Here is a 72089-nt window from a genome sequence, read left to right as displayed (position 1 = left end):
ATTTCTGGGTAAAATTGTGCAGAATGACTTACAAAACCAATAAGCCAGTGCAACAATGCAGGTTATTTGGGGGAAATATTGTGTATTCAGATAATCATGTTAGAATCCTATTAGCACTTTATGTGGTATTGGCAACACATTGGACAAGGCAGCATTAAGTAAGTTGTATACTGAAATTTATATTCTGTGATTCTACTTTCTAAGTAGAGTTTTTAAATGGCAGCACTTGGTTTCCGTGGGTGCAGTTGTTTGGGTGTTAGACTAGGACTGGGGAGACCCAGATTCAGCCCTGGAGCTCACTGTGGGATCTTGAGCCAGTTACTAAGCCTAGCCTGCCCCATAGAGTTAATGTGGCGATGAGAGAGGGCATGTATGCTGCCTCCAACTTCATTGGAAGATGTAGGGCTCAGTGGCATAGCGTGGAGGACACAAGGGCAGTGGCCCTGGGTGCTAAATTGTTAGAGGGTGCAAAATTTTGACACCCAGTGCTGCCTCAATACAGCTGCATGCTTCCATCGTTGGGCTCCATTGAAAACGGTTTCTCCGTGTGAACCAGGAAATGACCTCTCCAGGCAATGGAGCGACTCTTCTTTTCTTATCTCTGCAGCTGGGATCTCCTGGGTGAAGCGTATGCTGTTGGGCAGTTGAATGCGCTTGCATACTCTGTGTTCCACCTTCGCATGCCCGCCTCGGTGCAACCCCAGGTGCAGGTAACCCACGCTATGCTACTGATTGGGCCAAAGAAGTAATGAATCATTTTGTAGATGGGGAAGGATAGATCCCAGTGTTAACAAAGTGCTCTTAGAGTCCTGCCCCAAAGCAACGAGCATGATGCAAATGTAGAGTATTGAGTATATTCAGTCCAGAGTCTAGAATTGCTTAAGTGCACAACTGCTCTGTTTGGGGCTGGGCCAAAATCTTTCTCTGCATCCATCTAGAACAGGGATGGGGAACATGTGACCCACCAGATATTGCTAGACTACAGCAGGCATAGGCAAACTCGCCCTCCAGATGTTTTGGGACTACAACTCCCATCATCCCTAGCTAACAAGACCAGTGGTCAGGGATGATGGGAATTGTAGTCTCAAAACATCTGGAGGACCGAGTTTGCCTATGCCTGGACTACAGCTTCCGGCACTCCTGATCGCTAGTAGAGTTCAACAACATCTGGAAGGCTGCAGGTTCCCCATCCCTGCTCCAGGGGGAGTAAGGTGTTGCTCTTCCTGTGGAATTTGGCTTAGCTTACATATATTTTGTTGCTGGGTAGCAGAGGTCAGGGTGGGGGGCAGCCAAGTCTGGATTGTATAGGATGATCAGTGGGAGGGATGGTAGATAACAAGTCCTGCCTCATGGGATGAAGAAGTGAGACCATATGACCTTCTGAACCTCCCATTATTCTACACACTTGATTTATAGTCAGATAGGTCACCCTAGTTTTTCGACTATTTTGCATGAATTCCTTTACAGGTAAAAGGTAAAGGTAAAGGGACCCCTGACCGTTAGGTCCAGTCGCGGCCGACTCTGGAGTTGCGATGCTCATCTCTATTGGCTGAGGGAGCTGGCGTACAGCTTCCAGGTCATGTGGCCAGCATGACTAAGCCGCTTCTGGCAAACCAGAGCAGTGCACGGAAACGCCGTTTACCTTCCCGCTGGAGCGGCACCTATTTATCTACTTGCACTTTGATGTGCTTTCGAACTGCTAGGTTGGCAGGAGCTGGGTTCAAGCAACAGGAGCTCACCCCGTTGTGGGGATTCGAACTGCCAACCTTCTGACTGGAAAGCCTTAGGCTCTGTGGTTTAGACCACAGCGCCACCGCCGTCCCGTCCTTTACAGGTACATACATTTAAACTGAAAACTGGCAATGTGGCATTCTTAGCAGTGAATTTTAAACTCATTTCAAGGTGCCAGTGAAGGGTCAGCATCCTCTAATGAAGTAACGATGAGTTAGCTAAGTCGGTAGAAAATGAGGGTCTTCCTCTCAGGGTTGTGGGTTTGTGCCCCACGTTGGGCAAAAATATTTCTTCATTGCAGGGGGGCTGGACTAGATTGCTCTCACGGTCCGTTCCAACTCTGCAGTTCTATATTTCAAAGGGATAGTGTCTCTCCATATAAGACTAGAAGTGTTAACTTTGCAGATAATATTGGATGAATTCTGGTTGTCTCCCAGATCCTAAATGTAGCGTGTCTTGTTCAAACTGCCTATGTGGTTGTTGAATGGCTGTAGGCTAACAGGACTGCAGAAACATAATTTTGAAACTGTGACCTGCCACCATTCATTTACATCACTACAATTTCTGCTGAATTTGTTAAATTTTCTTTATGGATGGAAGAGAGAGCGCTAGTATGATAAGTACATAAATCTCTACGCCCAAATGAAGTTACATTTTTTTCTGATTGGATTCTGAAAGAACTGTGATACTTGGGAATTAAATGACGAAGGAGGTATTATTTATTTCTCAAGCTGTGGAATTTTTCTGCAATCTAGCCATATAAATATGCATCATAAATGTTTCATAAGCAGACTTAAAAGTAATGGCTGCATTTTCACTAAAAGCACAGCACAGTATAACTTTGGATAAGAACTCTTATGAAATGTCTACTTATGAAGCCCATGTTTTATGAATTAATCATATCTATTCCTTTGAAATATCACAGATACAGTAACTGCAATATAGGAGCAACACTGAATATTTTTGCTGAGATCTGCTAAGGTGTCTATAAGTTTCTGCAAAGGCAGTGAACCTTTACCCCTTTCCTTACAGCAGCTGCTTTCTGAAACTTAGGGTTTTACTAGTGATGTTTATTTTTGTAGGGGGAGCAATGTATAAAACAGCCAGCTGGAGGGAGGGAAAAGGTTCCTTCTCAAACAAAAAAAAAAATCACCATGCACAGAAGTCTATTTCTTTGGGTACAATTCAACAATCATGACTGTTTTGAACTCAGATTAAAACACACAGAGACAACAAATTTGGTTAAATGTCCCTTTAAAATCACATTTTAAATTCTTAAATTGTGAAATTCCAAAACGGTCATCCACGTTTACCCATCCTGCTTTATAGAAATCAATAGACTTGTTGTTAGTCATGAGGACATGAGGGACTTAAGTTCCACTGATTTTAATGAGTGTATTTTAAGCATGAGTAGGTCTGGATCTGCCCAAAAGTTGAGTGAGAAGTTCCAGAAGTTCACATGGACTAATCTAAGTAAAATACAAGCGATACAAGCGATTAGAGCTAGCCTAAAACTAGTGAACCGACAAATGGCAAAACTTGTATCGCATAAGTCACAAAGAGACAAGTGCAACGTTTCACGTGTGCAAATGCAGTTTGTAATACAAGAGCTGTGGTGGTGAGTACTTCTTTGGATTTGAATGGTTACTCTTCACAATCTCTAACAAGAGATCACAGTAAAATATGGTGCCTCCTTCAGATTAATAAAAACTGGCCCTCACCTCAGACTTCCAAACTTCTTGCATCATGTTCCCCCACAGACAGACAGAACGGGGAGATCTTCACATTTTCCACTAAACACATACTGATCTAAGACTAGGCCCCAACTTACTAAAGCAAGACATATAAGAAGAAGAAGAAGAGTTTGGATTTGATATCCTGCTTTATCACTACCCTAAGTACCGTATTTTTCGCCCTGTAGGACACACTTTTTCCCCTTCAAAAATGAAGGGGAAATGTGTGTGCGTCCTATGGGGCGAATACAGGCTTTCGCTGAAGCCTGGAAAGCGAGGGGGGTCGGTGCGCACCGACCCCTCTCGCTCTCCAGGCTTCACAAAGCCCTGCACAACCCCTAAGGAGCCCGGCGGGAAGCCGCGCCGGGCTCCAGAGGGTTGCGCAGAGCTGCCTGAACTCCCTTCCTCCCCCACAACAAACACTCTGTGAGGTGAGTGGGTCTGAGAGACTTCAAAGAAGTGTGACTGGCCCAAGGTCACCCAGCAGCTGCATGTGGAGGAGCGGAGACGCGAACCCGGTTCCCCAGATTACGAGTCCACCGCTCTTAACCACTACACCATGCTGGCTCCCAGTGCTTTTAATGTAGTATTGTTTGTTCTAAAGGACTATTACCCCGCTGAATACTGATGCCATGCACTACCCAGATGCCTCATATTATTTGCATGCTCAATCTTGCAACCATGTTTGAGGGAATAATACAAGGTCGTCAGCAAGAAGGTTTAAACCTGGAGTCTCCAATAATAAGAGAACAAGAAGAATATACATTTAAAGAAGAGTGGAAAATGTTTAATGAATATATGGGGGGGGATTGTGTACATTTGAAAACATTGGCAGCGTTAAGATAAATTCAACAGTGTAAATAAGTTTTGATGGATGTAAAGATGGAATACTGAATGGCTTAGTTCATGTAAAATATGCAGGGATCTATGGCATGCAAATTGAACCATGGAAGGAGAAGAAGGGAAGTCATTGATATTTTATGGTTGCTCAAATGAATATTATAAAATGTAAAATAGAAAAACGTAATAAAAATTATATATTATACATTATATATTATACATGGAGCCTGGGAGCACCAGGCTGCTTCCAGATGTACACAAACCATTAATACCCTTTCCCAGTTGCTTAGTTATTTTGGCACTTTTTTGTTTTGTTTTGTTATGCTGGTTGTTGCCTGTTTGGGGGGGGCGGGCATTCCTGCTTTGTCTCTGTTGTATTTGCTTTGCGGGGGTATATCTTTTGTCTATTTTTTAGTTGTAGCCTGAATATCTGCAGTTTTTCTCCTGTACAATGGGTATTTTGTGGTGACACTGACAGTTCCTTAAATTTTCAGATATGCCATTGAGCCAGCAGAGGGCAAGTTGTGTGTGGGCCGGAGTGGGGAGGCCGGGTGTCAGTCAGTTGTGCCATTCATATACAGTGGTACCTCGGGTTAAGTACTTAATTCGTTCCGGAGGTCTGTTCTTATCCCGAAACTGTTCTTAACCTGAAGCACCACTTTAGCTAATGGGGCCTCCTGCTGCCGCTGCGCCGCCAGAGCACGATTTCTGTTCTCATCCTGAAGCAAAGTTCTTAACCCGAGGTACTATTTCTGGGTTAGTGGAGTCTGTAATCTGAAGCATATGTAACCTGAAGCGTATGTAACCCGAGGTACCACTGTAATGAGTTGGCAGGCCAGGGAAGGGGAATATATGTTAAACTAGATGCTGGAAATTATGCTGGTCAATTTTAAATTTGGGGAAAATGCAGCTCTAAGCAGTTTTGCTGATCATGTGAAGAGAGGCATGCAAAGAGCTTGGGTGCCTGGCACAGATTTTGAAACCTGCTTGAGATCATCAGAAATAATTCAGCAATACCTAAAGTTTAACTTAAAATTATGTGTGCCTTTTATTTTAATCGTGTTAGAATGAGAAACCAGCACCCAGAGAGGCTGTTGAATAACTGAGCTTTTCATTAACTTGGACTTAAATAGGCTAAGCATATCCATTAGCTGTTTAAAGAGTTGGGCAGTAATGAACGGCTAATTGGTCCGGATGACAAAGAGTAAAAGCCATAGAATGTCAGGAAATTAAGGCATGAATATTGCAACATGAAATATCATTCAAAGAGGTTATGGCCACAATCCAAATCAGAGTTAGAGGTGTGCTTGAACCCATTTGTTTTCAAAGGGCTGTGGCACAGCTGGTTCTGCGGTGGATTCTTGCCACTCAATTTCTGGAAAGAGTCTTAGAAATACTACTAAGAAGTTAGAGAGGGGGGGGAGAGAGAGAGAGAGAGAGAGAGAGAGAGAGAGAGAAGCACGCTGAAAAAGGACACCTTCATTTTTAAAACAAAGCCAGTTGTCATTATGACATACTACCAAATATGAAACAAATTCCATAAAATAATAGAATTTAAAAGATAATAGCTATAAGGACAAGCACTCTGTTTCCAGCCCAGCATTCTGTTTCCAACAGTGGACAGCCAGATCCCTTTTGGAATCTCACAAACAGGGAGATCTGGTGAATCTGTCAAGTTGGGTTTCTCATCCTTCCAATTCAAGTACATTTCTCCACAGTGGTTTGCATTTTTTAAAAAAGTGAAAATTCACCACCATTTGACCTTGAGCTTTTCCTAACATACACGCTTGTGTGTGCATTTTTTGCCTAATATACACATTTTTACAAAGCAAGTTTCCCTTTTCATATCTCATTTTCTCTAATATATGTATTTTGTATACGTTAATCGGCTAGAAAAAAAATCAGAGAACTGCGAATTTTGACTTAGCTCAGTTGGTTAGAGCATAGTGCTGAAAATGCCAATGTTGTAGGTTCAATTTCCGTATGGGATAGCTTAGGCTAGATGATTCTTAGGGTCTCTTCCAACTCTATGATTCTATGATAATACTTAGTGTAGACAGCGCTAGGCTAGATGGACTAATGTTCTGACTTATATCTAAGGCAGCTTCCTGTGTTCCTATCAGTCAGTAGCACACTCTCATATAAAACTGTAGGATAAGAGAAATTAAATCTAACAACACGGCTTAGCAGTTGACCGTGGTTAATGGCCATAGATGGGCTGATCCTCTGTACTTGCAAACTGCTTGGAAGCCATTTTGGAATGTTAGTGGTATATAAATTAAATAACAACAACAAGAAGAAGCAACATCTAATAGAACTGGTTCCATCATAATCCCAGGAGAGCTTCAAGACTGTCTGCTTTTTGCCAAACCCACTTCCTACCCTGCCACCCTTTCTGTGTTGCATAGAAAACTACTTCAGGAACTGATGCTCAAAGGTAGTTTGTGATCTAAGCTGGGAACCAGCAGTTCCAAGAGGAAGAAAAGGGATCCTAAGGGCTCATGCAAGCTCCATGCATGAGGTTAAGAAGTTTCTTGGGTCCCAGCCAAGATTTCCACTATAACCTACTTGCCAAGCAAGGCAGGAAAAGTTAACAAGGTGCCATTATATTAAATACATGCTGTAAATATTAAAAGCCACATAAAGCAGCTCTAGGTGACCTTCTCAGGTATGGCAATCCTGACTTACATGTCTGTTCCTTGCCCAAAGAGTTGTGATATAATTATGTTTTTTATAACGGTTACAAACACTTCATCTACAGCCCTTTAGGCCGCTATGAGAGAAGTATTTTGTTTGGGGCCCCGATATAGCAAGACATGTGTTCTTATGGAATAGCAGCTGCTCAAGTGATCCTGTCAACCTGACAAAGGAACGATTGTTCAGCCATTTCGCGCCAGCCAGCTGCAGCTAAGATAGTTCATTCAGGAAGCGTGTTGTAGTTATCAAGTGATGGTCATTAGGATGAAGGCCACAAACAGAGAACAACTGAAATTTGTGATCTCTGTTGTGTTGTCAACTGATTGGTGCGATGACCCAGAATGTGATGACTGGTGAGAACGTTTAGCTTCTTGGGAGGGCGAGGGAGACGCTTTTCAGTCCAGCTTCTGTGAGGGAAAGAAAGTTGTCAGTTTGGTTGGGAACAACACCCCACAGATGGGATGGCCGAAGGCTGAGAAAAGGTAAAAATGTAAGAAGAGCCTTATCTAGTCCAGCATCCTCTTTCCCACAGACACCAGCCAAATGCCTATGGTGGAGCCACATACTTATGGAAAACCCAGAGGCACCTATGGGATTCTCTTTCTCGCTATTGTTCCCCTGCAACTGGTATTCAGGAGTCCCAAGGGCCTATCAGTGGCTTCGCAAAAAATTCCTAGAGAGACTAGCAAAAATTCCTTTCCCAAAGGGGAAATAGCGTTATTAGAGGAAAGTGTGTGTATATTAAATGCACAAGACATATACATTATTGAAGGTAGCATTCAAATTTGCATTACATTAGGGAAATTTGCCTGGAAAAAAAGAACAAAATCATCACATAGTTTCTGAAAAAAATTCTCTGCAGTTCCCAAGAGGGTCAACAAAAGATTACCATTTTGTTTGTTTGTTTTATAAGTCTTTATATATACCATCCACTCACATAAACTGCAATATATGTAAATGCAATAAAACATAAATTCCTGTAAAACAATACAAAGGAATCCCAAGAATGACTTGCTAATCTAGAAAAGGAAATTAAAAACACATGCATTTATGTGTGCATTTCTTTGAAATATATTTACGCCGATTGTCCATCAAAACAATCCACAAGGCAAAAAGTAAAAAGGTGCTAGGTGTGGCATTAAAAAAATCTGATAAAAACTATTTCTATACTGTTACCTCTCTGGTTGCTCACAACATTTTTCAATCAAACTCTGGCCTTGAAAAGATAATTAGATTTGGTATCGTCTAAAATTCCTGGTACAGAACAAAGCAAAGTAGTGCAGAAAAGGGGGGGGAGGAAAATGATCAATAACATACTATTATTTTTGACTCAGAAGTAATTCAAACAGTCCCAGCTTTGAACACATAATGATATTTTCCAGGTTGTTCTGTATTCATTAGTATATTTCATAATCCCATTAAATGTAAGTCTGAGCAGCTATCTTCACTCTCATCATATTAGTTTCATACGTCTGCCACAAGTATACCAGTGACTTTGATATCATTATGTTACAATGAGTATTTTATGAATTTTGCATGAAGAAATGAAATGAAATAGTAGACTGGCTGATTTAATAAGCTTTTTGAAGCTGTGTTGTGCAGATTTACTACCATCACCCCCCCCCCCACCAAAAAAAGCTTACCCTAAGAGGTTCCTATTTATAGTCTTACACTCATCTTTTGGAAAAGAGTTTCAGTTCTTCTGTAATATTTCCTGCCTGATTCTGTGAAGATTTGTATGTACACTTAATGTCCCTAGGTTTGGGGGCGGAGGGAGGGGATGGAAAGAGAAAGAGAGGGAGAATCTTCAGATATGATGGCACAAAGAGCTACAGCAGGATATTCTTGCCATTACTGAAAAAGAATACCTTGTGAGCTATAAATGTGTGCAAAAACCCTCAAATTCTCTGAAATAGACTTGAGCATTACTTTGAAAAGTGTAAGAGGGGGAGGGCCATTATGGGTCATACAGCCCCATTCCTCAATCTGACTTAATGGAGAACGCAGTACAGTGGTACCTCGGGTTAAGAACTTAATTCGTTCTGGAGGTCCGTTCTTAACCCGAAACTGTTCTTAACCTGAAGTACCACTTTAGCTAATGGGGCCTGCCGCTGCCGCCGCACCGCCGGAGCACAATTTCTGTTCTCATCCTGAAGCAAAGTTCTTAACCCGAGGTACTATTTTTGGGTTAGCGGAGTCTGTAACCTGAAGCGTATGTAACCCGAGGTACCACTGTATTCCAAAACGTTAATACTAAGAAAGAATTAGATCACATTTTTCAAGAGGCCACAACATTTCATATACGTACACACACACACTGTCTTAAGTAACACATTGCTTTCATTACCGGCAAAAATGGCACTAAGGGAAATGTCTGTATGTGAGGGATTTGTCCCTTAGATATATTACCTTGAAGAAAAAGTTGAACACCATAAAGAGAGCTAATCATACAATGAGCCACACTGCATGAAGCCCATTACCCGACCCACTGATTTTCAGAAGAAATTGACTTATTTATAGCTCTGTGCCAAATATCATCTGCCAGCGACTTTCACCCTTCCCACATTGTATGGGAAAGGAAGGATACACTGATGGCCCATTTAGAGACCTTCCATTTATGTGTACACTTCAGAAATGGCCCCCTACAGTAGTCAGCATTTGCTTGCCAGACAAGGCCCATTTGCCACTTCATTTATTCATATGCAGTGGAAGTTCTTGAATAAGTATCATCCCGGTGAATTTCAAGAAGCACTTCACAAAGTCCGTTAGACACAGACCTGTGACAATTAAAATCAAGTAAAGTTCGAAGTGATGTTCCACTGGGAAAACCCCCAGAAAGGACATTATGAGTTAAAATGCTGAGGATGTTTGGATTTAAATGCAGCCAAATGACATAGCACATTGGATGTGGAGAAATTATCAAGTATCTCAGCAAATAGCATTAAAAAAAAAATCCTGCCATTATGTTGTTATAATTATCCGATATTAGGCCAGATGGCAAGTAATTTCTGAAGTCACACCAGGTGTTCCAAGATGCAAAGCTAATCACAAAGCTGATGGCTGTGGTGGAACTAATTAAAAATGTGTAGCAATAGCAGCGTAAGACTGTGCGGGAGAGACTGACCAAATAATAACAAGACGGCTGAGAGAATATGACAGACACACTGACTGCGCAGATTGAGAAATAGGAAGCAAAAACAGATACAATTGAATTAATTTAACTCATCAAAACAAAAAACAAAAAAACCCCCAACAGTTTCTCCAGATCTTAATCTGAAGTGGACTTGTTTGTAAGGTGAGCTATTGAGAACAATTTGGAGGAAGATAATTAATAAATAGGTTGGGGTATAATGTGCCAATAAATGGGCTCTTGATTCAGATTCAGACTAGACATTGAAACTGGCTGAGTTCTGGCTGGAACAGTTGCTTTGCTGAGCTCCTGTGGAGTAAAATGGAAGAACAATGAATCTGTAAGATAATTTTACCTACAGTCCTGTAGGGAAAAGATGGTCCCAAGTACCAGCAGCTGCTGTATAGCTCCAGAATGGGTAAGACATGGTATACTGCTTTTATTAAAATTTATTAAAATTAAAACAGCTGTTAATTACTCCACATGAGAGTATTTAGACATATAGCTTGTCCAGTCCTCATTATTATGCTCTGAAATTTCCCATCAACTGATATCAACAGCAGTTGCTGTTTCATGAGACCAGTTAATAGTGTTAATTGTAGAACCTATTACACAAACCTTTCAGCACTCTTTGAGCATGCAGTAAGTATATATATAGGTGTGATCTTGTAGACACTGTGTACGTAGACTTTCAAAAAGCTTTGGACAAAGACCATCACTAAAGACTCCTTGGGAAATGCAACAGTCCATAAGCAGTCGGTGAGGTGGGGTGGTACCACATTGCTACTTACTGAGATGGGGCAGGAGTCAGGTATTAAGGTTGGGGCTGTGACTAGCATCATATATACTACCAAGATGATATCTCAGTGGTTTCAAAGGATCAATCTGACCCTGCCATCTTGTTTCACTCAATGGCTTAACAATTATACCTAAGTCTGATACAGTTTGCCCACACTAAGTCAATACAGAGAAATAGTTACAGATCTGTTGAACCAAACTGAAGAAACTAGTTGCTTCTAGAAAACACTTAGTGGCATTATTGACTACCAAATTTAAAGAGTGTGCATTGCAGGGCACAGAAAAGGCACGTGGGTTTACGTCCAGGACTCTGTTATATGCCATTTTCTTTGCCTTTCATGTTACTCCCATTATCATAACCTTGACCACATAGATTCTCAACTGGTAATCCCATTTGCTCAATCTGTCCAAGAAGAGCTTGTGTCATAAAGGCACCTGTAAGTCTCCTTTACTGGAACAAATCCCAAGGAATGTTCTCTTATAATAAACTCAGACCATCAGCATAATGTGCAATCACTGTCATTTGTTCAATACGACTAACATCAGGTGTGCAGTCCAGAATAACTGAGTAGTATTCAGCTGAGTTTGCTAAAAAATTCTGCTTTATAATACCATATATATATATATATATATATATATATATATATACCACCAATCAACTCTATGGTCTATCTATTTCATATATGCCTAAAAAGCCATTCTAATGTATGAATTGCTTCACTGCTCTGTGCCCTAACAGGCTGCCTAGTTGGCCTAATGATATCACCAGCCGTTTTTGCGTGGACAGGCAGAGTCCCCAGATCCCACGCGCCCCCCCCCCATCATGTGAAATAACGACTCATGACAACGTGCTATGGGATTAAATTGGCCACAACTTTATTAAATTTCAAATGTGGGTAGACCTTGGCTCAGGCATTGGGCGTTCTCCCTCCCCAGTCCCCAGCCGGGGACCTAGGGAGTATCAGGGTTATCCAGTGTGGGGTGGGGGGATGGGCCGGCTCTGGAGAACATATGTTCAAGCAGAGATAGCCGCCCCCGTTACGCTGCCGCTGCAGGGGAGAGCAATGACGACCTTTCGGCGTATGGTCAAAGCCTCCCTTCAGAAACCCCTTTAACGGGGAACCCTGGTATCGCCGCCACAAAGAGGAAGATGGACTAAAGGATTCCGCCCAAGGCCTGATACCGCAGAAGTTGTGACGTTTTGCTACAGGAAAGGCGAAACCTGCCAATGCAGGGAAATTCCTTTCCAGCCCTTTAACAGCGACCTTAACGTAGCAGCGCCCGCATACCTGTGAAGAAAAGTTAACCTGCAAAACCTGTGAAGAAAAGTTAACCTGCAAATAAGACATTAACTGAGGGTGGGTAGGGTGGGAGAAGCTCTGGAGCCAAGTGAGGATTCCCAGGTAAGATCCTCCCTCTATTGTGTGGGCAGGTAATCCCTCCCCTACCTGGCCTGGTCTCCTTGGCAACGCTTCCCCCAGGTGGGATTGGACAACTGACAGAGGTAGGCGGAGACCTCCAGGTATCCCACCTGAGGGAAGGCAAACCAAGCCTATGCTGTTGGAGCCGCTCCAGATCTACGGGCTGCGCGCGTCCACGCAAAGGGCGTCCCCCGTTTTAAGCGTGGAGCGGTCATTATAATCAGAGGGAAAATTGTTTATTTTCAGTATAATCATGTACTTCTGAACCAGATGTTGTTTGCTTATTGTCTCCTGAATAAATGATCAATTTGTGTTTATTCCAGTAAGCTTTCCTTTCCTTTCCTTTCCTTTCCTTTCCTTTCCTTTCCTTTCCTTTCCTTTCCTTTCCTTTCCTTTCCTTTCCTTTCCTTTCATCTCTCACCTTGAAAACAGATGAATAAATGTGGGACTGGCAGTCATTTAAAACAAGCATGCCACGTGTAAACATAGCAATGCCTGAAACTTAAATGTAACAAGACAAAGGGCTCACTGTAATTGTTTCGGAAATTGTCGCAAGTTATTAACTGAAGCCAACCTAAAGTAATCTTTTCTTTGTTTACAGATGTTACAAAATTCAAAATGATTTAGCTGAAAAGAGATACTATTAATTAGTTGGAGTAGCAGAATGCCCTTTCCATAACACTGTGTAAATGTGTTAAAAAATAAACATTTGCAGAATGCTTAATTTATGCAATTCATGTGTCCAGCAGCAAGGAAGTGATTGGGACTACAACATTACTACATTCTAAGGGATGCCTCTCTCTGCTTTAGCACTACATTTCTAAAATTTCTGGGTTTTGCTATTTCATGTATGACTAGCACATTATGATGGGTGAGAGAACGTGCACAGCTTGTAAATTGCACAGAAGTTGCAGCTGTTTACTTTTCCCTGTTGGAAAGAATGGGAGCCTTGCATGTGTATAAGAGAAAAAAGAAGAATTCACTCAGGAACACCACCTGGTGAACCCCTGCTGACCCCAACCATTAAAAATGAATTTTGAGCTTATTTGCATAGCCTCACCCCTCAATGTACACAGCACCATTCTGGCTTCAGTTCTCTGTCACTCAGAGTGACAGAATATTGGAAGAGTGGGATGGAGTGTTAAGAGTGAGTGTCTCCACCCCTATCGTTCAGCCCAGACGGTGAGGTCCACCTCCAAGGGTCTTCTGCTGGTTCCCTCCTCACTCGCTAGATCATCACCTTGTTGTGGTGAGTGGGCTTGCATGTTCCTATGACCCTTGTGAGCAAAGCCGTCAGGAGTCTCGTACTCCCAGCAGGGTCACCCAAGGCGGTAAGGTCAAAGGGAAGGAGCTAGACAAAGAACGATTCAAAAAGTCCTCAACGGCAGAACAGGCAGAAGATAACAAGCAGTATGTTACAACGGCTGTGAAGGCGGACGAAGGCTGCAGCAGATGAGCAACTACCAGGGAAGCTTTTAATGTTTGATGTATCACAGTATTTTAATATTCTTTTGGAAGCCGTCCAGAGTGGCTGGGGAAACCCAGCCAGATGGGCGGGGTATAAATAATAAATTATTATTATTATTATTATTATTATTATTATTACTCATGCCATCAGTATAGAGCCTTACTGCGAAGACTGTGTGTTGGTCAGCGTGTACTGGTCTACACACATAAAACAAATCCACGCACAGGCATCTTCCAAAAACACGCTAAGAGGAAGGCACGCTTGGTAAACCCTCACCATGATCAACTCCTGCCCGGAAACCTGTGTCCCCGCTGTGGAAGAATGTGTGGATCCAGAATTGAACTCCACAGTTATTTACGGACTCATTTTTAAAACCGTGTTGACGGAAGACCATCTTACTCAGCTATGAGTGATCACGAAAGAAGGAGGAGGAGGAGGAGGAGGAGGAGGAGGAGGAGGAGCTGGTTCCCTCACTGCAAGAAGTGAAGTTACATGGAACCAGGCAGAGGGCCTTCTTGCCAGTGGCATCCTCCTTGTGGAACACTCTCCCATCAGATGTCAAGGAAAAAAGAACTACACAACTTAGGAGCTCTTCCAACTCTGCGAGTCATGTGAGACATGCTGGAGCACGGCCCCAAAAGACGCACCTCCCTATTTTCCTCTGTGGCGTCTTTAGGGTATGATACTGCCCACTGCCAAAATCACCCATGGGATGAGAGACTTCCGGGTTGACGCGATCTGGAAATGGCGGATTTCCTCCGAGCTCCGGAGGGAATCGGCTCCACTGAGGATGGGTCTTTGCCGCGCCGGCGACGCGGGGACCCTTAAAAACCGCAGGCGCGGAAGCCTGCGGACTGAAGACTCGGCGGGTGCCTTAAGCGCCCCCCCTGATTCGCAAAGAGCCTTTTTAAAGGCTGCGGAGGGGATACAGGGGTGGCGTGGCACTGAGAGTCGATCGCTACCTCGGTGGAGCGAAGCCGCGAGCCATAACCAGAGAGCGCCGACTTCCTTCCTTGAAAATCTGGACTGAAAGAACTACCCGTGAGTAAGACGGATTGGGACTTTAAAATTTTTTACCCTGAATTAGAGACGACCGGGGGGTGTGCTAAAAGGAAGTCCGCACCCCCCCCTTGCAGACGATCTAAGCAACGACACAAGAGCTAAGCTGGAGAACCTACCCTTGGCGGGGTGAGTGAAAAAGGACATTAACTTCCAAGATTTAATTAAAAGAAATTTTGGGCTGGAGAGCGGAGTTTTGGGAACCTTCCTTTTGTTTTAAACAACCCCCCCTCCCGGGCTCGGGAACGTCCTGCTTTTCTGCCTGCGTAAGAGCTGCGGAGTTTGACAGCTGTCAAAGCTGCCAAACGGGCGGTTTAAAGTGAGAAATTGCCATTTAAGATCCCTCTGGACTAAGACGAGTTATAATTGAGACACAACTGTTGGAAACAAAGTAACAATAATCAGTTAAAGGATTGTTGGTGAAAAGGCAAATAAGTAACCAGATTCCCCCTAGGGGGAATTCTGTGAAACTACAATGGATACAATGGCTGTGGAAGGAAAGTTACTGGTGGAAATCGAAAGGATGTTTCAACTGGTGGGAATCTTACAAGAGCAGAGCTTGGCCATGAATAAACAACTTGAGACTATGACCTTGGGAACAGGCAACTCTGCTCTTTGTATTGAGGACCTTAATGAGAAAGAATCCACAGCTGAATGGGAAACAATATCTACAGAGCTGGAAGAGACTAAACAACAAGAAAAAGAAGAAGTAATCCTGGGAAGCAACAACCAAAAGTTGACATCTGCGGAATACAAGCAAGGAGACGCTGGGAACATATCTACCACAAGTCTGCGAAAGACACAGAAGAAGAAGGAGGAGGTCCCAAGACAAAATGGAATACAGGAATTTAAAATAAAGAAATATGATTGGGGCCTCCGTGTGGACTTAGACTTTGAAGGGATAGACTTTGTGGAAATTCTTCAGCAGTCACTTTGGAATCTTCTTGTGGGAAGAGGATACACTTTGATGGTGAAAGAACTCTTCCCAGACTTGACGACTGACATAAAGGACTACCAACAGGACAGGCGAAGAGGGACTGAAAGAGATTTGAAAGCCTTGGACGTGAGGAACCCAGGCTGAGAATCTCGAATCTGGATTTTTATTGGGAAGGGACAAAAACCGGGATGGGAGGGAGGGAAGAAGAGACTCTTATAAACTCTTAAGACTTCTAGGTTTGGTTAAGATGACTCTTAATTAAGATAAAATGAAAATCGATGGAAGAGAGCTTAAGTCCAACTTATGAAAATCAATTTTTATTATAAAAAAGGTAATAAGATGAATAAGATTGTTAAGAGGAGAAACACCAACTTGCTGATATAATCTTGAAACTGGGATGCACGAGGGGAGGTGGGGGGAAGTCAAGGAACAAGGTTATGAAATGGGGATTTGCTGATTTTATACATGTTTTTGTCTTTTGTCTTCTTTGTGTATGTTTTGTCTTTATAAAAGCAGAAAACCAAATAAAAATTTTATTAAAAAAAAACAAAATCACCCATGGGATGAGGGAGGTCAGAATCCATCCCACTGACAGGTTCCTGTTCACCCCCACCCCCGCTGGGGGGAAATCAAGGGGGGGGAAGGGATGATTATAGGAAACTTCTAATGAAGAAAACTATTATATATAAGCACAGCCAACATATGAATCTAGGACAAACCATATAATACTGATCGGCAGGGTTCTTCATTTTATGTAGCAGTGACTATTTTTACACCAACATAATACTGTTGCAGAAATGACCCGTCAGCAAATAGCACATATAACAAAGTTGTTGCCAGGAAATTTAGTGCCCTATTATATCTATGAGCCTGAAACATTACTGTGGAATATAAAAGACAAGAACATATAGGACCCAAAGTGTCATTATTCTTCAGAAAATTACTCACAATAAAGCAGGGATATAGTATATTGGTGAATAGGAGACAATGGGGACAATATTTGATACAGCAGCTCCTTAGATGATAACACCTGATAACAGAGGCCTAAGAAGTCTGCGGTGCGTGGAAGGAGTTTGTAGAACTGAATACATGTGAAAGCACTTGAAAGGCAACACAGCATTCTCAGTGGGTATACCTAAAGCTGTTTGCAAAATAGTGTCTTGAAATTCCCACTAAATTTGTGAGCAGAGAATCTAGGGACAATTTCACCATATTTCTCCTGGGAAATGAAATATTCCCCGGGGGGGGGTGCACACAACTTTTTCCTATTCTTCCTGCGGTTTTTAGGTTTTTCTCCTGGTGCAAGCAGCAGCAGCAGCAGCAGCTGTGTTACTGTCCTGGCCACAATTTTGCATTCTCTGCAATGTCCCAAATCTAGTATCATTCTGGGTCAATGAACCAGATTGGGGGAGGGGGACATGGTGCAGAATATTTCAGAAATGTTCTCAGGAAATGTCTTCTGATAAATGTTGGCTCAGCTCGAGTTACACCTGAGCTATGTCCACAAATGATCTGGTGACCCATTGAAGGCCATCAGAGGCTGCCTTTCACTGAAAATTTAAGGTCAGTCCCCCACAACAAAAATTTTTGTGGAAGTTTTGAGAAGTTTAATACCATTGCCATTTTGGGTGGAAATGAGAGATACAACTAGATAGAGGAAGGAGAAGAAACACCGTATGTCTGGTCATCATTTCCTGAGCAAGTGGTATGGGGCACTTGACGGCCACGTGGCCAAAGATTTGGCCACAACTCTATGTTTCAGTGAGGAAAGGCACTGCATCAAGAAGAAGAAGAAGAAGAAGAAGAGGAGGAGGAGGAGGAGGAGGATTTGATATCCCACTTTATCACTACCCTAAGGAGTCTCAAAGCGGCTAACATTCTCCTTTTCCCTTCCTCCCCCACAACAAACACTCTGTGAGATGAGTGGGGCTGAGAGACTTCAGAGAAGTGTGACTAGCCCAAGGTCACCCAGCAGCTGCATGTGGAGAAGCGGGGAAGTGAACCCGGTTCACCAGATTACCAGTCTACCACACTACACCACACTGGCTCTACAGTGCCCCATGGACCTGCCAAGCAATGCTCTCTAGTACAGAAGAGAGAGCCCTACTCCCTAGAAAGCAATACCAGGTTGCCATCTTTATTTTAAATGATCCCTGTGTCTCTGGATTTGACCCCCCCCCCCGAATATTAGTTCTCGCTCATGCTCATGCCCACATCAAGCACACCTCCACCTGCAGATTTGTGCGTCTCAAACTGCTGTTAAAGGCGCATGAAGAGAACAAGGCCATTCCCACCAGCCAAAGGCAGTGGTGATGTCCGGGTTGCGCAGTCGGCCCTGTTCCTTTCCGCTGCCTTTCCCCATAATAGCTGAGAAATAAAAGCATAATAAATGAATCGCTACCTATCAGGAAGATAAAAAGGTGGCTTAACTATATGTAACTAATTTTGAATTGATCTGCCAGAGTTGTTTGAAGAGGTAAGCGCTCCCGCGTGTCTGCAGGAGCCAAAAAGGGGTGATTTATCAAGCGCTAAGAATAACAAGCATGTTTACAAGCCTGCTATTATGTTTTAACTGCCAATTTCTCTTCCCCGAACTAAAGCAGTTTACTTTTACTATTATCTGAGCTAATTGGAACTTTCTTTCGGGATAGGGAATGCAAAGCAGGTTGTCCCAGAAATAAAATCCACTTAACTCTCTGGAAATATTGGCCTTAAGACATCTTCACCTGAAACGGAATATGAGTCACTGGCCTCCCTCCCCCTGAACAAAAGTCTCTGCTTTTTAAAAGCCCTCCATCCACTTGCCTTTAATTGTCTCCAAGTGTATCTGTTCCCTGTGCCAACAAAGCCACTTCCGAGCTAGGGAGGAGGTGGGGTTGCAGGCTTCACGCCCCTCCCCACCCCCGCGGGGCTGGTTTCAGCCCCGCGATAACCCAGGGAATCCTTGGATGCACCATCCCTGACCCAGACAATCAGCTGGGCTGGGGAGCGTGGCCTAGCTGCATTTAGGTCTGGCGCGGCCGAGGGTCTCCCTCTTTGCCGCGCAGCTTCCAGCCAGGTTTCTGTCACAACTCCTCGGTATTGGTGGTTAGGCATTGGTAGGGGTATTGTTCTATTGTTATGCAGATGATGGGGAGGAAGGAAGCGCCATCACCTTCCCCCAAAACAAAGGGTAGTCCGGTAAAGGGTAGTCCTTACCGGTCTTCAAGCAAGCGGGCTGAAACTGGTTAGTGTTTGGACCAATGCCTAAGCCAATGCCGCTCAATTCCTGTAATCAATAAAGTTGTGGCCTAATTTGACCCATTAACTTGAATTCTTGTGTCTCATGTCTTTATTTCCAAGGGGGGAGGGGGGAACTCGCCACGCAAACAGGCCTCTCTCCCACAAGATTCAGTTTTAAAACTCTTTCCCTAATTGGAGCAGCTCTTCCCCACCTCCGCCATCTTTTCCTTGCTAAGAACTGCAGGTTGTTGTTTTTCTTGCGGCATCTACTCTTTACATGTGCTAGCCCAGGAGTCTTCCATATTTTCAGACCTGAGACCCAAGTTTAATTCAAACATGCCTGGGGGGCACATTTTTATTTTATTTTTTTAAAAAGTTACCATATATTTGTCATGAAAATTCTACTCGGTATAGATCCAGAACTCCGGGCATATAGTTAGCAGAGTAAAAACTTAAACACGTTGCAGGATTCCCCCAAAATAAACCAGAGGCAATTAATATTTCATCCAGCAGAGCTTTACTGCGACTGAAGGCAAATGGGCATAAGGATCACAATCCAATACATTCAGGATTGGCACTGTCCATAAGAAATCCAGTTGCAGTAGACTTAACTCAAACTTAAAATAACTTCTAATAAGTCTAAACCTTAACACTATATACAGAGCACCACACCAAAAGGAAGAGAGATAGAAAGAGAATACAAAATCCGGGCTCCTTCTGGTCACTTCTTATAGTCAGCATGACTTTGAACAGAAGAGATAACAGAACCAGTTTAAATCAGCTGTACTCGGCTTCTCTGAAGGAGTAACCCAAACACCATGAACCTTCTGCTTGTTTCTTTCACACAGAGAAGCTTCCAGAACACTCTTAAATGAATTAGAATAGGGAAAGATCTTCACACATCAGATCAATACTTTCTGTGCCAAGAAATGCAAACTGACAATATTGATAGACTAAATTATGATAACATGAGAGCCAAGGTTACAAGTGTTTGCACACAAAAATCCACACCTGGGGCCATTCCACCACACCACCCTGCCTTATTTTTCAGCATCCTATCATGGAGGGGAGGCAGAGTGTTAAGTTGTGGGTGAACATATCAGACGACACAGCGATTCTTCAAACTGCTCTTGTTTATTCAGAGGCCAGAACAGAACTGAACTGAAGGGTTCAGTCAGCCTGCTGATATAGAGCTCCAGTACACATAATTGTAACAACTTTCTAAAACTATCCAATCCGTGAACATCACTTTCGATCCCTTATTTGCATAACTATCTACAGTATCCCCCTGCTGGCCCAGGGTGAGAACTTCAGTACATAACACAGAGCTTTGTTGCTGCTGCCATCATTAGATAGTTGAAAGCCAGAAACATTTGCCAGTCTACTGCAGATCACCCAGAGATTTCCTAGTAGATCCTAATAACGGAAGAGGAACCCTGCTGGATCAGGTGAAAGGCCCATCTGGTCCAGCTTCCTGTTCTCACAGTGGCCAACCAGATGTCCTTTGGGAAGCCCTCAGGCAGGGCATGAACGCAACAGCACTACTTGCTCCTGCTGTGTGCACAAAGAACTGGTATTTAGAGGAATGCTGCCTCTGATTCTAGAGATAGTACACAGCCATCATGGCTAGGAGCCATTGATAGTGTTATCCTCCACATTTGTTCCCCCTTATTGTCTTCTAAAGCCATCTAAGTTAGTGGCCATGGCTGTCTCTTGTGAGACTGAACATAATTTCGGTGTGCATAGTATGAAGAACTTTATTTTTTCTGCCCTGCCAACATTCAGCTTCATTTGAGGTTCTAATATTATAAGATCTACCTTCTGCCCTATCCTACATACACACACACACAGAGCATTTTGCAACAACCTAGAACCTGGAAGTGTTATATTATTCCACTGGTGTTCAGTCCACCACAGAAGGCAGTACATTCACAGAAGTTTAATGTGTTTTAGTGATAATGTTCTTTTGAAAAATCTATAGAGAAGCTATTTCTCCTCCATAGAAAGACCTATATACATCAGATTTAGGGGATAATTACATTCATTAGATTAATGGAAGAAAGCTGAAGTGCTCCTCCTACTCAGTATTCCTATAAATTATAAATAACATTCAATTTGCTGTAACTCCATGGAGGAGACAGTGCCCTTAATCTTCAAATGGATTTCAAGCTTGAGTTTTCATTAATCAGAGGGTAGGGAGGGGGGGCAAAGAGAGAGAGAGAATGGTTCTTTCCAATGTATTTCATATTTTAGCAAGAAATAGCAAAGGTGACAGCAAGTCTTAGGTGGGGAATAAAAATAAAATCTTGCTGAGGAGAAGCCCACAGAAAGAGATTGAAGATTACTCTAGAGAACTTTCAGTAATGTAATAATATTCTGTGTCAAGAACAGCCTTAAGCCAACGGTTCACATCTCATTATTTTAGAGGAGAGGCAGTCCGTGGTAGGTGACATTCCGAGATTCAAATCTGAGGGCACGATGGTGTTCTCATTCAGCTTTCTGATGTGGAGCTAAAGTCTCATGATGACCTGCCATATTTTGATTTAGCAAGCCATGGTGCGTGGCTAGAGTCACAAAGGCACTGGCTTTTTCAGGCTAATTCCAACACCACATTGGGCTTCTCGCTGATCTCGCAGCAGATAAACGGAGATAAAACAACCGGTAGAATTAAAGCAGCTAAAACTGATGGGATTATCTAGGAGGTAAAGAACTCTAAGCAGAGAAGAGGGGCAGAGAAGGAGCACCTGGGAGTACATTTTCTGCAGCATGGCATTCTTAAATAGACCATGCCCTGAACTCCTGAAGCAATTGGTGTGCATAGCAGTTGGTTATACAGCCAAAGGCCAGAGTGGAAGGAAGCTGGAGATTAGAACTGATGGGGAAACAATATCAACAGAAATTGGAACCAGGGACGTGATGGAATTCATGAAGGCTACTGGGCATGGTTCAGAAGTTCTACTGAGTTCAGTGGGTCTTACTTCAATGGGAATTAAGTCCAGGGTTATTGAACTATTATGCAGGTCACATAAATATGTGGATCTTTAGGGTGGCCAGAATCAAAAGAGGACAGGGCTCCTGCACTTTTAATAATTACGTGGAAATGAAACATACAGGGCAATGCTATACAGTAAGTCAGAAACGTACGTGAGGGTTAGACTCTAGGGATCACACCTAAAGCCCAAATTGTGTATGGTCAGAACACATTGGGTTCAACAATGGGTGGGACTGCCCAAGTTATTTTCCCCTGATGTCTTTCCCCTTTTAATTTTTGAAAATATTGGAAAGTCCATAAAGCTGAATGCACACAAGTTAAATGTGTGCAAATTGCGGATTTACTGTACAGGTCTACTCAGAAGTAAGGCTCCATCTGCACTATAGATTTAAAGCAACATCACACCACTTTAAACCATCATAGCTTCTACCAAAGAATCCTTAGTTTGTGAAGGGTGTTAAGAGTAGTTCTGAAAAGACCCTTTTCCCCTGACATATATGTCCGGACAGAAATTGAAATATTCATTGCTATATGTTGTGTAAAAAAAGCTCAACAAATTTGGGTTTTTCTAAAACAAAACACTCAACCATTTCTGTGGTTTCCATTTCCTACCTCACAGAGCTATAATAATTCCTGACTCTCAAAAAGTTCTTCCTGCTGTTTAGTTGGAACCTCATTTCTTGTAACTTGAATCCGCTGGTTCAGGTCCCAGCCTCCGGCGCAGAAGAAAAGAAGCTTGACCACCCTTCATGTGAAGATGGTTATCCTATCTCCTCCCAGACTCCTCTTTTCCAGGCCAAACTCCTCATAAGACTTGCTTTCCAGACCCTTTATCATCTTGGTCTCTCTCAGTAAAGAGCTAGGTGTTGGTTGTTTGGCTGGAGAGAGGGAAGACTTGATATTCTCTGGTTCAGGTTAAAACTTGGTCATACAAGAATGCGGGATGGAGGGAAAGACTGTAATCCTTGTTTCTTAAGCAAGCATTATGGATCACCAAGGTCATATCCCAAGCCAAGGAATTATGGCACTTGACATATCTACCGTATTTTTCGGCCCATAGGGCGCACCTAGTTTTTTGGGGGGGGAATTAAAGAAAAAAAATTATTTTCCCCCCAGGCGCGGGGCTGGGACGGGGGAAGCCCGAGCTTCCCCTGACCCCAGCCCCCAGAACAGGCAGCTCTCCACAAGCCGTGGGAGAGATGCACGAAGCCCGAAGCCTGCGACTTGGCGCAGCTCTCCCATGGCTTGCGGATAGCTTCCTGAAGCCTGGAGAGTGAGGGGGGTCGGTGCGCACGGACCCCTCTCGCTCTCCAGGCTTCAGCGAAAGCCTGCATTCGCCCCATAGGACACACACACATTTCCCCTTCATTTTTGAAGGGGGGAAAGTGCGTCCTATAGGGCGAAAAATACGGTAATTATTAAGCAGACTACAAATATTTATTTTTGTACCTCTGATTTCCTTTTCACTGCCCTTTCCTGTCCTGCGGTGTATTCCTTTAAAATGTTGTTTACAGAGCTACCTGCTTTATTGAAGATTAAAAATGCAAAATGTAGCCTGAAGCGCTTGGGTTCCCAATCCCTTTCTGAGCTACAAGTTGGGACCTTCCAGCATCTAGTCACCTTTTGCAACACTTTGGTATTTATAAACTATTCATACGGATATCCCACAGTTACATCTCCGCCCTATCGTGTTCTCTGAATATACTGCTCTGCCTTGAGCCTGAAATGCAGCAACTATGTCTTCTCTTCTCTTCTCTTTTGTCCTTTGTTTTAAAATGTTTAAAACTTCCAGAAAGACACTTCCGGACCTGCAGCTCCGTACTGCAGATCATAAAACCAACACAAATAATTTAGCTTGAATTTGTAAGTCTGTACCTGCTAGCGATCCATATTTCATGGCAATGTACATTTTTTATGAAATAAAGAACAGCATTCCATTCCAGAACAGAACGAAATGAAGAGAGACTATAAATGAAGAGAGTACGTTTCTGAGCACAATTCAAAGCCCTAAATGGCCTCGGCCCAGTATAACTGAAGAAGCGTCTCCACCCACATTGTTCATCCCAGACACTGAGGCCCAGCTCTGAGGGCCTTCTGGCGGTTCCCTCCCTGTGAGAAGTGAGGTTACAGGGAACGAGGTAGAGGGCCTTCTCGGTAGTGGCACCCGACCTGTGGAACGCCCTCCCATCAGATGTCAAGGAAATAAACAACTACCTGGCTTTTAGAAGACATCTGAAGGCAGCCCTGTTTAGGGAAGTTTTTAATGTTTGATGTTTTAGTTTGTTTTTAATATTCTGTTGGGAGCCGCCCAGAGTGGCTGGGGAATGGGCGGGGTATAAATAATAAATTATTACTATTATTTTCTCTCTTTTTTAAGTGCAGCTCCTGACTTTTCCTATTCAAAGTTCTTTGACTTCTGTTATGGATGAACCTTTCCCATACAGACCAGGTGAAAGGTACCAGCATCCTACTTGTGTCCACTCTATAGAAGCTCGGGTATGGCTTGTTCTGGCTTGTTCTTTGGCTTGTCCTGCCAAAGGTGTTAAAAGCTTCCCATCTGGATTCTGCCTCCATAGGAAGGCTGTAGCTCCTTGGTGGAGCTTCTGTTTTGCGTGCAGAACTTCTCCAGTTCAATCCCTGGTATCTCCAAGTAGAGCTGCTGAGAGATACATGATGTTGGGTTGATCTAACACATATTCCAGCCTGAGGCCCACATCTGCTTCTGGGCAACCTGCCAGAGACCGCATTCCAGCAACAGGCAGGACAAGAGACAAAAAAACAACAGACATGGTCAGAGGCAAGAGCTGGCAGAGAGCAATGAATGTGAATTTTACCCTTGTACAGTAGGACAGTTTCTCTATCCTCCATCTAGGCAACCATAAGGCATTGTCCGATCTCAAGGACATAGTCCAGCCAGACAAAAACACTCAAAGAAAGTGCAAAGTGCATGACCCCTTCCATAGCTGTCAACTTACAGATTTGAAAATAAGGGACCAGCAGCCTCGAAAATAAGGGATCAGCAGCCAAAATAAGGGATCAACAATTACTTTGATAAAATACATATTTTGTTGCGTGCAAATGACTTTAGATACCTATTAGGTCCATAAATTACCATATAGCATATATTCAACACACAAAAACAGCAACAATTTGTTGTTGACAAAGGACAGCTGGACATAGAAAGGGCCCCATTACCTTCAGTAGCTTATTTAAGGGACATCATCAATAAGGGACAGCAGCGGGACATGGAGCTGGGATAAGGGACTGATTCCTCCCCTTCAAACTACTGGCAGCTGTGTACTGTAGTGTTTTTAAGGTACTGCTTGCATAATATGGCACTGAACTATATATTTGTGGGGGAAATTAAGAAATAAAGAGTATATGTTTTATGAAGAGAGAGTGCAAAGAAGCAGGATCAGTGAGGGATGTGACCTGCTTGGGGGAGAGTCAGGAGGACCAGACAGAGAGATCTACAGAGGAACCCTTTGGTCTGAGATTCCTCCTCTATCAATGCAGTCTAGAGGCTTTCTTCTGCAAGCCAGCTCTGTGTGCATTTATCTATATGCAGTGTATATTTCCAGAATGGCAAGTAGAAAACCCCTTCTTCTGTGTGTGTGTGTGTGTGTGTGTGTGCGCGCGCGCGCGCACCATATATATTATATGGTTACCGAATGACAATTGGAGGACTTGTTTCTCATTTGTAAGCCTCTTTCATCCAGATAATTGTATACATCGCCTAGGCAAGGATTTGCTATCTCCCTGCAGAAAGGCACACAAGCGAATCCCTTTCGCGTTCTTCTTCTCCTTTTTTTCCCTGGATAACAGCCACTGCTGCTGATTCCTTTCGAGAACAGGCATACGATTCAGAAAGGAAGGACCCCAGTCTGTGAATATAAGTGGTGTTTTGTTTACTCCTCTCCACGTCCTCTCTCTCCCCCCCCACCCCCAATTTTCATACTCAGTTCAAAAGAGGATATTATCACTGTTAGAGAGTCTGCGCAAATGAGATTTGGAAGGGAATTAAATTGGCCACACGCAACAACAAAAGAAAAAGAAAAATGGAAAGTAGGCGCTTGCCTCTTACTTAAACTACCTTTTGCATTTGGGACAGGGGGACTTTGGCAAGGCAATATAAGGTGGCGAGAAATTGATCTGCAGATGTCATTGGCAGACCCCTCCAGGGGAGGAGGGGGAAACCTTCTCCTTTCATAAGAGTTGCACAAATGTGCAGTCAGCCATCTCCTAAAAGGAATAAGGGCAGAATTATCCAAGAAGTTGGCAGACTGCCATGTTGTTAGAAGGATTAATATACTGTATGCAAAGATACTGTATTCATATTTTGATTCCAAAACAACTTCCTTTTTTAAAAAAAATAAAATATTATTATTTTTAATGGCAGCCGAAGTCGGACCTCATTAGAAGGAAAAGGCTGGTGTTTCACCCTTCGGAAGAAAGACAAATTGTGGAAGCCGTCCCTAGAAGAAAGACGAATTGCAGGAGCTGTCCAAAGTGTCAGCTAATGGGGCCCCTTCCGCGAGGAGGAGATGGTTTGTGTAAACTTTTTAATTGGCTACACCAAGGCAAGATCAAACCCTCTAAATGTTTTTGCTCCTCGTGATCGATGAGCTCGCGGAACCGCCACCAGAAGGCTTATTCTCCAGGCGGGACAGGGGGCAGGGGAAACAAATAGCTTGATTTGCCTCCATGTTGATTTGACATTTGAGCGGCAAGAGTCTTTTTCTGCAGTCGCCTCACACAGCCCAGACTTCAGACACATCCCCCTTGATTTGCTCGAGCTACCGGATCCTTGTCAGGATTCTTTCTCCTACAGCGCCCTCTGCTGAAAGGAAAGTGGCATGGAAAGGCCAATAAAATGAAATAACCCCAGCTATTCTCCCTCAGAGCCTAATAAAGATATTGGATTTGAAATTAGGGCTTTAACTGTATTGATTAGGAATCGTACTAGATCACTTCGGTCAAGTTCAGGCAGGCAATCCTGCTGCCAACTGGCCTTTCTTGTCAAAATTCAGCCAAGGACTTTGACTATCAGGGCCATGATGTGTTTTAATATTGCATTTTTTAATATTCTTGTTACCTGCCCTGGGATCTTAGAATGAAGGGTGGGTAAGAAATCAACTTTTTGTCATTATTATTAATTTGATGATCAAACTTAACTCCACCACACCTAGTTAGAAAAAAAGACAAGTATTCACTACCATTATATTTTATTCTGTTTCAGTACTTTTAACATATACAGTCAAAACACAATTTTGTCTTTTCTCTTGTTTTTGTCGACTTCCCGCCCCTGTCTCCATGGAGTTGTTGTTTCTCTCCTTCTGCTACATCCAATCTTCTATCAAATCATAACTACAATATTATTATCTAATTAATTCTGTTGCCCATAGCTCAAATCCTACTCATGAGTTCATCATACTATAATATTTCTTTAAGTAGTCCAGAAAAGGCACCCATTCTTCCATAATACACTCTTCATTAGATTCTCTTAATTTTGCTGTTGATTTCGCCAATTCTGCATAGTCCATCATCTTGACTTATCCATTCTTCCTTCGTTGGAACGTCTCCTTCCTCCCATTTCTGCACATATAGAATCCTAGCTGCTGTTGTTACATACATCAACAGCTTTAAAATTTGGGGTGGGGATTCCTACCCCTATAATCCCCTAACAAAAATATTCCGAGCTTTTTATATACAGTGGTACCAACTTAATTCGTTCCGGAGGTCTGTTCTTAACCTGAAACTGTTCTTAACCTGAAGCACCACTTTACATAGCTGTCAACGTTTTCCCTTTTTTAAGGGAAATTCCCTTATTCTGAATAGGATCCCTCACAAGTAAAAGGAAAAGTTGACAGCTATGCACTTTAGCTAATCGGGCCTCCTGCTGCCGCTGTGCCACCGCTGCACGATTTCTGTTCTCATCCTGAAGCAAAGTTCTTAACCTGAGGTAATATTTCTGGGTTAGTGGAGTCTGTAATCTCAAGCGTATGTAACCCAAGGTACCACTGTATATACAATCACTTTAAACATCTTTTTTTATCTCATTGTGCATCATTTCCCAAAATGCCCTTGCTTTCTTGCAAGTCCACCACATGTGAAAAAAGGAAAAGGAATTAGAGAACCTGTTTGCACTTCCGACAATACTACAAATCATAAATAGCAAACTGATGAGAAAAATACCCCCAAAAGGTTGCTGGCAGAGCCATCTTTAGCATATGCGCCACAGGTTTGCAAAGATCCGCCCAGTGCCCCAAATTGCCCCAAACTCCTTGGCCATCATCCAAGACCACATCAGCTATGAGATCTTTGCCGACTTCACAGAGAGTTGCTGCCCAGCAGAGGCAGAGATGCTCCTTCCCCTTGCTGCTACTGCTACTGCTGCCGCCACCTCCACTTTCCCTCACCTTCCCTGTCATCCTCCTCCGCCTCTCTGCAGTCTCCTGCAGCTCCTCTCAGTGCTTGGCTGGCCGCAAGGCAGCTGGCACCCCCCAGAATTTGGTGCCTGGGTGCCCCGCACCCCTTGCACCCCCAGGTAAAGACAGCCCTGGTTGCTGGGTCAATGGCCATTGTCTGGTGGACCACCCAGTGTTTTCCTGGTTTCTTGTTGTTGTTTAGTCGTTTAGTCATGTCCTACTCTTTGTGACCCCATGGATCAGAGCACGCCAGGCACTCCTGTCTTCTACTGCCTCCCACAGTTTGGTCAAACTCATGCTAGTAGCTTCGAGAACACTGTCCAACCATCTCGTCCTCTGTCGCCCCCTTCTCCTTGTGCCCTCCATCTTTCCAAACATCAGGGTCTTTCCCAGGGAGTCTTCTCTTCTCATGAGGTGGCCAAAGTATTGGAGCCTCAGCTTCAGGATCTGTCCTTCCAGTGAGCACTCAGGGCTGATTTCCTTCAGAATGGATAGGTTTGATCTTCTTGCAGTCCATGGAGTCTCCTCCAGCACCAGAATTCAAAAGCATCAATTCTTTGGTCATCAGCCTTCTTTATAGTCCAGCTCTCACTTCCATACATCACTACTGGGAAAACCATAGCTTTTCCTGGTTTCTAGGTTCTTGCAAAGGATACTGTTGAATACCTGTACCTTGAACAACTCCAAGAAGACTCCATGTTCTGTAGCAAGAATGCAGACACAAGATCAGCTAGCACCGATGAGTCGCGCCTTAACCATGAAAAGATAGAGAATATGCACTTACTCTAACTTTTTAAAGCACATCAGTGGATGGAAATCCTTGGCACAGGGGAGATTAAACAGATTGTGCCAGAAGACTGCAGCTAAGAAGATTTCTCTCCACTGTGCCCATCCACCTATGGGTCAAGTTTGGTAGCCCCATCACAAGCCACTTGAGGAAATGGAGTCTTCATAAATCAAATTATTATTTTTTAGGAAAGAAGAATGCACAGAAGAACAGAAGTAGAATGTAGGAAAGGGCTGTCAGTCGTGGAGCTAATTGGAATTGATGTCTAAATGGTGTGCTGTTAGTCAGTTTAAAAACTCTATTGGAGTAGCTCTTGTTTCAGGCTTCGGCATCAGTTGTGTCTCAATTAATTTGAGTCACAGGAAGTAACAATGGAGGCCGGCAGCCAAGCCAATTATTTACAGCAGGCAGACAAAGATCTTCTGTGCAAAGGCATGCAGGGAAACAGAAATTTACAGTAGGTGAGTCATGAGCCTTTTCCTGTGAAATGTAGATTTACTGTGCAGAACCTTTAAAAGGGCCATGCATGGCGGTGCATGCTGATCTAAGGCCAAAAATACATACTGGATGAGGTCATTTCAAGGCTGTTAGCTTACTATGGAGTATTGCACATGAAAGATATTCCATTTGCCTGCTAATGCAACACACATGTTAGTTAATGTCTCTCATCTTTATAGTTTTCAGGATTATGTAAGACACACAGCAAATATTCTTGGTGGGGGCTCAGTTCTACCACCAAATAGCTTGGTATGGTTGCTGCTCATGACCAGGAAAGTTAGTGGTGGGTGAAACCAACCACAGATCTCTTGCCATTCAAATCTGTCTCTGGAAACTGTTGAAAGAAAAAAAGAAAGAAAGAAAGAAAGAAAGAAAGAAAGAAAGAAAGAAAGAAAGAGCCAACTGGTTATAGATGATATAGATATAGATATAGATATAGATATAGATATAGATATAGATATAGATATAGATATAGATATAGATATAGATATAGATATAGATATAGATATAGATATAGATATAGATATAGATATAGATATAGATATAGATATAGATATATAGATATCCCTCCTAGACCAGTGGCTTCCAAGTGTCAGGCTGCTGCCACCAACTCCTGGCTGCTTGCCCAGGAACGTACAAAGACAAGGGAATGTTTCTTACCGTCCTATTTTTATTCAGTATTTACAGAGAGAGGCTATAGAACCCAGCCCCTTGGATAATGACATTGCCCCAAGTAAATCTCCACACACACCCCGTCTCGCCTATTTCCTCATTCGTCATCCCTATGGGTTCCAATGCAAGGCTACCTACAAGCACAGATAGCTGAATACTCAACTCGGTGTAATACAGTCATACCTCAGGTTACAGATGCTTCGGGTTGCGCGATTTCAGGTTGCACACCACGCCGAACCCGGAAGTTCCAGAACGGGTTACTTCTGGGTTTCGGTGCTTTGTGCATGCGCAGAAGCGCTAAATCGCGCTTTGGGCATGCGCAGAAGTGCTGGATCATGACCCACGCGTGCGCAGACGCAGCGCTGCGGTTTGTGAACGCTGTGGGTTGCGAATGTGCTTCCTGCATGGATCACATTCACAACCCGAGCGTCCACTGTAAATGCATTTTTCAAAATCACCTCCCTATCTTTCGGAGTATCTGCAGACTCAACCTATCACCAGCCATCTCCAAATCCTGAGGTCCTGAAGGGACGTCGTTGGGTCCCATGCCTCGGGCACTTTCTTCCCTCAGATTTCACCAGTAGTGCTTGCGGCGCCGGGACTGTGGTGCATGCCATGTTTGGCATGGGAAGAAGGTGCAATGGGAGTAGAACTGGACAGAATGGGGGCAGGGCCAGGGTGGAATGGGGCAGGTGGGCTTCCACGTGCTCTACCAATGCGCTATGGCCCAGAACAGAACCCGTGCATAAATGGGGGTGGAGTGGGTTGCCTGTACAATAGAACAATTTACATCAATTGTCCCACCCATTTCTGCCTGTAGCTTCACCCACTAATGGCGTGCAGTCCTCAAAAGGGCGCCCAGAAATGAATGTAGTCTCCAGGGTGCAAAAGGTTTCTCATCCCTGCTCAGGTCAATGCCACGTAAGCAGAGCACATGTGGCAAGAGAAAGGTGAGACCCGCCAGCGTCAGAAGAACCAATGAGAGGAACCCCGTGACCACAATATGCTCCTCTCCAGCAACCCTCACCCTCATACTTCCACACTGAGTCGTGGTTTGGCTTAGAATTGCACAAGAGCTGTGTTGTGTTTAATAGGGCTTTTTGCTGTGTTAATATCCATACCATAACAGCCTCTGTGTGAAGCAGCTCTTGCTTGTTATATTCCATTCAAAGAAGGAAGTAGGATGCCACACAGTCACGAATCTTAACGCTTTATTTTCTGCCTTCTCTTTAGATTCAAAATATGCTACTTTTGTCCAGCAGGGGGCACTATGCTACCTATTTTACTGCTGCTTGTATCGCACATAGCAACTTTTGTCATGACGTTTGGGGAAAGAACTATGTGTTTTTTAAGTTTCCTGATAGACAATATTGATAATCAGTATGACTCTTTTTTTTTAACTACATACATGAAGCAATGTGCCAAATTTGTCCCCAGCTCAGAGGTAAGAGGCCATTTTGAAATTTAACAGCAACCTAGTGACCCAGTAAGTCATTTTAACAATTCCAAAGTCTGTTGTGTTCATTATTCCAAATGTCTATACCACGCCTGGTTGTTTTAAGAATGTGCCAGTGTGATTTAAATTGTATGTTGTATTTTTATGCAGTGAACTGACCTGAGATCTACAGATGGAGGGCTGTAAATATAATGAATAATAATAATAATAATAATAATAATAATAATAATAATAATAATAGCTTCACAACCTGGTCCGAGGTTTGGCCCTGCTGTTAGCCAAAGTGAAGCCACTACCTCTGGCAGAAATAGGGATGAGGCAGAAAATTGATTCCGTTCGCATTTAAATGCAAACTTGCCTAACTTTCACTGTTGGAAACAAGATGAGGACTGAAACAAAGCTGCAAGTTGCACTTCTCCAGGCAAGTACCATTTACAAAAATGCATACGCTGAAGTAAGGTGACACTAGTAAAAAAAAAAAAGGACATGCAGAAATTCATTGTATTGTGGGCATCTGCTTTGCATATTAAACAAAATTGCATTCAAATATGTATATTAGGAGAATTTTGCAATAAAATGCTGGTGGGTTTTCATGAGGACTTCTTTTAAAAATGCAAACTGTGCCAGAATGTGTAGAAGACCTAAACTTAAGAGTAGAAAAATGAGAAACTGAGATGAACCAAAATGGACAGACTCCCCGCCAATTACCTCTGGTGTCCCTAATCTGGCCTGCTGCCTCAGGTGTGGCAGACAATGCTGTCCTGTCACCAAAGGTGAAGCAAGATTCAACTGCCAATTCACTTGACTTCTGCATGATGCCTTCCTTCACCTCAAGCGTCAAAATATTATTGGCCTGCCCTAAAATCTCACTTTAAGTATTCTGCAAGGCGAATGGATTTTATATGGAACTATACAAGTTCTATAGGTATAGATATTGGTATAAGGCATTTTGTTTTGGTCAGTACTCCCAAACCTCAGTGTAACTCCACCCCCTCCCACAAACAAACACACACACCCTAATTCCACACATTCCAGTGCCCTTTCTTTCTTTCCTTTTGCTCCTCACTAACCAAACACCCAGACGTCTCCTCTCCCACTTATTTCCTTACCCCCCTGAGCTCTGTGCCTGATCAGGAGTCATCAGCTCTCATGGAACTGGCATCCAGTAAAGTGTGCAGATGTTCCCGTTGGGATGATTTGCATGAGAACAAAACTTCAAATGTCGCATGGAAAAACCACGCAAAAGTCACAATTCAAAGCCTCACTGCCTCATCTGAGAAATGCATGAGGCAACGTTGTCCAGGAGTGCGGCTGTTTTTATCCCATTGGCATTTGTGTTTGGCGATGCTTTGTTTAATGATTTTATTCAATGTTCCTAACAAAATAAAATAAAAGCACATCATAAATCGGAGGGTGTTTTTTTGTTTTGTTTTTAAAGCTTTGGAATACTTTTTTTTAAGCCTCATGGTTCTGGTCTGAATTTCAAACAGAAAACATCGCTGAAGATCTTAACATAGGGTTACCAGACATCCCCAGTTCCCAGGGACAGTCCCCGGATTTGCAAATCTGACCCCAGATTCGAACCACCAACCTTCTGGTCGGCAAGTCCTAGGCTCTGTGTTTTAACCCACAGCACCACCCACGTCCCACCCGCATCCCTGTTGCTACTCAGCTTCAAAAAAAAAAAAAAAAAAGTGTCCCCGGATTTATTGAAAAAAAATCTGGTAACCATACCGTAACAGTGATCTCAGTTCTCCAAGTGGCAGGACTTACCGCCGCCAAAATGGCACCCCCACACACACACCTGCATGGGGAAACGTCAAGGGTTGCCGAAGTAAAACAACAACAATTAGAGAGAGAGAACACCTATGGGAGCAAAAACCAAAAAAGGAATAAAAAGCAGCCCGTCTTACCATGCTCAGTAAGGCGTGGAAAGCTGTGGTTCATTACAGGGAAAATAGAACGGAGTATCTTGAATGATGAACTGAGGAACTCCTCGCTGAACCATGAGGCAAGGTGAGGTGACTGCCTCAGGTGGCAGGATCCACAGAGGCAGAAGACTAGGCCTTCAAGGAACGCATCGCCTGCTTCAGTGGTGGTAGCGACAGTTGAAGTGCTTTCCTTGGAGGCCAGATTTAAAAATTAACCGCCACAGTGGCCTGTTGGCAAATAGGAAGCACTGCTGGTCTTCTTCCACACTTGCTCTCGATGTAGATTTTTATACTCCCCCCCCCTTTGTTCCTGATACAGATCTTCACTCAATCCTTCTTCTCTGGCTCGGTGAGGCACCATTTTGTTGTTTACCTCAAGTGTCAAAAATGCCTGTTATCATAGTCATTTCTCTTGTAACTTCACATGGACTTGAAGGTTGTCCTCAGATAATAAACTGGGCTCAGAACTTGTAGGAAAGTTGTGACACTGTGTACAAAACTGCAATCTGAGTAACATCCTCAGAGTTAGCCGAAACAGCTAACTAATAACATTTATTGAGGCATAAGCTTTCCTGGACTAGAGTTTAGTTAATCAAATGCATGAAGTATTATCCATGCTTGACAGGAGTTTTTCTCTCAGGATCCCAGAGTTCCATTCCTATCAAAACTGAGCAAACAGGAACAATAACAATTGATAGCTTATATGCAGAAGTTGGCAGACATCCTGAAGGAATTACTTTAAAGGTATTTCAAGAAAGCTAGGCATTGAAATATTTCAGCATACAATTTATTTTAAAAAAATAAATATTCCAGCTCAATGAATAAAATGTTTGCACAACTCTACTCTGCTTCATTCGGCTTGCTTGGCAGTAAACTGATGGGAATCACATCAGTGCAAACATGAAAGAGAATATACCACTTCTTACTTTGCTGCAAATAAAGAAAATTGACAGTTTTAATATCAAGCAGGCAACATTATAATGTCTGCACCCATGGGGGGAAACTGCTTTCCCCTCTGTCAGAAAAAAGCAGAGTCCAAGAGTACATGATTATACCTGTGCAAGAAAGTGGAGAAATTTCAGGGTATGATAACAGAATTGTAATTGGTCATTAGGTTATTATGAATAGGTGGCAATCAAATGATATGCCCTAAAGTAATCATCCTGTACACGATAGCAAAACTAACTTAGCTGCCGAAATTGAGGTTAGAAGAACACATGGATTTCCACAGACCTGGATTGGTATCTACTTATATGTGCTTTATGTATACACATCCTCTCTGTGTGTCTCTGTCTGCCTCTCTCATTCTGTGAGAGGTGCTCCCTTAACCAATTGGGATGAGGATGACTTTGAAGCTATCAAAAAAGAACTGTCAAGATAGCACTCACTGCAGTATTGTTTGTGCTTCTATAATTCATACAGGTTCGTAGCTTTGATTGGAATTTTGATGGAACAGGTGCCCTGATTATTGTCATCTGGACAAACAAATTTCAGGTGGCTAGCTGAGTTCTGGGCAAGCTTCCATCCATGTTTACCATTTTGTTTTTGTTGCTGTTTGCTCAATTGCCTTCATAGCATAGTTTTTCTGTCTTTTCATAGACCCAGTGAAATTATCCTGTTTTGCTCTCCATATTTCCTCAGGTCATTTAACATGCTTGGCTATATTTCCTTTTGTGTTGCTGCATGAAAGATTGATGTGAGAAAGGGTGGGGGGGAGCATGTAACAGATGAGTCGTTGCCAGATAAAAGATTTTGGCAGAGAAAAAGTCAACTGACATATCTTAGCCCTCTTTAAAACATTCTTGTGATTCTGGATCAAATTTGTTGTTTTTTTCTTTTTACAGTGAGGGGTTGTTTCTTATTTTTGCATCCCAACATTTGATTTATTGATAATACATGGATGTACAATGGTTTAGTTGAGTCCGGATGCAGTATTATGAAATCTTCTAAAACTACAGCAAAAGAATTAAAAAGCAAAATATTCAGGGGGCTGAATTGAAAGATCATAGGAATATATGAAAACATGAAGCTGCCTTATATTACACCAGGCAATTGCTCCACTATGTCTCTTAAGCCTTCCCAAATTAGTCTATTTTATTGTCGCTGTTCTTAATTCTGGATAGGGTTTAGGCTTTAACACTGGTTTATTATCTCTATAGGGTTTTATGTTCTGTTTATGTACACCATGTGTTCTCTGAATGTAAGGATGTTTATAAATTCTCAACCAAATAGACAAAATATTGTCTACACTCACTGGCATTGGCTTCCCAGGATTTCAGACACAGAGTTGTATCAATTGCTGCACCAGCAGGGTTCCACTAGTACAATTGGACTTCTGTTTCCTCTCTGCCCCTCATACACCTTCTAAGTCTGCTCTGGTCCCCAGCCCTCCAGAGATGACTTTGTGCAAAGGTTCTGGAGGTGACAGAAGGCTGTTGAACCAGTGGAATTACAGCATCTTTCTTAGCCTGAAGATGCCAAGGTTGGAACCTGGGACTCTCCACATGCAAAGCAGAGGCTTTACCACTGAGCTATGGCTCTTCTTCGTGTTCTCTAATTTTTTGAGACAGCAAAGGGAGATGGGGAAACAAGAATTTCAATGTGGGGCTCATCTTTTTCTCCACTTTCCTACCCTTTGTCACCAAGAATGACAGGCCCAGGGAGACAAAAGGAAAGCAATGGGGTGTGTTCTGTTATAAAAACAACCAAGTTAGTTTTCCTTCAGATTATTAAAAAAAAAAAAAAACCAAGGGCACAAACCCTTTTTTGACAAATGCTACCCTCTCACAACCCCTTTGAGAGTACTGGATAATGTCTTTCTGATCCCCAAAATTGGCAGTCTCACTCTCAGGCTTGTGTGTATAGGTTGCTGTTTTAATAATGCTTTACGCAGACTTTCCAACCTGGTGTCCTCCAGATGTTTTGGACTATGACACCCATCATCCCTGATTATTGGCCATAATGGCTGAGGCTGATGGGAGTTGTAGTCCAAAACGTCCTCACGGCATTAAGTTGAGGAAGGTTGCTTTAATAGAATCATTCTATAAAGAGGGTCTCTTAGTAAAGTGAGACTGACTTATAGCATGGGATGGCTAACCTGTAGCCCCCCAGATGTACTACAATGTGTATCACCCCTAACCACTGAACATGTTGTTTGGGAGTGATGGGAGTTGGAGTCCAGCAACACAGGTTTTGAAGCAAGATTCATTTTAACATTTTCTCTTGAAGACTCCCCCCCCCCCCAAAAAAAAGCAGATCTCACAAATCCAGTTTAAAAGCTTCAAAAGTAAATGCATGGGACACTTTGCTCTCTGTCCATGGTGCTGATTAGCTGTGTGCTTTGTATATCTCCAGCATATAATAAGCAGAAAAGACGAATAGTGTTGTTTGCACCTACTGGAAAACAAATTAGGTATATTACATAAACATACTACATCCAATTGCACAGGCACTTCTGGGGAGCCTCAGCTGCATATCTTTTATCTGAATTAAGCCATAATATGAATATGGTATTTTTAAAAATTACAAAAGGAATTGAAATGGTTGAGTAGCTTTGGGAAGATTAGTCCTTGGGTGTTTGTAGTAGTCACATTTCAGATATATTGTAGCTGCAATCCTATACCTATTTACCATTTAATTTAGTGGGACTACTTCTAAGTAGGCATGTAGAGGATTGTGCTGTAAATAGGCAGAATCCAGACTAAGTTAATTGCACCCAAGTCCTGCCAAAATCAATGCAAAATGTTAGTTATGGTTTAACTCATCTCACTGGTGTTAATGGGAACTAAGTGTGAACAACTTGGGCTGGACCCAGCCCAATGTATCCAGTCTTCACTTGCATCTTGGTCATTGCACTTCTTTTCTCCTCTTTTGTGATTTCATTGTTGTGTGCCTATCGTATCTCTTTTTGTAACATAAACTTGTGGTATCTTGAAAGGCCAGATATTGTAATCTGTTGTGCAAGCTTTTGTTTTTAACAGAAAAGGCAAGAATAAAGCAAAAAAGGGAAATTCACAAAATCAGTACAGTTTTCCTCAAAGGTCTAGGGTAGGTCTAGACCCATGGGCTAGATCTCAAAGCAATGTTATCTACACCCTGTCAACACTACTAAATACTAATCAAGGTGTGGTTGAAAAAACTGCTGATGGAAAAGGACATTGTTTTCAAAGTTGTTCAAGACAGGCATAGTCCACGCATGCTCCAGACATCCAATATTTGCAGATAGCTTTTCCATCAACAGTGTTGATCTCAAACCATCTGACAGTAGCACATCATCAAAATGTATAAATAAAATATCCATATCAACATAATATCAAGAAAACAAAAACAAGTCATGTGGCTGTAATTTGTTTTAATATTGAATTTTAAGTTGTTGTACCCCACCATGACACCTGATGGTGAAAGGTGGGTTAAAAATGGAATTCATTCATTCATAACAACAAGTTCAATAAATACATGAAAAATAATTGAACAATATAAAGATTCTAAATACAAAAAAGGTAGAGTGTTAATACATGTAAATGTAGAGGGGGAAGACTAACATTCACAGAATGAGGAGTGACTACCGTATTATAGATCTAGAGCACATGTGACCAAGATGCAGAAAACAAAATGGTAGTGCAATTGGCTACCTAAATGACCCTGGCCAATTACACTGAGTGCTTTCAGGAAAGAGCAAAAGAAAAAAAAATCATGGGGTATGAAACTAAAATAGATTATTGGGGGGGGGGCTAATCCTGCTTCTAAATGGATGAGCAGTGCAGAGACCAAGTTGAAGAAAGGGTTTCTTCTGGGACAGGAGTGGAGAAACTGTGGTCCTCCTGGTATAGCTGGATCTCAGCTCCCATCATCCATGACACTTGACCACACTGGCTGGAGCTGATGGGATCTGAAGGGCAACAACAACAGCTGGGTAACCAAAGGTTCCCTAACCCTATGGAGCATGAGTAACAAAAAGGAGAGGGCCCTTGGGAGACTCTGGTTGTGAGGGGTTTCTGTCAGTAAAAACTGATAGAATTAGCCCCCATGCTGAATATAGGCAGCCCTGGCATGAGTAAAGAATGGAAAAAGAAGCATGATTTGACTTTGACTTTGTGAGGCTTCCTTGAACATTAGCTGAAAGGATTTCAGGTTCTTGTAGGTTTTATGTCGTCTATTTGAATCGCACAAGGCCTCTCATGTTTTCTCATTAGGTCTAACAACTGTGTCGCTTGCCTAGCTCCAGTGTATACATAATAAATTATGAACCACTTTTGAAATATGGTTTTGTAAAAAGCTTTCCGGGCTGGGGGGTGGAAGAGGGGAAGCATAGAGTCTCTGTGTAATTTGTTTAAAGTTATAAAAGCAGAGGCTGCGACAACCTCCTAATAAATCTGTAGAAGCACCACTGTACTAAAAAGCAGCTTTGTGAAAATAGACTAATTTATGGCCTTTCTGTCTCACTTTTTTATGGGCACTTCCGTCTACAGCGTCAAAAATGAATACAAGTGGAGAAGACCTGGAAAAGCTGAGTGAACCAGGTCCAAATTAAATATTGAAGATCCATATTATGAATCCACATGTTTCTCCTCCCTGTACAAACTAAATAAGCAAATCTGTTCTCTCTATACTGTGGGGCCTTGGTTTACGAACTTAATCCATTCTGGAAGTCCGTTCTTAAACCAAAGCATTCTTAAACCAAGGCGTGCTTTCCCATAGCAGCGGGGGACTCAATTTATAAATGGAACACACTCAACAGGCAGCGAAACATGTTCTTATTCCAAGGCAAAGTTCACAAACCAAAACACCTACTTCCGGGTTTCCAGCGTTCTTAATCCAAGTTGTTCATAAACTAAGTCGTTCTTAAACCAAGGTACCACTGTATATGGTTCTTTATTCTCCTCTATCCAGCACACAGGTATATGTATGCAGGCCCTCTGAAGTATTATCCGGATATGCTTTGGGCATGGTCAGCGAACAGTACTGGATAACAGGTATGGAAAAAAATATAAAGATGTGCCAAACAAAGTTTGGGCTGTTGGCCTTAGGCTTTCTGTGAGGTGAGGAGTGGCATGTCAGTGAGGTAACTGGGCTCCCATGATGAGGCCCTGTGCATCACAGCTGTCATGTAAAGAGATGAGGCCTTTGGGCAAGGCAAACATCATACGTAAAATGGTAAAATGGCTGCACCATCCATTTGTCCCACAATGATGATGATCAAATGATGAGGGGAGAGGGAAGGCCATCATAAAATCCTTCACAAGCCCTCCTTGCAATTTTAGCCCAAACATATCTTTCTGTGAGCATCAATTTAGGGCCAATCACAAAAGGTGAAGGGAAGGGGCTGGTCCCCTTCTAATTCCAGTTCTGTCCTTCCTTCAGCTGGCTGGGTGGACTGTTTGCTTAACACTACAAGGAGCCTCTCATCTTGCCCTACTCCAATTGGACTGAATGTGGAAAGGATAACGTTTCCACTCCACAACCCAAGATGGTCAAGCACAACTCTTTTTAATCTCTCATTTAGGACAAAACAAAATGGCTATAGCTCCTCTCACCATTTGCAATGCTTTCTCCTGCTCCTTCCCTCATCCGCTGCGTAGCACACCCTGAAATCTGTAGACCATAGCAGGTGAGGAAAGGATCCAATGACAGGACCACGGAGTGAATAGGGAAGAAGAGCTGCAGTAGAGCTCATCTACTACTTTAGTGAACGAGTAAACAGTGAAAGGGTGTGTCCAGGATCCAGATTGTGAGATGTCAACCCTAGAACAGGGGTTTCACCTTTCAGATAAGTGACAGGTGAAGCTGTAGCAGAGGTTAGGAGACTTGGCTAATTATTGTTAGTACCCTAGCTGCTTCTTAACTATGCTTTGGGGGAGTTTGTGGCTTAGTTCTAAAGTGTGCAGAGCATACTAACAAAGATCAGTCTCTCTGCACAGCCAATCACCATGGCTAAAGTAAGGCATCTCAGTCTTATTATTGTATTTGTTATCAAGTATAGCCTACTTTTCCTCCAGAAGGAGATCAGAGCAACATACGCTAAAAATACTAAAACAATATAAAACAAGGAATGGCAAACTATGTGTAATCAAATTGAAAACAGGGCTTTCGGTTAGCATGGACTTTCCCATTAAAGCCAGGTTTACGAACTTTTGGGGTGGCAGATGCTTAATTTAAGAAATGCTTTACAGCAGAATTATCAGAAAGCATACATACATACAGAACTAAGGCCACAGACTAAAATTGCGGCTTCCAGGATGTCATTCATCTTGAGTGTCCCAGTACAATTTCTTTAAGCAACTACAGAGTCCCCAAAGAAATTGTCCGGCCATTGATTAGACAAACCACCTGCCTGGAATTGAGGGGGGAGGGGAAGAGGAAGGCATGAAAATGGAAAATCTTTCTGAAAGAAATCAGCAGTCACTGATTGCTTTGAGGGAAGATGTGGATGGGCTCGTGTGCTCTTGGAGTCCCAGGGAGTCTATATATCATAGTGATGAGGTTCTTGGTCATAAACTCACAGAGAGCAAATGAGACAGTTTAGTTGCTTCTTTCATTTGGGTAATAGTCTTCTACTCCATATGAAAGCACACTAGAGTACTTTGCTTAAGCCTGTTTTGTGTAGGATAACTTATCAGACCGCGTGAGACATGGGCTTCCTCTGCCCATACTCCACACAATCTTCATGATTGCCCACCCCTCCCACTGTAGACCTTCCTCTTCCTGCCTATAGCCTGATCAGCAGTGTCCCTTGCACAAGCAAGGACTGCAGGCAGGAAAATGAAGAGTTAGAAATCAGAAGCCTGAGCCATGGACAGATATTCATATATAAGGATCTAACTTTTGGGAAATAACTGGTGGATGCCAGTTAATTCTGAAATCCCACTTGTGTGGGAAACTACAAAAGTGAAAAAAAGAAAAGCTGACTGCCTGAATTAAATAATGTGGGGATCGACTCACTCTTTAGCCAAAACAGACCCCAGTAGAGTTTAAAACAGAAATACGTGCAACGTTTGCAAAGTGTGGGAAATATAGGTTGTTAGACCTGTAAATATCCCAGTGTTAAGCACTGATAATGTGCTTCCCCACCTCTACCCATCTCAAAGTGAATAGACTACAACCTTAAGTAAGTTTAAATGCTTTACTTACAGTAATCAGTGGTCTCACCCATGTATCATTGAATGCTACAGCAGAAACAACATTGGTAAGGTATTCTTGGTTATGAAATACAGAAGTTTGGAGCCTCAGCCTCAGGCATCTGCTAAGTTACATGGTTCAAAGAGGGAGGGGGAGAGAGAGAGGAACAGGAAACAACCTTTGCTTCCTCCCTCCCCAAAGGTGAGAAGTCACGACCAATCTGAGTCTTCTCTACCAATACAGAACTTTGTGATCCTTAACCCCTTTCTTACTGCTGAATATGTACTGTTATGTTTGGCTGTGTTAATCTCCCACACTAACAACCCAGAGAAAGATGCCCAAACAATCTGGGATAGTAGAAGCACTCATTTTATGATGGGGTCACTAATACTTAGCTCCATCTGGAGCTATTTACTATCTTAAAGCAGGGGTGGGGAACCTGTGTCCCTCCAGATGTTGTTAGACTGCCAAATCTCATTTAACCAACTTTCATTTCAGAAGATGACCATGGGCAAATGGCCCACAATGGTCCCCACATGGAAGCTGGTGAACAGTGCTCACCTGCATCACCAATAAGTACAAAATTTAAAAGGGCTCTTTAACCTCATACATATTTACTCAAAACTAAGTCCTGCTATGCTCAACGGGACTTACTTCCAGGTTCTGCACCTACACTCCTGCACAGCTGCTATCTCGTACACTGGGAGTAAATATTCAAGCTTTGACTGGGTCTTCTTGGTAAATGAAATAGATTCTTTGAGAATGAAAGGAAATTATAGGAGATGGTTTGCCACAGATTTTGCAATTTTATGGCAAAACACTGTGACAGCCAAGTTACTGGGACAATAAAGAATCCCCACAGTGATGTTAAAATTCCTGAATTCAGCAAAAGTAATATGAGCACTCTTTCCTTTTTGTGGAGGCAAATCAGGATAAAAATCTAATAAACCTAATCATTTTACTTAAGCCGCTTGAATGTTTTCGAACAATGTTACAAACACACAAATACACACACACACACACACAGAGAGAGAGAGAGAGAGAGAGAAAGAGAGAGAGGAACTGCTGACAAAGTCTCCCTTTCCTGATTGCTCAGTCTTGGACCCTAAAACTCACCCCTTGGCATTTTGTCTCATGTTCCAGTCCCACACTCATTGTCTTTTTCCACTCTTCTCTTCATTCTCTCCCCCACGTAGCAGATCACGCTCTGTTGAGTCATCTCTGCCCCACAGCCCCCATTTGCCCTGTGACGTGTTTGTCCCAGCTCTGACGGATGCAGTCTCTGCACCCCACTCCTTTATAACGGAATCGCCTCTTTTAATCCAATAACCACACGCAGGCCCCCAAACGAGCATAGGTTCAATAGGAGGGGGAGAAGAAGGGAAACAGCATCTGTGGCAGTGGGCTGGGTAGTGGGTTAATCCAGGCCAAGGGCCTTCTGTTTTGCTGTTCCTGATCACCTCCTGAAAGAATTGCTTCTCCCTTGAGAGTGGAGCCCTAGGTAATTCTCCCACTGAGAATGGCTGATGCTCTGGCTGCCTCCATAGCTGTAGTCTCACAGAACCATTGGGAACGGGGTGAAATAGAAGGGAAGGCACCAGTTCCCCAAAAGTGAGGAAATTCAGCCTCTTAGGGAAAAGGAAGATGTCTGGCTTCCCTTCTGTGCTACACAGGACCCTGGATGTGTACAGACTAGCCTGAAATCCTCGTAGGACTGGAGCTCTTTGCAATTGTGCCTGTCCCTTTAAAGAAAGGGAAAGCTGCTTCTCACACTCTGCCTCTGTGGGTGAACACAAGGTGCTGGGACTGAGCTGCTTGATGCCAGATCAAGGGAAAGTAGAGGCAGAGCTCAGAGGAAGAAGGGAGAAGAGGAGATCTGCTGGAAAAAGAGGTGAATTGGGGGTGAGGATAAGTGAAACAAAAGGGGGGGAGTTGGGAGGAGGTGATAGTTGTGCCGGGAACAATGCCTGTTTTTGCAAGGGTTGTGAGTAATCCAATAAATCTAACTTGTTACTGACGCTAGTCTGGGAGTTTAGAAATTGGCTGTGTAAACTCAAATGTCACCTCCGGCAACCTGCTTTTGCTCAAACTTTAGAAGCTGAGCAACAATTTCTAAGGAAATAGTCACTAATGATGGGGTGGAGGGAAAGGAATTACCAAGCGCTGCTTGGATGCCCCTGCTTATGTCGGCTAATTGGATGATACTTTACTCTGATTCTTACGGAGACTTAAATATTTATGTCACACAGAAAACCTTTCATGGACATTCTTGTTTTGATCAAAAACGCACTTTTCGATTCCATGTTAAATGTAGGTTAGCTGTGAAAGCAAAAGTAAATTCTGAAGGAATGGGGGGAGACAGACTAAGGTGCATCAACTGTTGATAATAGTTCTACTCTTTTCTGTCATTCGTTCATGTGAGCTATTGATTTTGTTGGATTCTATTCACACTTTAAATCTTCTAGTGATGAGTTTCTTTTAACGGCAAACTTGAGGCAGACCTTTTCAAGGGACAGAAATGTTATTCTTATGAAAATGAGAGCTACGCTTGCAAAAGTGGCAGAAATGACTTCATTTTTGACCTTCATTCTTTCAGCAATATTTTAATTGTTTTGTGATACTGGTTTTTGGTTAAGGAAGCGTTGGCTCTTTTTTAACCAAAAAAGTAAATGTGCTCACCACTGTATACTATTTTAAGCTGCTTTTTTCATATTCTTGAGGTTTATGGAGAATTCTTTGATTTTGAACTGACATTTCGGTTTTATCATCTATAAGAAAGATTTAAATAAAGTGACTTTGTTTCAACCAAGTTTCTAGCCGACACTTTGATTTTTAGATTGAAATATTTGTTTGGAGATGTTACAATGTTTAGGAAATGTGTGTGGATTATCTGAAACATAAAACAGGTTACATCTGAAGTAGCATAATCATATCAGGATGAACTGTAGGATAAGACAATCATGTTATTTTCTGATATGGACTCAGGGTTGTTGGGGTTTTTTGCCATGTACAACTGATATGCATAATATGTTATTACCTTTTGTCTAGCTCTCATGTTAATGAAATAGCAATCCAGAGAAGTGTCAAGAGGCTTCAACATGGCTTTTCATGTGGCGGGACTGATTGCTATCATTGTGTTCTACCTGGCTATCCTCTTTGTTGGAATATGGGCTGCGTGGAAAACCAAAAACAGCGGTAATGATGTAGATCGTAGGGAAGCTATTATAGTTGGCGGAAGAGATATTGGCTTGCTGGTTGGTGGATTTACCATGACGGGTATGTTCCTCTCTTTCTACCTGTTATTCAAGTGTCTACATCCTTCCTCTGACATGAATTTAAATGTAAAGGCACAACTTCACAGTGCTGCTTAGCTGCCAGTAAAATTGCATGCCACATAAATAGTTCTGACAGGAAGACTTCAACCAGTTGCTTCTGAGTAGTCACACTGAGAACTGTACTCTTGTGTGTTTTCTTTTCACCTCTGGAAAATGCACCCCACTGGGCTTACTGAATAATGCAGTATGAACAGGTCAATATAACCATGATTTATAGAATATTCCCCCCTTGTTGTTTGTTATAAAAACTAGCTAATGAATGAGTCGCATCTCCTGTTACCTTCACAATATCCAACAGGAGCCAGAGCAGTTTATCAATGCGGCATGCATCATATGTATATAGCTTCTGAATATTGCAAGGAATAGGACAATCATGTTGCATATAGGGAAGGATCAAAATATCATGCGACAGATGCCATTGTAGGTGCACCAAGTTAAATCTAAACCAAACGTAGCCATCAACTACAGTAGCGCTTCACAAAGAATTTCACTGGGCCAGCCTTATTATAATTTAACCACATACTGTAATTTGGGATCTCACATGCTGATCTTCAAAGCAACTTAGGCAAGATATTTTCAGTTAAGCCAATGTAGCTAAGTAGTTCATGCAGTTCAATCTGGTACGTGTTTACTCAGAAGTAAGTCTGACTCTGTGTCATGGGACTTAGTCCCAAGTGAGTCACACCATAGGATTGCAGCCTTCATGTTGCATAGATATCAGAAGAAAAAGATGGGTCAATATACACGTCTACTTTCCTATACACAATGTCAGGCCGCGTTGGCTCCATGATGACATCATCAGAGAGGGCAAAGGAGCCGAACGGTGAGTCATCATGCACCAAAATGTTTAAAATGTTTGTGGCTGGGCCTTCAGTTACAAGAATTGCCAAAGTGACATTTCAGATTGGTGCAAAATGGCATGAGATCTGAAATGTCCCCACTCTACTTGTTATAAAGGGCTTTGCTTCAGAAACAAGATAATTCATTCAAAAGAAAAACCATTTCAGTTCCAAATTTAATTATTCTTTCAGTGTTTTCTTCCCTTCTTTGTGCAGTCAATTTCAGGTTAACGATTAAACTTGTCCAGCACTAATTTGCAAATAAGTGCATAACTTTGTTGAACGAATGAGTTCCTGTTGATTTCGTTGAAATTTTCATTCAAATACAGGCTAGGTTGGGGTTCAGATTGTAACTGGGGAGGGGAAATAGTATATCAGTTAAAGCAAGAAAAAGTCTGCCTTCTTCCACCATTTTGATTAAAGAATTGGAGCCTTTATTCTCCTTTTACTTCAGGGTGTAATTATTGCTCATGATTTGAAAGGCTGCCTATTGTGAACAAAAATTCCAGAGTAGCGGCCACATTAGTCTGTGGAAGCAAAAACAACAAGGAGTCTTGAAGGCTAATCAATTTATTGTGGCATTAGCATTGATGAAGTGGAGAGTCGCAAGACTCTTTGTCTAAAAGGTTAGATTCTGGAGTCATGTACCCGGGGTCCTCAGCCTTTTTAGGTCCAGGGACACATTTTAAAATCTAAGAAACAGTTGTGAACACCACAAAATACCCGTTTCACAGAAGAAAAAGTGGTGATACTTTGAACAACAACACCTCAAATAGGCAAAGCATACACACACATGCCTCACAAATGAAAGAAACACAGACCAGAAAAGCAGACCATGCTTCCACAACTAAAAACCTCCCCTGGATAACTTAATTTTTTAAAAATTTGGGAGGGAATAGGACCTTGGTGTATGCCATGGGAATTTCTAAGGTTTCCAGGGTGTCTACAGCTGCCACATTAGAGAACCCACTCATACACCATGTAAAGAAAAGAGAACATTTGGTAGGGTTATAATTCCCAATTCTGCTAGCATTTATACTTTTGCAGTGTAAATAATTATGCACTGATTTTTAGTGTGCAAATTGTAAAATACCGGCCAGGGGGATGTTTGCTGATCTGTGTTTTGTCAGCCAGGAATAAAAGGTTCTAACATTTCAAAGGAAACTAGATGTAGTTCTGTCAACAGAACTGATTGCCAGCCGTGAAAATGATGAGAATTTTGCAGGCAGTTTCGTCAGGAGAAACACCAGCTGTCTACTGTGATTAGTGATGTTAATAAATATTTAGAAAGTGGCAAAATGTGTTCAGTGATACCTATAAGACAAATAAGACTGCAAAACATCTAAATTCTAGAAAAGAATTCAAAGCTAAATGTGTCTGTTCACAAAATGCAAACAAATCCTACTGGCAGGACTAAGAAGAAACAACACATTTAAACAGATTTAGATGCAAGGAATAACAAAACACATTTAACTAGCACCGCATATATAATCGTTTTTCCTAGTATTAAAAAAAGAGTTAAAATCTCATCTCCAAAATAAACGAACTTCCTGAGTTTGGAATTGATTGCATTCCAATAATATACAGATGCATACTTTTGTCTACAATTCAGCTACACATTTTGTCTACGCACCCATCAAGCTTGTTCTTAGATTGTTGTATTCTATTTGCCCCACAAGCCAGAAGCTGATCCACAATAGACCCCATGGACTCTAATCAATAACAATACAATCCTATGTGTTTACTCTGAAGTAAGTTTCACAGGGTTATATCCAACTAATATATTCAGAGTAGACCTTTGAGATGAATGCACCTAAATTAGTCATGTCCTTTAATGTCAATGGGTAGGGGTCTGAGGAGGAGACTGGCATTGGAGACAACTCTCTGGGTTAAACGGGACTTAAAGAGGCAGAAGATTGCAGTCTGTTTCCTTCTCTCCTTAATTACATACCCTTTTGCATAGTTACATGTATTCTTCCCTTTAGTTGACTGAATTTGTAACTTTATTTCAACATAAGATTCCCTAGTTTTAAAATATCCTGAATTAAGATTACCAGGGGTGGGGAAAGACCGCCTTGATATTAAAATCAAAACTCTGCCATTTGTCGCCCTAGGAAAAGCTCTTAAAACCAGATGAAAGACAGCTCCAGATTCAGATACCTTTTTCTATTTGCTAAGTTTATACCCCAAACACCAACTGTGGGTGTAAGACATGGGCTCCTAAAGAAGGCTGGGGGGGCATTAAAAAAAACGCTGTTTTGTTTTATGTTTGTTAAACTGGGCTTTTTGTGAGGAAGAGTGAGGTAGAATTGTAAATTATTACAACAATATACAATGAATCTCTATATGGCATAATGATAACAGCTGCATACCTCTGGCATATCTATCTGTAACCGTGTTGCATAGGTGACAGACTGTGGCTTGTAGAAAACCTGGGCTCTATTCAGAGTCTCTGAGGTAAGCATTCAGCACTGCTTAAGGGAGGTGGAACAATCTTAGTGCATGGATTGTGGGAGGGATGAGTAAATTTGTCTGAAAGTGACTTGGGAGTCATTCACACTGACAGGAATGTTTTTGGCAAAGTATTGAAATTGGCTGTAAAGTGGGTCTGGTATTTGATAATCCTACTGTTGAATAGATAACAATAAAGTTGTGGGGAGAATTCTGAGGTTAGTCATACTCAGAGTGAGGACACTGAAATCAATCTACTCATGTAACAAATCCACTAATTTGAAGTGGTCTAATCTGAGTATTACTTAATAAGGCATCACCTTAGGTGATGGTGTTCTTTAGTGGATTTTTAAAAAACAACAACCCCAAACACCTCAGATGTGAAGTGAATACTGATAAAATGAAATCAACCTGAGGAGTCAGCAATTCTGAGCTTCGGTAATAGGCAAAATCACTCAGCAGATCATGTCTGTGCTTCACATAATAAAGAAGATTAAGAACCTCCCCATATATCTATCACACACACAAAAGATTTTTAGCGGCATTGACCATCTGTGCCATCCCATTGCATTTTCTTGACAGGCAACCATGCTAAGTACACAACAAGCTTCTCTGCCATGACCACAAGCAGAGCAGATAGCAACATGAGTTTTGCTATTATTTTCCCCTTGCAACTCTTCCATTGTGGGGAGATTGGTAGCATGTACGGAATTAGTATTGGGATACATGCTTCACACAACCTCTGCTTATGTCTGTTATCCATCACTAAACCACCAGAAACATGGTACTGGATGAATACTTTATTGTATCCCTTTCAGTCTGTGGGGATTTTATCCCGCAGTGAGTCAGGAACTAGGTGGTGGTGTGCAGTCTGATGACAGACCAGCAATTGCCTTCAGTGAGATCACAGGAAGAATATCACATTATATTATGATGTTATACTACGTCAAGCTTTGCTTCTAGCTTACATCACTCTACACTCTGCTCTCAACTCTGGCTTTGTCTTTCTAACTACCCACAAGTTGGGGGAGGGCACTCCACCCATTTGCCATCTCACACAGATCCACTTCCTTTGTTCCCCCTAATGGCACATCACCAAGGCAATCACCTCATCAGGAAGCTAGCCTGGCTATTCCAAGAACTAGAAGGAGACCCAGGCAATGGATCTCAGCATACAGTCTACTCCTCCCCCACCAAATTCATAACAATAACATATCTGTTCTGTCTGTGAACTGCCTAAGAGCACTCAACATCCCCCCCCCCCCATTTGATGGAGACGCCACTGAGAATCAACTCATTAGCTGCTCAGGAGAGAGCTACATCACAGATGCTACCATTTCCTCTGTGTGTGCAAGCAAAACATATGAGTAAAGCCAAAGCTTAATTCAGCCATGCATCTGAAATAAAATAGCAAATGACGTCAGGATTAACACATGGGTGGGTGTACTAGATTATTACAGTTTACTTCTCTCTCTCTCTTAGTTATCTCTAGTTCTGTAGAGTAGCTACTGCTGCAGTCCCAAGCCACTTACCTGCGAGTAAGCCTTGCTGAATTCAATAGAACTGATGTCTTAGTAGATGTGGCTGAGTCTGTGCTGTAAATCTACTATGCATTCTTTAGGCAAGATGTGATTTTTCTTCCTCTCTACGATTCTGTGTTTGATGCACAAATAAAGGGTGTTGTTTCTCTTTTTCCTGTCTATGACATGCTTTAACGCTTATCTCCATTTCTTCAGCCACCTGGGTTGGAGGTGGTTACATAAACGGGACAGCGGAGGCTGTGTATGTACCAGGCTATGGACTGGCCTGGGCCCAGGCACCCATCGGATATGCACTTAGCCTTGTCGTAGGTAAGCTGGAGTTATGACCCAAGCCAATGTCAAGTTTAATTGAAACAGTATAGTTAAAGCTTAAGCTAAGATGAATTGTTTCACTGAGCCCACCAGCTAGAAGACTGACTGTCTCCTTGTTCCTCTTTTCATTAAGACATATTTCTGGGAAATGGGCAGGAGGGACTCAGCACTTGAGACATGACATGGGACTTATGTTTAACTGGCCTGCAGTAAGAGATGGGGCCTCTCCAGACATCAGTTTACTTGTGCATTCTTGATGATTTCCTGCTCGTGATGATATTGGGACAGTAAGACTCATTCCCACTTTTAACACTGTTTGGGGCAGCCACACTTCTTCAACCTGAATCAGTGCATAATCTCATAACTTCCTGTTGAAATCCTGTAACTTGTCATGCCACAAATGTTTCGGTTTATTTTTGACCGGTTTTTGTTGCACTATAAGACAGCAATAATGTGATAACAAGACCCGTGCAATGTGTTCTTAAACAAGACTGCTGTTATATTGCAGGTATATTCTGCAACTTTGTTCTTGTCTTCTTTAAGAAGACATTGCAGGGGTCTTGGAGAGGAAGGGAGGTTTAATACAACTGTCATAGGTATTCTCTGCAATGTGTACTTTTTTTCACTACACCTTTGTGATGATGAGTAAGGCTGCCAGCAACAAAAGCCAATCCCATGACCAGATTGCCATTTCCTTGGCAGTAATTAGTAATGGTGCATTGGACAGTTTATGATGGGTAGAGGGAAAGCCCTAGTCTGTGCTTAGACACCAGTTATGTTACTCACAAGCTTAGTAATGTAACAGCATATTAAAACTGCTAAGCACCATCATCATTATTTGGTTGCCTTCACCAAACTAAGGAATTCATGAGAATCCAAAATCTTTTCAGTGCTTTCAGCACTTCACAAAGTTAACATTTTTGCTTGCATCCTGAGACAGAATGCAATTGGGCATAATCTGAATTTGAATGGTGCAATGATTTACTTCATTCAGGTCTGTATCAATGGCCCTTAAGGAAGGAACTGTTCCAGAGTCTTGAATATGGGAGGGATTTTCCTTCTTCTCATCTAGATGAAAAGTAATTTGCCATCAATACATTCACTTCCCCCTGTGTGAACACGATGTTTCCTCTCAGAGACAAGAACAGGAATCATCTGCCTATGTATGGTTGTGAAACATGCCCATATGTTCAAGGTGGTACTTACAATCAAAAGCTCATGGTCCTCTTTGCTGAATCACCGCCACTTACCAGAATGGGGGTGGGGGTGGGGCAAGGCAGTGGGGAGATCAGTGTGGTGCAAAAGCACTGGCTTGGCTCCACCAGTCCATTTGCACCCTACTGACCTTCCTGCCAGTTCACTCCTTTCTCTCTCCTCCCAGCAGTGACTCAGCTGTCAGGAGGTCAGGTGAGCACTGCAACCCCAAGGCACCACTACTGGTCTGCTGAATATCTGAGGTCTTCTGTTAAAGGGGAAAATATATTAAAATAGTGCAGAACCACAGATTTTGATTGATTACTGGAGATGGGGCTTACATGGAACCACGCAAGCATGAGATCACTTGCTATTATTCATGTCTATTGTCTTTCTCATGTTTGTTGCTTCAGGTGGTTTGTTTTTTGCAAAGCCCATGCGTTCCAAAGGCTATGTGACAATGCTGGACCCCTTTCAGCAAATTTATGGAAAACGAATGGGAGGGCTTATCTTCATACCTGCCCTAATGGGAGAAATGTTCTGGGCTGCAGCCATCTTTTCTGCATTAGGTAAGGAATACTATGTCATAGCATGGAGCCGAGAAATCCAACCAGTGGCTCAAGGACAACTATTGAAAAGCCATCAATACAAATGCTAACAATCCATGTGGTATAGAGCAGTGGTCTTCAGCTTTGGGTCTCTAGATGTTGTTGGAATACAACTCCCTCATCCCTGATGTTTGGCTAAGCTGGCTGGGCAGAATGGGAGCTGAAGTGTAGTAATATCTGGAACTCAAGCCTGAAGAACACTGGCATAGAGAAATGTATAGCTAAACCCAAATGCTCACCATAAAATCATGTGACCCTAGTCATGTGGTGATACTTATTTATCAGAAAACTGACTGCAAACAAGAACCATTATTATTTATAGTAACATTTGAGAAGATTCATCATGAAAGGCTTTAGCTACCCAACTTGTTTTAATATTAAAGAGATTACATTGCAATTGAAAATGCTCTTGTTGATTTTAAGCAATTCAGCCTTTGTAGTGAAGAGCTCAAAACACAGCAATGATATCTTTCATTACTAGTGTTTGGCTATTGTACTTTGATTACCATAGAAGATTTCATGGGAATTTTTTTTTTCATAATTCTGCTGCATGCAGAATCGGGACTGATCAAATAATGTAGAATACATACAGTGGTACCTCGGGTTACAGACACTTCGGGTTACAGACTCCACTAACCCGGAAATAGTACCTCAGGTTAAGAACTTTACCTCAGGATGAGAACAGAAATCGTGTGGCAGCAGGTTAAGTATGGTTTCAGGTTAAGAATGGACCTCCGGAACGAATTAAGTTCATAACCAGAGGTACCACTGTATAACTTTTAATCTGAAGTAATAATGTGCAATGCAATCCTATACAGATCTACTCCAAAATAAGACCCAATGAGTTAAGGAGAACTTACTACCAGATAAGTATGTGTAGGATTGCAGCCTTAAAAATATAGGATCCAGTTTGGTTGGTAGAGCAGCTAGTGGCATGTCCCACATATGAAAGAGTTAACATGGGATATGACTACTACATACCTAAAGCATTGTCTGTGCACACATAAACCTGTGTATGTGCTATGTCTGCCTTTCATATTTTGTATAAAGAGTGTGGGAGAGTGTGTTTTTATCATGTGTGTTTGCACTTCTCTAACATGTGAAAAAGATATTTTTTCAACCGGTAGTAATGAAACTGCATGATGCTTTCCATTGAAACTTCATGTACAAAATTATTGTCTAGAGTTTTTAGTATGAAATCACTGAATTTCAGTCCCTGGTGGAATTTTTTTCATTCTGTTGCAAGAACCAAGTTTGATAGCTCTTCTAGCATGGGGGGAAACCCTTCAGATGAATTACTGTAAGTGACCTTTGCAACTTTTGCTACTTTAAAAAGCACACACACACAAACCCCCATCAACTGCACATATAAAGTTGTTTGGTGTTGCACTCTTTTAAAAATAAAATAATCAGCCTTCTTTCCAACTGTGCTCTGATTAGCTGGAAATCAATGGGGAACTTTTTAACCATAATTTTATTGCAAGTGCTCAAGGGTCTGAGAATAACTGCATGCTGAGGTGATGGAAGCTGAGTGGCTTAAACAACTTTCAGGGAATTTAAAACGTGTTCTTTTTATTTAAAAAAAAACACAGCTCAAACTTAATAAAGGTTTTCTGTGGCTTCACAATGAGAAAGCGAGCACTGTGAATGCCTTTCAACCTGGTAGGCTCATAAAAGGGCGGCTTGCAGACTAGGAGCTAGGTGGAATTTATCAGTTATGAGCGCTAAGACAACACAATACATGGCTGAAATCAACTCTGAGATAGGACCTTGGAGAGCAACATACTCAAGTATAAGCTTGTTGGTCCTTCCAATCCACTTAGTGCATGAACGCTCAGAAAGACTGTTGCAGATTTAAAACCACAGATAAAACTGACAGATCACCTCAAATGCAACATTTTAAGTGGAGTCAGGTAACCCCACTATTCAGCGGCAAGCCATCAAATGCATAGCAATTAAGTGCAGTGAAATTGAGCCATAGTATGCATGACTGTATAGTGCCAAAGAAAGTGAACAGCAAGTTGTCATGTGAAGCCTCTCCATCAAAGAGAGGCTATAGGAAGTGTAGCTGTCATATAACATTATTGAATGTCATAGGAAAAGATCTCTTCTGGGTGGCTAGATTTTTAAAAAATTCTGAATCTAGTTATCAGATCACAACTCAAGAGAACCTGTGGGTGGGTGGGTGGGTAGGTCCTATTTCTGATGGAATGATCTCCCCTCTTCCCCCACCCCAAATGCACTGCTCTGAGAGCTGACCACACACACACACACACACACACACCTGATGGAGGTGAGGAAAGGGGGGGGAAGCAGAGGGACTAACTCCCTCTAGCACAACTATTTAGTTTAATCTGGCCCAGACGTTTGACTTACAACCCCAAAGCAGATCAGAGCCTACCCTTCTAGGTATGCCTTTAGCATTTTCTCTCAGAGACTGGCGCTGCCTTTAAAGTTTGAGTAAAATATGTCAGCATACGTTGAACACTTTTGCCTCATAATGACTTTGTGCAAGTTTGGAGAGTTTTGTTGTCACAGAGCTCAGGGTTCGCCAGATCTTCCTTCTTCCTTTTTTTCTGTGTTTTCTTCTCACAACTCTACAGGCAGGTGACCCTTTTTCAAACAAGATAGTTTGTGGTGATAGTGCCTCGTGCAGTTCTCTTGCTTGGCCTACAGAATTTTCACGCCAGCGCTGAATGCTTCTAATCATGGCCAGTGGAGACGTTGACAGTGGTAGTTTTGAGAAAATACCACGTGGATATATTTTCAAGAAGCAACCACTTTTTTTTATTAAGAAATCATGTACCCCAGACCTCTGAAAAGACATAGTTGCAGAATGAACAAAATTGCAGAATGCACAAAAAGTATACATTTCCTACAAAGTATTAGACTATTTCTGAATCTGTCTTAAAAGATTCCAGCAAGCAATAGTGTTGTTTTAGAAACCGGGGGAAACTGAAACACATTGAAAAGGGCGTGCATTTCTAAAATAGGTTTGTTTCCCTCCCTTAACCCCAACCTCTGCTGCAGGTGCCACCATAAGTGTGATCATTGATGTCAATATCAATATATCAGTTGCTATTTCTGCCCTAATTGCAACTCTGTACACACTAGTGGGTGGACTTTACTCAGTAGCCTATACTGATGTGGTTCAGCTGTTCTGCATTTTCCTTGGACTGGTAAGTTTCTGTATAATATTTATGTGTCTGAAACGATGGTTGTCTTGCAAGTGCTTTATTTAAGCCTGAATTGTGAGAGATGTGCTGCACAATTCTGTGGGTGGGTGGAAGGAGGGAATAATGTTCTCATCCGTCAAACTGTACAGGTGTAATCATGATTATAGTATCTGTAGTATGTGCAGAAGGAACATGCCTTGTTCCTATGCAACATTTACAGTTTTAACTGACTCCTATTGGTTAAGAAAGAACTAGAACCAAAGATGCTTTGTGCCCACCTCTTTACAACAACAGGATAACCTTACCCCAATAGCAAAGCTTCCAGTTTGAATACTAGTACTGTTCCCACAATGTTTCTTAAACTTGGGCCCTCAGCTGTTATTGAACTACAACTCCCACCATCCCTGACCACTGGTATTCCAAGCTAGGAATGATGGGAGTTGTAGTCCAACAACAGCTGGAGTCTCAAGTTGAGAAACACTGGACTCTTTGTGATTCCCCTGTGAGCCTTAAGGCTGGACTTTTGTGTGGTGCAGCCCATGAAAAGTAGTGGTAGACACAATTGTCCTTTGACAAGAGTGATTACTGGACCACTGCTCTGTTCCTACACAGAGCCAGTGTGGTGTAGTGGTTAAGAGCGGTAGTCTCGTAATCTGGGGAACCGGGTTCGCGTCTCCGCTCCTCCACATGCAGCTGCTGGGTGACCTTGGGCTAGTCACACTTCTTTGAAGTCTCTCAGCCCCACTCACCTCACAGAGTGTTTGTTGTGGGGGAGGAAGGGAAAGGAGAATGTTAGCAGCTTTGAGACTCCTGAAGGGGAGTGAAAGGCGGGATATCAAATCCAAACTCTTCTTCTTCTTCTACACTGGATCCCTATTATGCTTCAGCCTCAAATCAAGAGACTGGCTTTGACCTTATATATTTTTGACCATTTATATTTTACAGACATTATATCCAAAATTAACCAGAGCAACATCTTAACTTTGTGTTTAATGCATGTGGGAAGGGTGCACAGAGAAATGTCCACATTCTTTCCCGTTGGAAACTTAGCAGAATCAGAACCCAAGTATCTTCCAGAGATATTGCATTGCCATTTGATTTTGGCTTGATGTTTTTTCGAAGGGGAAAATTATTGTTTTTATTTTGTTGGGTCTATCATTTTTAAAGTTTGTTTAGTTCATTTATAACTTGTGTATGTGTTTTGGTTGTAAAATACTGCATAGTATGTCTTCACTTCAGAAAAGAATATCCTACACAATACATTCACAGGTCTTTATCAATCTCATTCAACGTAGGACAGATATTATACCTGCCCTATAAGCTCAGCTTAGGAAATATCCTGTCTGCAATATACTCATTTTATGTTTCCGTTTGAATCTGTTGTTACCTATGTTCTGTGCCAAATTTTATTTCTGGTTGAAAGAAATCCTGGTACTCAGAAAAAGTAATGCCTGTATTTTCTTAGTTAACTGTTAAGAAGGAAAAGGAAAAAGAGGGAGAGATTAATTAGTCAAATATTGCTGCTATTTCTTCATTATTTCTTTAGTTCCCAATTTTGAATGATAGCTTCTCTTTTATTTTAGTGGATCAGTGTTCCATTTGCCATGTCCCATCCTGCAGTGACAGATATTGGATACACAGCTGTACACACTGTCTTTCAAGAGCCTTGGCTTGGAAACATTAAAAAACCTGACATCTACAAGTGGATTGACAATTTCCTCTTATTGGTGAGCACTCCTGTGACAAACCATGGCCTGCCACTCACAGTCTTACTCTACAAACTCTACAGTTGCAAACCAACTAAGCAAGAGATGCTCAGTAACTGCTTTTTAATTATCTAACCATATGTTGAAGCAAACCACACCCCACTTAACAATAATCATGCATTAATGTAGCAGCTTTGAAAAAGTAGACAGACACCTCTGTTGCAGGTGACTTAGGAAACTCTTATTATGATTGGACTGGCTGGATACTGAGGTACATTAGATGACTGAATCTGTAATTAAAGGGAGTTGGAAGGTGGGATACCAATAGTCAGGAGGAGGAAAATGGTGGCACTTGATAGATTTTTTTAGAAGAAGAAGAAGAAGATTGGGTTAGAGAATAAGTTAAAGAAGCTTAACAGTGATTAATGCAAAATGATTTCCAGTTCCAGTTTCCATAGCATCTTGTATGAAGGAGGCACGCAGGATAATTATTATTATTATTATTATTATTATTATTATTATTATTATTATTATTTTATTTATACCCCGCCCTCCCCAGCCCTCCCCAGGGCAGCTAACAACCAATAATAAAAACAAATTGCTTAAAATACAATTTAAAAAACAAGATTAAAATACAACATTAAAATATTAGGATGCAGCCTCTTCACAGGAGGAGAAAGGAAATAGTAAGAGGGGGAGGAATCAAACTGATTCTAAGCCAAAGGCCAGGCAGAACAACTCTGTCTTACAGGCCCTGCGGAAAGAAGTCAGATCCTGCAGGGCCCTGGTCTCATGAGGCAGAGCGTTCCACCAAGCTGGAGCCAGAGTTGGAAAAGCCCTGGCTCTGGTTGAAGCTAATCTAACTTCCTCTGAAAAATATATGTGATGAACAAACAACAAGCTCTGTGAAAGGTTGAGGAGTATTGTAAAAAAGAAAATAAGATTGGGAAGGTATACAAAGAGGCAGTATTAAATCTAGGAAATGAGTAACTAAAATTTAATTACGGATGATTGGCAGATAAGCTGAAGGAAGTCCATAATATATAATTTGTGATAAACTTTTGGTATGGTATCATATGTATAATGTAGAAAACTAATAAAAACTTTTATTTAAAAAAAGAAGCTAATCTAACTTCCTTAGGGCCCGGGACCTCTAGGGTGTTGCTATTTATGGACCTTAAGGTCCTCCTTGGGACATACTGAGAGAGGCGGTCCCGTAGGTACGAGAGTCCTAGGCCGTGAAGGGCTTTAAAGGTCAAAACCAGCACCTTAAATCTGACCCTGTACTCCACCGGGAGCCAGTGCAGCTAGAAAAGCACTGGGTGAATATGCTCCCATGGCAGAGACCCTGTGAGGAGCCTCGCTGCAGCATTCAGCACCCGCTGGAGGATAGAATGGAAAAAGAATGAGGGAGCAAGGAAAGTAGACTGGTAGATAATTTGAACAAGACTGGAAATGAGCAGGGTTTGGGGGGGGGAATGCTGTGTTCGAGAAGAGAGTTTCTACACACCATAACAGGGTACACTATGTTTCTTGAGGCTTGCCACATCTCCCTTTTACAAGGGATCTCCTCTCTGGGATTACGCTTTGTTCAGAAAGAAGAGAGCACAAGTGTTCCTGATGTTAAAAGACTGAGGAGGTGACCTTTCCTGCTGTGTTTTTAGCACGTGTGGGGTGCTGAAAATTTGCATCAATGTTCTCCTCTGATACTGCTCTCTAGACACTTGGGCCAAGGAGCAATGGTACATGAGCAAATCTAGCTTCATGGAAGCAAACACCTTCTTGCCTCAATCCCACATGTTGCCATCAGAAGAAAACCCTTCCAATATTTGTTTTTAAATACATTTTCAAGCTGAAGGTGCAGCTATTTCATGATTATAGGTTTAAATACTGGGTGAAATCGTTCTGAAATAGTAAAATAGCAGCTTGGCATGTATTCAAATGAACCCAAATGATCTTCTGTTAGCCCAGAAATGATGGAGGGTTTCCTTATTTTTCCTTGCAGACGTTAGGAGGAATCCCATGGCAAGCATATTTCCAGCGAGTTCTCTCTTCCTCTTCTGCTACATACGCACAAGTGTTATCCTTTCTGGCAGCTTTTGGATGTCTTGTGATGGCAGTGCCTGCCGTACTCATTGGTGCCATTGGCGCATCAACAGGTACACTGAGTGTCCAGATCGCCGTTACTTAAAGCAGTGGGTACCTTACTGCAGGGATGGCGAAGAAATCCAATTCAGTTCTCATTGAAAAGGAAATCCGTAGAATTTGAACTTTCTGAAGCAATATGCAAAATGAAACATAACTATCCATAGAAATTTGCACATATCCCAATTTTGCAATACAGTATTCGGACAAGGATCAGGACCACAGTGAGTGGTGAAAGGGATTAGCACTCTCCCTTCTGTTGAAGATGTTTTTTGACCCACCAGGGAAGCTGGTACTGGCATCAATAGCAGCTTCCTTTCTGGCACAAACAGCAGCTTTGTAGGTGAGGGGGGAATTTCCATCGGGACCATGACATGGAGGGAAAGGTCCTCTGCGCTGCAGTCTGGATTTGATTTCCCTCGAAGTTCCTTTTTTAAAGCACAGGGAGATGCATAGAACATTTATATTATCACACGCTAAATGTGTGGATGTCCCCAAGCTGAGCCACCTACCAAGCAAAGGCTGAATCGAGGTTTTCTAAGGGTCAAATTGTTTATTAAATGTGACCATACATGTAGCAACTAGTTTGAGCCTTAGAAAATCTGTATTCAGCACTTGCCCACACTTGGGGTGGGGATATGGGGATTGTTTGTTATATGTATTTTTAGAAACTGGAAAATAAAGTAGTTATATATATATATATATAGAGAGAGAGAGAGAGAGAGAGAGAGAGAGAGAGAGAGATGGGTGATCTTGGGAAGTTTTTCTTCTCCCCATCCCATCCCAAAATCAGATACATGATAGATAGATAGATGATAGATAGATAGATAGATAGATAGATAGATAGATAGATGATAGATTATAAATATAGATAGATATGGACACACACACACACACACACACACACACACACACACACACACACCATACTTGGAAATACTACTCTTATAAAAGAAGGGTTAATGCAGAGGTAGATAACATCAGACTCAGGGCCAAGACGTAGTCCTCCAGGCCGATTTATCTGGTCCTCAGTTGTTTCACTGCCTCATTGCTCCTGCCAAAGCAACACCTCTCCTTGCTTTTGCCTCACACCCTCCTTGAGAGTTTTTGCCTAGCTGGAAGGTGTCCTTGAACAGTGACAATGTGTTCTGCTTGTCTGGAAGGAGAGGTGAATTGGTGTAAAAACCTGAATTTTAGGTGAGTGCGATGTAGCCTGTTGTCAAAGGTAAGAATCACATCCATCGATCCACCCAACTTTTGTCTCTGGCCACAACCACCGCTGGCAGTGGACACCCCTGAAAAGGTTTCTCCAAAGTGAAATGCTCCAAATGGGGTTCCAAACGCTTCCCTCAGTGCAGAAGTCAAAGCTTCATTCGTGCTGATCTGGTCATAATACTTGTGTGCTTGCATTACAGATTGGAACCAGACAGAGTATGGTGATTCAGACCCCAAAGACAACTATGAAGCTGACATGATTTTACCCATCGTCCTCCAGTACCTTTGCCCAGTGTATATCTCCTTCTTTGGCCTCGGGGCAGTGTCTGCTGCTGTCATGTCATCTGCTGACTCTTCCATCTTATCAGCGAGTTCCATGTTTGCCCGGAACATCTATCAGCTTTCTTTTCGGCAAAGTGTAAGATTCACTATTGCAACCACAGTTTCGTTCTGCGATAGGATTAGCCGTGCTGCCAATAGTGACTGGTGGCACAATGAACACAGAAAGAAAAATGAGCACTTAATTGTTTCTGAGCTGCACAAAATATAGAGATATGAGCAGGGCTTTTTTCCCCCAGCTTGAAGTCACTGGAACTTAGTTCCAGCACCTCTCAGGTGGGTGCCATCGCCATTCCAAGAGAATGTGGGAGGTGCTGATTGTGACCTCTTTTTCTAGAAAAATAGCCCTGGATATAAGGAACCTACAACTGTAGCTTCTGATGCCCTGAAACTCTGGGCTGTGTGCAAATGCCTTCCTGGTTCTACCCACAAGGAACAAGGGAAGGCAATTCAATACCTTGAGCACACATTAAATTGGTACACAAAGAAGCCCAGATTTTCTTGGTATACTCAGTGGTTGTATATTCTGAGCAATGATCCTCTGCCTCGGTTCAAGCTACTTGTTGAAGATGATTCACAATCCTCCCCTGTCATTTTGCTGTGGCGCTGCACTGAGCTAAGTCATAGTTTGGCTTAGTGCGTCTTCCAAATCTGGGATCACTGTTTAGGTCTCTCCAGATTAACCTCAAACTGCAACCAATGTTTGTTCTATTGTATACAGCTCATGGTCTGTGATATTTCGAGACCTGTTCTTGACTTCAGTAATATTTAGTACCATGTCCTACAACGGGATTTCCTCTCCAAAGCTCTGTAGTCATTGGAGATTTGAAGAGTGAACTTGATAAATATCAGAATCCTTTCAGGTCAGTTTGGTTATGGATGTCTCATAGAATCATAGAGTTGGAAGAGACCACAAGGGCCATCGAGTCCAACCCCCTGCCAAGCAGGAAACACCATCAGAGTACTCCTGACATATGGTTGTCAAGCCTCTGCTTAAAGACCTCCAAAGAAGGAGACTCCACCACACTCCTTGGCAGCAAATTCCACTGTCGAACAGCTCCTACTGTCAGGAAGTTCTTCCTAATGTTTAGGTTTAGATACAAGAGGTTTTTTTCCGCTAATCACGTTAAATCTATATAATTCTGTCCTTTATGGATATTCCTGTAAGAAAACTCACTGGTAGAAAACAGTGTTTTGTTCCTTTCTTTTACAGGCGTCAGACACAGAAATAGTCTGGGTCATGCGAATTACCATTTTTGTGTTTGGAGCAGCAGCAACAGCAATGGCCCTACTAGCTCAGTCGGTTTATGGGCTCTGGTACCTCAGCTCTGACCTGGTTTACATCATCATCTTCCCCCAGCTCTTGTGCGTCCTCTTCATCAAAGGAACCAACACCTACGGCGCCGTTGCAGGGTATCTGTTTGGTGTCATACTACGAATTACTGGAGGAGAACCGTATTTGCACTTGCAACCCTTGATTTTCTATCCTGGTTGGGATCAAGAACAGCAAATTCAGAGATTCCCTTTTAAAACATTAGCCATGCTTACCTCTTTCTTCACTAACATTGGAGTATCCTATCTGGCAAAATACTTGTTTGAAAGCAGCACTTTGCCACCCAAATTTGACTTCTTGGATGCCGTTGTTGCGAAGCATAGTAAGGAGAACATGGACAAGGCCACTCTTGTGAAAAGTGACAATATTGTTTTAAACGAGTTGGCCCCTGTGAACCCTCGGCACAGTTTGACTCTAAGCAGCACCTTCACAAACAAAGAGGCCTTCAGTGATATCGATTCAAGTCCCGATGTATCCGCAGCAGAAGATAATTGACAACGGCCCAACGGAGGAGAGAGATCGCTTTCACATCCCCCACAATGCAACAGGGTATGCAACAAAGGGAGATCAGAGGCGTTTTAGTTGAGGGAGAAAGAATGGACAGGGAACAAGCAAACAAAAACCACTGCACAACCCTCTTCAGCTCATTTCTAGGAATAGTCTGTGGAATAAATTGTAGTGTTTTACGATAAAATGCGCTGGAATAGAATAAGTTGCTCTACTAGCATTCAAATGAAGCCAAGTAACTTAGTATTTGGGAGGGGAATGTTTGAAAATAAAAAGATTAAGTAACTTTTTTATTTTAAAATTACTTTTATTCAGGTACCTGAAAGAATCAACTATAGCCATAATGAATGTTCAGCATCTGGTTCGGAGGAAGTGTAATATGCAATCCCTACTACAGATGAACAGAACCTCCCATGCAATTCATTTGTTGCTTGGTTGTACCATTTCAGTGTGTAGGACAGTACTGAATGTTTCAATTAAACTTGGAAATGAACTGCAAATTGGAAGGGCAATTGGAGAGGCATCACTCCATTGAGTTTGGGTCCATCTGGTTTAATAATAATAATACTAATAATTTTATTATTTGTACCCCACCCATCTGATTGGTTTATTCAGCACCTCAACTGCTAGGTAGTCCTCCCCTGCCAATCCTCCATCCCAAGCAATGAAAACCTTAATTTTGCAAAGGGAACATGAGCAACCAACATCAGGGACGGTTCACTACATAAGGAAGGAAGCTTGTGGTGCCTCCTTCTAACTGAAACTGGTGTTAAGGAGTGTTGTTTCCCGCTGGGAATTAGGGAGTTTGTCATTTTCTCCCTTCAAATTGAATTGGGAGGTGGGGGGACAACGACTAAAATGCTATGCATCTCAGCCAGTATTTGCTGATGAAGATCATGGGTTTCAATTAATGAAGCAGAGAAAACTACAAATCCCATGATCCCCTGAGGAAAACTATATTTCCTGTCTGCTACTTCTAGCTAAAAGCACCCCTGACCATGGGCCGTGATGGCTGAGGAATGGGAATACAGTGCAAGGCTTAGATCTCTTTCCCTAGCCCACTGATATTCCATTTAGGAGAACAAAACAACATGGAGAGATCCATTCACAGATCTCTTACATAGCACATGATTTGATCCTAAGTAGATCTGATAATGGGATAATGAACTGTGATAATAGTTTCGTTTCAAAATTAAATGATGCAAATTTCCATCCAAAAGTATTTCATTTTTTAAAAACATTTATTAATATCTCGGGAGTTCCAGAAGTTCACTCTGAGAACTACTTCACCCTGTCCTTTATGAAATGGGGGACAGGGACAAATAATGAATTGCTGTAAATGTGCTTTCCTGAGTGTCAAAGCAAAACTATGGATAAGTTGCGGCATTTTTAAGTAATCAGATTTTTTGCAGCTTGGTACATTTCTAGTGTAGCAGGTCCCCACATTTCTACCCAGGTTTATCATGGCTCAGCAATCAGGACTCATCTTCCTGTATCGTATCAGGGAGTACCTTAACAAGAAGAAGAAAGTAGGGATGTTTTGAGCCTATCACACACTATTTCAAGTCAGGACAGCTGGCACAAGGTAGACAAGAAGGAAGCAATATTTTGCAGTGGTTTCCATATGTTTTCTGTGAAGGCACCCTCACAACATCGATGGCCGAAGGTTCAGAGGGCCTCCCTAGTTGCATAGCCTTTCCTATGGCCATCTCTTAAAATGATTGTATGAGCATACAGTGTTGCACAACAGGACGGCCTATAGCTTTTCACAAATGAAAACCTCGCCATAGCACTGTTCAGAACACCACAAAAACCTGGCAAATGATCTGTAATCATTCTGCTGTATATGCCAGATGGGAAATCTTTGAGCCGATTGGCTGGGTGCACATTTTTGTCACCTGTATCCAGAGATATATAGAAAGAAATGTACAACCAAAGACTGAATGGTAATTCTTGTGCTGAGTTTTTCAGGTGCTGGGAATTTCCAGAGCTGGGAACTGGCTGCTCTTTATGACCTTTTCATATCTTCACACAAAACATTGAATGCATACACTTAAAAATGGTGGGCCCATCTGGGTCCCACTGCCAAACAAGCTGGGGCTAGAAGTCTCCAAGAAACATTGGCCTGACAGCAGAATCCACATCTGAAGTCAAATCCATTCTGAGGGTTGGGCAGGCAGCAATCTGCATAGTGAGAAAGTTCAGAGGATAGAGAATCCACAGGACCAATGGTCCAGATGGAAAGCAGGAAGCAGCTAGGTAGGGCTAGGAACCCCAGGCTGCTGCTGAGAGCTCCATTTAAGAACGCCAAAGCCAGCTGCATTTCACCACTGCCATCTCCCCCATTTCCTCGATGACTGATCAGCTGAAGGTGGAGTCACTCCGCCTTCTCCTCTTCAGGCTGCTGTTCAACAGGCAAAGCTGACTCCTGGACCAGGACAGGCCCAGTCCATGAAGGAAGGATTCCCATAGGCTCAACAGAGACCTCGTTGCTCCCCTGCCTTTGTACCTGCAGGCAGGGAGGGGGGGTGAGAAACAGGGTCTCTTGCCATTACAAAAATCCTCCATTTATGTGGGCACCGTGCCTGTGTGGGACTGGATTACGCTCTATCTTATTTTTATTTGTTGTTTGTTCTTTCTGTACATGAGAGAGAGGGAGCCTCCCCACCACGGCTTCTGATAACTAGCAATGGTTATTGAAACTGTAGGTCTGTCGCAAGGAGCTCCAGCACTGCAGTAGCCCATTGATGTTGTTGCAAGAGCAACATGGCGCAAGGGCTCAGCCAAGTGGGTTTTTTTAGGGTAGGAAAGGCTCAGGTGTGGACAGGAGAGCCAAGCCCTGTAAAGCCCACAGAGTGGGTCCTCCATCACTCCATCCTGTGCCCATTGGAACGGGCACCCATTGGGTGACCAAGAACAGGTGGAACCAGAGCCAGTAGCAGTCAGACCCAGCTAATGCTAGTTTCATCCCCTTGCTGCATTGAACAGGGGAAGCATTGAGACTTTGAGGGTGGAAGCTGATAGGCATGTCCTGGACTGGTTGTTTGAAAGAGGGGCAGGTGGGAGTTGCCTGGGGACAAACTGAGGTTGGTGGGGCAGTGCCCCATTTGCCCAAACTGATCAAGTTTCACTGCTATTAACAGTGGCACAGCTTTGCACAAACTAGAAGCTGCAGGACTTCTTTTTCTGCAATGCTAAGAGAAGGGGATGGGACTAGATTCTAAGCCTGTCCACAGATGAGCCCATGTCAACAGTACAATATTATTTTATCTCTTTTTGCCCTCAAGGGCTGGTGATAGATGTACATTACTAACCTTATGAGAGCCTCAAATGAATGTAAACATTAACAGTGTTAATCATATACACAGCAACAATAAGATCTTAGCCTTTTATTTTCATAGAGTACGGCCATTTAATCTTTGAAATGTATCTAAAATATTTTAAATAGTAGAATGAAAATGGTCAAGATCACCTGTCTACCCTTCAAGTTGATTTGACTGAGTAAAATGTGCAACTCATCAGTATATGATTGTAAGTCTGCTATTTAAACAGGGTAGTATCTGTGGCTATTATTTGTTAATAGATGTATATTTTTGTCTGTGTCAGAAATATATTAAAAATGGTTGGATCTAATAAGAACCATACTGTAGACGTGTAAGTTTTCTCTCTGCATGTGCAATGTATTTCAATAGTGCCCAAGAGGTTCAGAGGGGAAATGTCAAATATTGTCTAGTTTTGGCTTTGTTTTTGTCCAGCTATTTAAAAAATATATACATTTATTTTATTATTAAGCAATGTGTGTTGTGTCTGATATATAACGAAACATTTTGCTCTTGAAATATCTGCAGAGTTTTAAAGAAAATAACACCTGGGATTCCTGGTCATTTATGGCTATCAGACAGATTTCTAGATAAAATGCCATTTTAGCTTCCCAACAACTCTGTGAGGTAATCTAGGACGTTTGTGAGAATGTAAGTCTGAGGCCAACAGTGAGGCTGGCTAAGTGTCTACAATTCAATCTAATGTGGAAATAAAACCATTTCCTATCTCTGCTTCCTGGCAAAGGTAAAAGAAAAAAGAAAAGAAAGTGAACCAATGTAATGTATAAAGACTTTTTAAGCTAGAAAATACAGTTGTTTACTTTGACAAGCAGTTGGTAACACAATCAACACAGAAAGAAGACATCTTCCCTTAGAGTTCATGAGGTTATCTTTTCATTCAATAACCATAAACCAACCTTACTCTTCACCCTATTTTTGCCTCAGTGAATACAATTTCCTTTCTCTTTCCCTCACTAATTAGTAGAGACGTTACCTCTCTCATGGACGCCAAATATGTCAGAAGGAAGTGGGTAGCCTGCAGTTAAGGGGCTTGTTCTGTATTTTCAATTAAGGATCTCCACATTAATTTGAAATAATAGGCAGAGAAAGCATGGCAGCTTTGGCTAATACGCTGCCGTTCTCACCTGCCATGCCTGCACCGTAATGAGGGGAATCAAGTCAGCAAGACTGACACAAGAGGATCACTGACATGAATAATGGAACTTGTAACAAGCTGTTCATGACAGCCAATGACTTTCTCTGGTCTTTGTCTCATGACTTTATCTCCTGTACATTCCTGTTCTGCCCAATACTCACCCCAATTAGTATCTCTCTGATAGAATATTCATTTCAGGAAAGGCTGAAAACTGGTATCAAGACTAGATTAAGATGGTAGAGATGATGGGGTCCTGGGCTTAAGCTTGTGATGGAGCCTCATCAGGTCTGGGCCAAGATATTTTGCCGCCTGAGGCAAAAGCAATATGGTTTCCCCTCCCCATTCCACATATAGAAGGCCACTGGACTGGCAGCTGGATCTTACTTCAACACTGGCAATGGCTGCATTCTTCCACTGCACCTTAAGCACCAGGATAGTTTAGAGACCCAGACCAAGCTATGTGGCTTTCATATTCAACTCTGTCCTCCAACAGAGGTCAATGGCAGCTATCTCAGTAACTATAGCTAAGGAGCTACCACTGCTGCCTGAGGTGGGCACCACACTCCATAGAGTCAGTCCTGAACCTCACACATCTCTACTCTATAAGCTATGGTTTTGTAAAATTAACACACATGCTCCCCATGTCACACGTACACCAACACACAAACATGCCTTTTCTGCTGAGCTTTGCGAAGATTTGAATAGGCTGTGTGCAAAGTAATAGGCCTCCAGTTGGCCCAATCCTCTCTCAACATGTCGTGGTGAGCTTCCTTGGGGAGAAGTGGCAGTGCTTCGAGAAGTGGTAAGCAGCTGAGTCTGGTACCCTTTGAGCACTGGTACACTGTGAGCCAGTGTGGTGCAGTGGTTAAGAGCGGTAGTCTCGTAATCTGGTGAACCGGGTTCGCTTCCCAGCTCCTCCACATGCAGCTGCTGGGTGACCTTGGGCTAGTCACACTTCTCTGAAGTCTCTCAGCCCCACTCACCTCACAGAGTGTTTGTTGTGGGGGAGGAAGGGAAAGGAGATTGTTAGCCGCTTTGAGACTCCTTTGGGTAGTGATAAAGCGGGATATCAAATCCAAACTCCTCCTCCTCCTTTTCATTCCCTACTATGTCCCAGTGCCACTCTAGGTGTGCCATATCCATAGAGGTTCTGCCATACAGGTTGGACTCGAGGGATGCCCATCAAATTTGCAAATGACACCAAGCTAGATGTTGCAGAAGACAGAATCAGGATTCAAAATGACCATAACAAAATAGAGAACTAGGCCCAAACTAACAGAATGAATATCAATAGGGACAAATGTAAGGTTCTGCACTTAAGCAGGAAGAACCAGCTGCACTGATATAAGATGGGTGGCACTTGCTAGAGGTACATGTGAAAAGGATCTAGGGGTCAACATGAGTCAACAGTGTGATGCAGTAGCAAAAGAAAAAGAAAAAAAGAGGTTGCTATTCTAGGTTGCATCAACAGAAGGATATTGACAAGATGGAATATGTGTAGAGGATAGCAAGCAAGATTATAAAGGGTCTGGAAACCTAGGAATGGCAGATGAAGATGATGGACTTTTCAGAGCTAGCCGACCTGACTGGAAGAGTCTGCGACCAGAAGGAGGAGGAGTACCGGAAGGAATGGATGAAATTTAAAGACTATTTAGTTAAATATGCTAAGATAACTTAACTGGGAATACTTTCAAATACCAGATAGATTTAGGATTTAAACAGGTGATGATAGAGAATAAAATGTTTAAAGTCAAAATGAAAAGAAAGAACGATGTTAACTGATTAAGTTAATTTTATGAGAAATTTAGTTTTGGAAAACTGTTACAATGATATACACTGAAATTCAGCCAGGGGGATTAGAGGAAGTCACCTAACAATGTTATGAAGATTGGATTAAGTATACATAAGATTTGTGTTTGTTTGTTTGTTTGTTTGTTTGTTTGTTTTTAAAATTTTGGAAAACCAATTAAAAAAATGAAAATAAATAAATAAAGGGTCTGGAAACCTAGCCTTATGAGGAACAGTTGAAGGAGCTGGGTATGTTTAGCCAGGAAAAGAGGAGAGTTAGAGGAGAAATGATAGCCATCTTCAAATAGTTCAGGGGCAGTCATATGGGAAGATGGAGCAAGTTGTTTTCTCCTGCTCTGGAGGGTAGGACCTGAGGCTTCAAGTTACAAGAAAGGAGCTTCTGACTAAAACTTTTTGACAATAAGAGCTGTTTGACTCCCTCAGGAGGTGGTGGACTCTCCTTCATTGGAGATTTTTAAGCAGAGGTTAAACCTGTCATGGATGCTTTAGCTGAAATTCTGTATTGCAGGGGGTTGGACTAAATGACCCTCAGGGTCCTTTCCAACTCTCCAGATCTGTGATTCTATGAAATCCATAGCAAGGGGAGGGGGGTTGCAGCCCAGCTCACTTTCAATTACAATATTTCTTTATTAAATGCCCTACAATGCAAACGCAATGTAAATTTGTCAGCGCAGCTCAGAGAGTAATGGCATGCCGGTTGCATTATGACAGAGGATGTCATAAAACCAATATTCAGAAAACACTCGAGTCAATACAGAAGACCTGACAGCTGAAGTCTAGCCTACAATATCAGGAGTCTGGTGAACGTGTATTTTTCCCGAGCGGCATAATGAAGATAAACAGGTGAGCCTGACTGCTTGATGAATTCCAGAGATGGTGGGGTTGATAAATAGCAGTTATCCAATTAGCAGAGGTAGGTACAGAGTGTAATTTGATATTGAAAAATTAAAGCCGATTTAGAAATACATTATTCTTGATCATACACTGAAACAGCATGGGGAGGCCTCTTCCACTCAGCTACACTTGGCAGAACGAGGCAACAGACATGGAGACCGTGGAGTATGGGGTCCACATTCCTTTGGTGCAATCTTTTGAGGGCCACATGCCAGAGGTGAAAGGTCAGAGGCAAAAGTGGGTGGGGCAATTAATGTAAATTTTGCCTTTGTGCAAGATGCTACTTTCTAGACGCACCCAAACAGCTCTCTCCCATCCAGATAAGCAAGAGAGTTCAAGGACCTAGATGTTCAGTGGGGCTTGTTCCATAGCCAGGTGACTGGGAACAGGACTGCAGCTCATAATGTATTAGCAGTTCACTTACACCTTGTTTTTGTTTGCCAAGAGATCTGCCTTTCCCAAATCACTGCACATCATTTTATTAATTATTCTTTTGCGATTACAATACAAGCAGTTTAACTGGATGTAACGTGACTTTGATTCAAGATGACGAGGTCATGCCAGGCTCTGACAATGGAACGTTTTAGTCTCAAACACTGATGCTGACATGAATCCAGCCCTGCTGTTTGACAGCATGAGGATGATTGGACTCTTCATGTACAAAACCATTCCATGGGGCTGGAGATCTCACACTAGAAGACAGGCAGGGGCTTGTCCTTAATAATCCCAAATGCTGGAAAACAATTTATCAGCAATTGACAAGAGAACACGTTTGACTGTTCATATTAGAAGCCAGAGCTATGAAGCCCCAATGCAAGGTCTGACAACCAAACAATCCTCAAGAAAAAAATACAAAATAATAATGAGGAGGAGGAGGAGGTTTGGAAAATTATCCTAAAAGGCTCAAGAACACCCACCCCACTTCAACTTGAGATTTGACTGACTTCTCTCAGTCTCCTTCTTTCTGTTTACCTCCCTCCCTCTTCTTTCTCTTTCTTCTTCTCCTGCAAGTGATAATCATAACGCTGGTGGTGCAAGTCACTTTTGGTCAAGTTGATACCCAGTTACGGGTCACAAGTGACCACCCACCCAAGTCAGATTTAGCGGCTTAAAGAGCTTCAGATTAATTCATCACACCAACAGGCTCTCTACTGTTCCACTACAGGCAGCTAAAAAGTCTGACACCATTCCCACAATGCTTTCACTTCCTCAAGTTAAAGTGGATGGCTTAAGGTCACTTTCCTTAAAGCCTTAAGCTTCTTATGCATTAGCCGTTGTTCTTTCTGTGTTTAAGAGATTGGGGAAGATTTTGCAGTTTAGTTGTTTCTTACAGAAATCAAGTGACTCCAAGCAAGGAAAATGAGGTATAAATCACACCCATCAATTCTGATCCATTCGCAATCAAAGCTTCAAATGCAAGGTCAATGCCGAGAAGGACATGGAAGATTTCGCAGAATGAAGATCTCCCTCCCAGTCCATAAAAGCAACACTGACGCCTCAATAAATCATGTATTGTGTAACATGATTTCATTTTGGATATTATTTTCTACCCACTTCTACTGGGTTAATACTTGTTTTCCATGCAGTATCATATAGCATTTTTTGGGGGGTGGGGGTGGGAAAGGCTAGTTATTGTTGGTTTAGATGTGTTTGGGGTTAGATGTTGCCCTGTTGTATTCCGTTACATTTGCATGTTCATTTTAAAGTGGGTGGGGTGATGTGAATTGGTTTTATTCACACTTAGATACACTGCGGGTGTATGGGGTGTTAAGGGAGGGGCGGTACCTCTGGTGGAAGACATGTCATGCTCCTTCTGGGGTAGTTTGTCCACCTTTGGTCTCCACCTTGCACTCAGTTCTCACTTGTGGCTCCTAGGAGCTGTCAGCATGCGACAGGGGCCACATCCTAGGAAATGGCTGTGATTGGCCAGCGAAACCAGGTGAAGGTAGCCAATGGGTCTCAAACCTTTGGTGAGTTAGGGACTTCCCTGAATCTGGATTGAGCAGATAAGACCAATAGTGGATTAAACAGTCAAGAAGACCGTTTCTGCACATGTCATAGAGGGAAATGAGGGGCAGGTGAGGCTTGTCAACCTGAGAAGGTAGCCCATCTAGGAGAAGGAATTTGTGAGGCCATCTTGTTGTTGTTGTTTAGTCCAACTCTTCGTAACCCCATGGACCAGAGCACGCCAGGCACTCCTGTCTTCCACTGCCTCCCACAGTTTGGTCAAACTCATGCTAGTAGCTTCGAGAACACTATCCAACCATCTTGTCCTCTGTCGTCCCCTTCTCCTT

At 42.3% G+C, this 72089-nt stretch overlaps 1 protein-coding gene across 6 annotated transcripts; it reads left to right on the top strand.

Annotated features, from left to right (window-relative positions):
- Window positions 1–34025: 34025 nt before the first annotated feature.
- On the top strand, window positions 34026–66407 carry SLC5A7 (solute carrier family 5 member 7). Of its 6 annotated transcripts, none has more exons than XM_083501499.1 (10): window positions 34035–34149; window positions 39690–39772; window positions 44964–45191; window positions 50277–50390; window positions 52001–52156; window positions 55226–55374; window positions 56955–57098; window positions 59083–59236; window positions 60638–60855; window positions 61990–66407. In XM_083501499.1, the coding sequence occupies exons 3-10, from the start codon at window positions 45014–45016 to the stop codon at window positions 62602–62604; spliced, it is 1728 nt and encodes a 575-aa protein (XP_083357625.1). In that variant the 5' UTR covers window positions 34035–34149; window positions 39690–39772; window positions 44964–45013; the 3' UTR covers window positions 62605–66407. The 6 variants fall into 6 exon arrangements, 5 of the variants coding, with proteins under 5 accessions (XP_083357626.1, XP_083357625.1, XP_083357624.1 ...); XR_014525728.1 differs by lacking the exons at window positions 34035–34149; window positions 39690–39772 and adding an exon at window positions 43152–43806 and having other exon boundaries at window positions 61990–62658; window positions 62932–66407; XM_083501500.1 differs by lacking the exon at window positions 39690–39772 and having other exon boundaries at window positions 34026–34149.
- The last annotated feature ends 5682 nt before the right edge of the window (window positions 66408–72089 follow it).

The sequence above is a fragment of the Podarcis liolepis genome (assembly GCF_965112155.1).
Source record: "Podarcis liolepis genome assembly, chromosome: 4".
Classification (NCBI taxonomy): Eukaryota; Metazoa; Chordata; class Lepidosauria; order Squamata; family Lacertidae; genus Podarcis; species Podarcis liolepis.
This window is presented reverse-complemented; position numbering and strand designations above follow the sequence as displayed.

What these genes read in the sequence shown, in the direction of transcription:
- SLC5A7 (XM_083501500.1), top strand. Translation starts at nt 45,014, where the DNA reads ATGGCTTTTCATGTGGCGGGACTGATTGCTATCATTGTGTTCTACCTG. An exon ending in TGGTGGATTTACCATGACGG is followed by an intron (nt 45,192 to 50,276) that starts GTATGTTCCTCT and finishes CCATTTCTTCAG; the next exon opens with CCACCTGGGTTGGAGGTGGT. An exon ending in TGCCATTGGCGCATCAACAG is followed by an intron (nt 59,237 to 60,637) that starts GTACACTGAGTG and finishes CTTGCATTACAG; the next exon opens with ATTGGAACCAGACAGAGTAT.